At 40.8% G+C, this 72,089-nt stretch overlaps 3 protein-coding genes and 1 long non-coding RNA gene across 6 annotated transcripts; 2 read left to right on the plus strand and 2 right to left on the minus strand.

The window, feature by feature from the left end:
* Window positions 1-20,901: 20,901 nt before the first annotated feature.
* Window positions 20,902-21,891, minus strand: LOC131218017 (uncharacterized). The gene has a single exon (XM_058212701.1). The coding sequence runs from the start codon at window positions 21,889-21,891 to the stop codon at window positions 20,902-20,904; it is 990 nt and encodes a 329-aa protein (XP_058068684.1).
* Window positions 21,892-30,504: 8,613 nt separating this feature from the next.
* On the plus strand, window positions 30,505-40,669 carry LOC131218834 (DUF21 domain-containing protein At2g14520-like). Of its 3 annotated transcripts, XM_058213675.1 has the most exons (11): window positions 30,530-31,115; window positions 34,352-34,428; window positions 34,534-34,617; window positions 34,764-34,877; window positions 35,323-35,409; window positions 36,422-36,561; window positions 36,655-36,742; window positions 38,440-38,513; window positions 38,598-38,722; window positions 39,557-39,816; window positions 40,150-40,669. In XM_058213675.1, exons 1-11 carry the CDS (start codon window positions 30,938-30,940, stop codon window positions 40,189-40,191), a joined length of 1,269 nt encoding a protein of 422 aa, XP_058069658.1. In that variant the 5' UTR covers window positions 30,530-30,937; the 3' UTR covers window positions 40,192-40,669. The 3 variants fall into 3 exon arrangements, 2 of the variants coding, with proteins under 2 accessions (XP_058069660.1, XP_058069658.1); XR_009157869.1 differs by lacking the exon at window positions 40,150-40,669 and having other exon boundaries at window positions 30,507-31,115; window positions 38,606-38,722; window positions 39,557-39,696; XM_058213677.1 differs by lacking the exons at window positions 38,598-38,722; window positions 40,150-40,669 and having other exon boundaries at window positions 30,505-31,115; window positions 39,557-39,739.
* LOC131218835 (uncharacterized) lies at window positions 40,590-43,582 on the minus strand. Its single transcript, XR_009157870.1, has 3 exons — window positions 43,464-43,582; window positions 43,313-43,381; window positions 40,590-41,901 (listed from the first exon to the last, which is right to left on the minus strand). It is a non-coding gene; the product is annotated as an uncharacterized LOC131218835 (long non-coding RNA).
* Window positions 43,583-59,507: 15,925 nt separating this feature from the next.
* On the plus strand, window positions 59,508-66,194 carry LOC131218018 (DUF21 domain-containing protein At2g14520-like). The gene is made up of 9 exons (XM_058212702.1): window positions 59,508-59,529; window positions 60,728-60,804; window positions 60,910-60,993; window positions 61,699-61,785; window positions 62,789-62,928; window positions 63,022-63,109; window positions 65,222-65,243; window positions 65,551-65,810; window positions 66,153-66,194. Exons 1-9 carry the CDS (start codon window positions 59,508-59,510, stop codon window positions 66,192-66,194), a joined length of 822 nt encoding a protein of 273 aa, XP_058068685.1.
* Window positions 66,195-72,089: the final 5,895 nt, after the last annotated feature.

Below are 72,089 nucleotides of genomic sequence, written 5' to 3' on the forward strand. Positions count from 1 at the left end.
TTCCAGTAATGAACGTATGAAGTGATATCTGATGTCAATATACTTGGTCCTTAAATGAAAGGTTGAATTCTTTGCCAAGTGTATTGCATTCTGACTGTCACTGTATAGCTTGCAATCTGCTTGCTTTTTACCCAACTCTTCCATGAAACCTTGCAACCACACCATATCCTTACATGCTTTTGTAGCTGCAACATATTCTTCTTCCATCGTACTGATAGATACTATCTTCTGTAACTGAGAGACCCAATTGATTGTAGCATTACCAGAGTAAAGACATAACCTGTAGTGCTTTTTTTGCTGTCGATATCTCCTGCCAAATCTGAATCTACATAGCCTTGTAGCTTGATTTCCGATCCGCCATAACACAACCCTATATCTACAGTACCTACCAGGTATCTGAGGATCTACTTCACAGCTTCCCAATGTTCCTTCCCAGGGTTGTTCATGAACCTGCTAACAACTCCTACTGCTTGAGCAATGTATGGCCTCGTGCTCACCATAACATACATGAGACTCTCAATAGCTGACGCGTATGAGACTTTAGCTATGTATTCTCGTTCCTCCTGTGTCTTTGCACCTTGTTCCTTAGATAGCTTAAAGTGGTTGGCTAATAGAGTGCTAACTGGCTTAGCATTTCCCATATTGAATCGATCAAATATCTTGTCTATATACTCTGCCTGTGACAAAACTAATTTCTTATTTTCCCTGTCACGCTTTATCCTCATGCCTAGGATTTGTTTTGCAGCTCCTAAATCCCCCATGGCAAATTCTCTAGACAGTTATCTTTTGAGATCTGAGATATCCTTCATGCTTGAACCGGCCACAAACATATCATCAATGTATAGAAGAAGGATAATGTACGACGTAACAAATTTCTTCAAATAACAACAGTGGTCTGCGTGACATCTCCTAAAACCGTTTCCCGATATAAAACTGTCGAACTTCTTGTACCACTGCCTCAAGGCCTACTTCAGGCTATATAGACTCTTCGTCAATCTACACACTTTGTTCTCCTTTCCTAGTGTCACATATCCTGTCAGCTGATGCATATATATTTCTTCTTCAAGGTCCCTATGAAGAAAGTTTGTCTTAACATGTAGCTGCTCTAGATATAAGTCTTCTGTAGCCACTAGATTCAAGACCATGCAAATAGTAGACATTTTCACTACCGGTGAAAATATTTCAGTGAAATCGATACCTGCCTTTTGTTAAAACCCTTTCACAACCAATCTGGCCTTATACTGTTTCGAACCATCGTGCTCCTCCTTCAGTTTGTAAACCCACTTGTTATGAAGAGTTTTCTTACCCTTAGGTAGAGTGACTAGCTCCCATGTACGATTAGACTCAAGAGAGTCCATCTCATTATCCATGGCCTGCTCTCACTTAACCCGTGTATTTGACTGTAATGTCTCTTCAAAACACTTTGGTTCACCATTATCTATCAACAGTAGATAATGTAAGGAGGGTGAGTATAGGACCGTGGGTCTCCTCTCCTGAGCAGACTTCCTTACAACTGGTGTCTGTGACTCTACCTCATAATGCTCCTGTGCATGATCATCCTATGACACTATAACACTCGTGTCCGGTAACTCTTTCAACTCTACGAATTCTTTCTCCTTGGCCTTATTTTGCTGCACATTGTCCTTATACATCACTTTTTCATTGAAGACTACATCTTTGCTTCTGATGATTTTTCTATTTTCTGTATCCCAAAATCTGTAGCCAAAATCATGCTGGTCATACCCTATAAACGTGCACCTCCTGGACTTCGCATCCAGCTTGTTTCTGTGCTCTGCATCAATGTGAACATATGAAGTGCAACCGAATACTCTGAGATATGCAAGATTCACTTCTTTCCCAGTCTACGTTTCTTCTGGTAGCCCACCATCCAATAGTGCTGAGAGACTTTTATTAATGAGATATGCGACAGTATTCACAACATTTGCCCAAAACGTCATAGGCAACTTTGCATATAGCCTCATGCTCCTGGTGCGTTTAAGGATGGTCCTGTTAATTGCTTAGCCACACCATTCTGCTACGGTGTCCCTGGAATCATTTTCTGATGTTTGATTCTATTTGCTGCACAATACTCCTTAAATTTCTTATCACAGTACTCTCCCCCATTATCTGATCTGAGACATTTTACTGTTTTACCTGTCTCGTTTTCTACCGTTACTTTCCACTTCTTAAATACATTAAATACATCAGATTTATGCTTTAAGAAATAAACCCACAGCTTTCTACTAGCATCATCAATAAAAAAATAAAATAACATGAGCCACCAAGAGATGATACCTGTGTCGGTCCCCACACATCAGTGTGTACAAGCTCCAACAGATGCGTCTTTGGAGAGCGTCCTGTCTTTTTGAAACTTACCATCTTCTGCTTGCCATACATGTAGTCCTCACAGAATTTCAAGTCAATAAACTTCAGCCCTGGTAGCTTTCATTTTGACAATAGCACTTTCATCCCTTTCTCACTCATATGTCCCAACCTCTGATGTCATAACTGCCCATTCATTCCAGTTGATGCGACTGCGAGTGAACTATACGATCCTGAAGTCACGTACAAAGTACCTTCCTTCTTGTATCGAGATATCACCAATGCATCTTTTGTGATCTTCTAGGAATCACTAGTGAATTCGTCACATAACCGGTATCGGCCAACTGCCCCAGTGAGATCAAGTTCCGTTTTAAACTCGGTATGTGTCTGACATCCTTCAATTTTAAAGCCGTTCCGTCTTTCTGATTTACATGAACGTCTCCCTTTTCAATAATACTTCACGGCTCATCATCACCCAGGTAGACTCTCCCTAAGTCACCTGATACATAATTATGCAGAACTTCCTTACATGAAGTGGCATGAAACGAAGCACCCGAGTCAATAACCCAAGACTCATTCATCGCATCAAGAGACAAGATCAACGCCTCTGTGATACTTTCCTCAGATAGATTCACTGAATCCTTCCCTCATTGAGAGTTTCTTCTTGTTTCTTAAGTGCCTTGCAATCACGTTTCATATGCCCCTTCTTCCCGCAATGTCAATACCAGTCTTTGTCTTTTGGTCGCTTGGACTTCTTCGTCGACTTAGAGCGTCTGTGTTTATTGCCTCATTTGTTCAGCGTTTAGAGCTTCCTCTTCCTTCAATGTTTAGAGCATTTCCTAAATCCCCTGAAACTCCTGATGCCTTTCTTCTAGATTCTTCACTGAGAATTAGACTGGCCACATCATCAAATTTCAGCTTTGTCGACCCTGAAGAATTGCTCACAGCAATCACCAAACCATCTCAACTGTCTGGCAAGCTGGACAAGATCAATAACGCCCTAACCTCATCATAAAAAAATAATGCCAATGGATTCCAACTGGCTCGTGACTGTATTGAACTCATTTACATGTTCAGCCGCGCTCCCATCATATGACATCTTCATGTTGAATAGCTGTTTCATAAGAAGAACCTTGTTGGACGCTGATGATTTTTCATACATCGTCGCTAGGGCTTCTATTAATTCTTTTGTGGTTTGCACCTTGGATATATTGAAGGGGACGCTCTTAGACAAAGAGAGTCGGATCGTTCCTAAAGCCTTCCGATCCAATAAAAACTATTCATCATCTGTCATCTTCTCTGGTTTCTTCTCTTTTCCTCCTAGAGGAATATAGAGGTCCTTCTGATACAGATAATCTTCCATCTGTATCTTCTAGAAGGCAAAGTTTGAACCATTAAACTTCTCAATTCTAGTCTTCCCTTCTTCCGTCATCGCTCCCAATAGAACTATACCAATAGATCTGATACCAGTTGTTGCGCAGCACACCAACAACGCAGTGAACCGAGATCCAATCTCCGGTCTCATCCACAAACGATAAACAAGAAGAAATATAAACTAGAAAAGAATCAAAACATTCCACACAAATCACAAGACAAGATATACGTGGAAAAAACCCCAACAAGGGTAAAAAACCACGGATACAAACTTCCACTATGAAGAAAAACGGAGATTACAAGGTAATATACTAATCTCTCCCTTGGAAGTATAGAGAAAACCCTTTACCCATACCTTGGAATAACTCTCATAATACTTAGAAAAGCCCTACGGACCCCTATTTATAGTTTAGGCAACTCCCCTTTCGCACCCTTGCAAAGCCGACTCAAATTTTTGTAGTCCGTGCAGAATCTACAAAACGAATCTGTGTAACCTCGATTGGTCGAGCAGGGGCCTCAATCGGTCGAGCACCTCGGACCCCAAAAAACATAGCTCGCTGGACTTTGAGTCGAGCCAGTCCTCGACTGGTCGAGTGGGCTACTCGACCGGTTGAGCAGCCCTATCCAGATGTGGCTCCACATCTCAACAAGATATATATGGGCTGGAATGGATGCGCTCCTATCACGAAGAATATGCAGATGAGATGGAATAGATGCGCCTATCACAAATCCGACGGGTTCGGTGTTGGATTCAGACTCGTTCCTTTAACACTCCCCCTCGAGCTGGGTTTAAAGATATTCGAAAGGCCAAGCTTGGAAGTGATTGCGTCATGCTGGTCACGTGAAAGAAGTTTAGTGAAAATATTAGTCAGTTGGTCCCTGGTGCAAACATGTGGAGTTATAATTTCATGGGATTTAATTTTCTCTCAAATAAAATGACAATCCACCTCAATATGCTTTGTGCGCTCATGAAAGACCGGATTGTTAGAAATGTGAATGACAGCCTGATTATCACACAGCATTGGCATCGGTAAAGATGAAGAGAAGCTAAGCTCGATCAGAAATTTCTTTAGCCAAAGTAACTCACAAGTTGTATGGGCCATAGCCCTGTATTCGGCCTCGGCATTAGATCGAGCAACAATCAGCTGCCTCTTACTTTTCTAAGTAACCAAATTTCTCCCCATAAACGAGCAGTAACCGGTTGTAGATTTCCAGTCATCTTTGACACCGGCCCAGTCTACATCAGGAAAAGCAGAAATAGACATGTGCCCATGTTTGGAATAAAGAAAGCCCTTACCAGGAGAACTTTTGAGATAACGGAGAACACGATAGGCAACGGATCGAATTCTGTTCAATGCCAATCCGGACCAATCCGATCTGGAATCCGATTCGATTGGATTCGATTCAATTAAATCCGATCCGATCCGGTCATAAAGTATGAAGTTAAAATAGATTGAGAAATAAAGGGCTGATGTTAAAATAGAGCCATTGGATGTTTGCATCATTAGTGCTTCTACTTTTTCCGATGGTATGGTCCACTTGAGCTTTAGATATGCATAAATTTTGGGTTTAACCCCTAAAATGATCTAAAAAATAAATGGACGGTGTGGATCAACCACATGCATTCACGGTGGGCCCACGTGCATGCCAACTATACTGTCATGTGTGGCCTAGATAAATTTCAAATTAATTGCTTGTATCACACGCAAGCTACTGACAAGTGACAAGTTGAGTATCCAGCGAGACTCCCTACTGAAGTGACGTCACCAGGTTCCATGGGACCCACCATGATGTATGTGTTGTATCCACACCGTCCATCAATTTGTAGAGATCATTTTAGGCCATGAGACAGAGTGAGTCAGATCTAGATTTGGAGTGGACCCCACCACCGAAAACAGTGGGAAGAGTGACTCCTACCGTTGAAACCTTCTTAAGGTCCACTATGATGTGTATCTGAGATCCAACGTGTTCACAAGTTAAGACAGACATGAAAAAAGGGAAAACACAAATTTCAGTTTGATCGAAAACTTTTGTGGGTCTTAGAAAATTTTAATGGTGGGCGTCACTCTCTCCACTGTTTTCTGTGGTGGGGTCCATTTGAGCTTTGGATCTGACTCATTCTTTGGCTCCTGCCCTAAATTGATATCTCCAAATGAATGGACAGTACGAATACAACACATATATCATGGCGGGTCCCACAGAACTTGGTCATGTCACTTCAGTAGGGAGTCTAGGCTCTAGCGTTTAGCTACTCAACCTGTCAGTAGGCCGTAGCTAATCCGCATCCCACGCAAGCTACACAGGACAGGCTGTTGTAGTCTTGTAGATACGTGTTGTGCGAAGACGAGCGTGTATGCGCCTTGAGCTATGAGTTGGACAAATGGCTCAAATTAGATCAAAGTTACATGGGCCCCACCATAACGTTTATTTTTCATCTAATCTGTTAATAATGTTAAAAATAACTCTAGCCTTCCAACGACGGATGAATCTAGGTGCATTGATGGTCCTCGGCACACGTGGTTATGTTATCATTAAATTGGAATCGTTAATCTATGTGACCCCATCAATTTTTTACTAATTTACAAAAAAAATACCAAAAATAAATATCTTAATGCTCATTTTTTAGTCAGAATATCAGAAAATGAAGAGAGAAATTTTGGATGGTCTAGAATAAAAGGGGAAAAATGACTATTAACTTGATCGATTGATACTTCATATTGTGTGGATTGTGGAACCTGCGTCGTCTGTTAGTAGGGCCCTACCTTCATCGACTCTGTGATTACTTACATGTTGAAGTGGAAACAGATCGAGACATGTGAAATGCATAACGTCTAGAAACTCCTCAACAGACAGGAATTATGCCATTCCTCGTTGGAAATGTGATGGAGACGCATATACTTCTATCCCACCAATATGGCATGCTTTCCGGGGATCCTCGTCGTTCATTAGCCCCGAATAATTGACTGGTGCTTTGATCAGGTTGGCCACGCAAGTATGAGAAAATGGGTGGCTAAAACAAATCAACTGGTGTCCCATACTCACCATATTTATGTAGCTCGATCCGATTCGGTTTTCCTGACTGAGTCGGACTCGGTTCAGGTCAGGCTAATAGTGCATCAGATTGGATCGGATCGAGTTCAGGTTCGGCCATGTAGAATCCGGACTAAGTCGAGTTGGACCCGATCCGACCCGACTCAGTCCAATGCCCAGCTCTAACCGAGACCACTGTGAGCCCATTGGTGGTGCGCTTCCAAAAAATGGAATAATCGGAGCTACACTGGTGAAAGTGGGCAACCTGCATAGCATGAGTGAATTTGTCGAACCACGCCTGTGGTGACTGCTTAAGGTCATAGATGAACTTGCGAAGGCGACAAACTTTATGTTCCTCCCCCTTACGATGAAACCTAGGAGGTAAGGACATATACACTTTTTCATGAAGGTCACCATGTAAAAAAGCATTCTTGACATCAAGTTGATGCAGTGGCCAATTCAAATTTGCAGCCATAGATAAGAGAACCCGAATAGAATTCAATTTTTCAACTAGAGCAAAATTTTCTGTGTAGTTGATGCCATAAGTCTGTGTGAAGCCTTTTACAACAAGGCGTGCTTTGTATCGATTAATGGTTTATGCTTGATAGTGTAAACCCACTTACAACCCACAACATGTTTATAGACCGGTAAATCAACAAGCTCCCAAGTTTAATTTTTTTGTAAGGCATTCATCTCCTCAAGCATAGTATGCTTCCAGTGAGGGTGTGCCAATGCCACATCCACTCGTGTAATAATAGATATAGAATCAACATTGGCAATAAAAGTTTTGTAGAATGGAGATAATGACCGATAAGAAACGAAATACTGAATATGATGAAACGTGTAAGGACTAATACCTTTTCCCAAAGAAGCAGAAAGAGCCAAGTCAGGAATAGATCTCGGAGCGTCGGATGATGGTGGAGGCAGTGATATGTTGGCTCGAAAGAGCCGAGTCAGGAGCAGATCTCGGAGTGTCAGATGATGGTGGAGGCAGTGATATGTTGGCTCACCCTTTTCTGTGCTGGAAGATAGATGAGGCTTGAGTGCAGACAGTCCTGTAAATGGAGAGGTCGAGTGTTGGGGCAAGGGGAGCGGCGTGGAGGCGGTGATGGAGGTGGAGTTGGAGGTGGAGGCTTGTAAAGTGATGGCGGAGAGAATGAAACAGATGAGGAAGGTACTACCAAAGATGGAGGAGACGATAGTGATGGTGGATGAGGTGAGGTAGGGGACGGTGAGTTTAGCAAAGGGATAGGAGTAACATGTGGGGATAAGAGAGGAGATGAAGTCTTCAAAGAAAAAAATTGAGAGACTCAAAAAATGTCACATTTAGAGTGACATAGTGACGACTAGTATGCGGATCCACAAATTTATAACATTTTTGAGTAAGTGAATACCCAACAAACATACAAGAGATGGATTTATCTGATAACTTTGTTCGAGATGGAGAGAAGTCATGCACATAAGCGGTGCAGCCAAAAACCTGAAGAGGAATATCGATGACATGGTGAACTTTCTTAAACAATAAATCGGAGTCTGAAAGTTCAAAGCAGAATGAGGTATTCGATTGGTCAAGTAGCATGCGGTGAGAATTGCATCTCCCCAATAACGTTTGAGAACATGCATCTCAGTGAGGAGGCAACAAGTAATATTTAATAATTGTTAGTTTTTCTTTTCGCCATCCCGTTCTGCTGAGGAGTGGAAGCACAAGTGGTGTTTGAATCGATGCCGTGTTAACGAAAGAAGGAAAGAAAAATAGTGGAAAGGTATTCGCCACCATTATCATAGTGAAGAACCTTGACTTTTGCATCAAACTGATTAATCGACCAAACATGAAAAGATCTAAAAGTTTCAAATACATCACTTTTATTTTTAAGAAGATAGATCTATGTCATCTTGGTAGTACAATCTATAAAAGATACAAAATACCGAAATTTCATGGAGGAGGGAATAGGAGCAGGTCCCCAAACATCAGATTGAATGATAGAAAACATAGGACCAAAGTCTTTATTTAAGACTAAAGGAAATGAAACACGTTTCTGCTTGGATAAAGCACAAGTACCACACTAAAAGGTCTTAACATCTTTGTGGGAAGCTAAAGCAGGAAATAAATTGCATAAAATGGAAAAGCAGGGATGACCATATCGACAGTGCCATCGATAAAAATCCTCTTGAGTGACTGAAAGAAGATGGGCTACTATTCTAGGTTGAACATCAGCATCAAATCGGTAAAGACCAGCACATTCACGCCCACCACCAATCATCTTCTGCGTTCTGAGATCCTGAAACATACAGTGAGATGGAAGAAAAATGGCAGCACAGTTAAATTGTTTGGTGAGTGCACTAACGGAAAGCAAGTTAGAGTCAAGACCTGGGACAAGAAGGGTCTTTTCGAGGGAGATAGTAGAGGTTAGAGGAACAGTTCCTGACCCCGTAATGGGAGTAAGGTTTCCGTCGGCTAACTTTACTAATCCTAAAGTAGAATTAGGATGAAAAGATGAAAAAGGTGACACATACCAGTCATATGATCTGTGGCCTCGGTGTCTATGACCCATGGTTGGGAAGAGGCAGGAGTAGATGTACCTGGCACTGGGGAACTGGAAGTAGCCATGGATTTTGAGACTGAGAGGCCAGGCTTCTGGGTGATCAGGTTATCATATTCTTTTTGAAAAATCTAGACCATAGTAGTGAAGGAAGCAGACGGTGTCTCCTCGGATTCAGTAGCAGAAAAATTAGCCCATTGGCCACCTGACGAACGACCACGTCCACGAGCAAAGCCTCCTCACATGGGAGGTCTACTATGTATGATCCAGTAATTGTCAACCATATGATTGGTATGTTTGCAATGAGTGCAAAAAAGAGAACCACGACCACGACCTCGAGTTCCACGACCACGGCCCTTATCATCAGAAAAAGGAGCATCAACCTGTAAGGTAGACTGTGTGATCGAGGCATGTGGAATCATAACCTGCTTTCGTTTTTCTTCTCTTGCAAGCTGAGCATAAACCTGATTCAAGGTCATCGTCTCAGCGTTGTGGATGATTTGTTGTTAGAGTATCTCGTACTCATTATTAAGGCCATTTAAAAACTTGAAGAACCACTGTCACTCCTGACATTTCTTAACAAGAATCACATCACGAGAACAATAGGTATCTTCCTCATCATGATAGACGAGCTCCTCCCATAAACTCCGAAGTTTAGCATAGTACTCTGTGAGACTTTTGTCATTCTATTAGAGAGAGGCGATCTCCTTCTCTAATTGAAAGATGTGTGACATATTGTGCACATCACTATAGAGTTCATGTACCATGTCTTATATTTCTTTCGTCGTTTTTAAGAAAAGAAGGCCACTTCAGACATTGTCGGCCATGGAGTTCTATAACCATGACATGACAATCATGTCATCAGATTCCCACTTTGCTTTCTTGGAGTCTTCATCGGCTAGACAAAAAAGGGTCCTAATGATGTGGCCAAGTTTCTGTTTGCCGCCAATAAAGATGCGGACAGCCTGTTGCCACTGTAGAAAATTGGGCCCTGTGAGAAGAGATGATGTGATCTTCAGACCTGGATTTTCAGACTATTTGAAATCCTCATCATGAGAGGATGAAATATCGTCAAAGACCTTTGACAATGCCATGGAGAAATAACAAGGCTAAGGGGAATCAAACTTTTTTTTTTTTTTTTGGAATACTAGACTGATATTTCTTTTTGAAACCTAGCCATCAATCGGTTCCCATTACAATCGTCCATTAAATGTCCACCATGCAACTATTTTGGTAACACCACATGTACAGTGTCTAACGCATTAACCATCGCGGAGCTGAGTATCAGGTCTTTTAGACCCTACTCTCTATACATGTTCTACACTCTTGTTAGGTTTGGCACATGTGGGACTACCTTATAATTTAAAAAAATAATAAAAATCTTTTTATAGAGAGAGAGAGAGAGACGCGTGAGACTCCCCAACCTTAAAAAAAATAGACTCTTATCTTCTCAAAGGTAAGAGAGAGAGAGAGAGAGAGAGAGAGAGATAGAGAGAGAGAGAGACATGTGAGACTACCCAACCTTATAATAATAATAATAAAACTCAGACTCTTATCTTCTTAAAGGTGAGAGAGAGAGAGAGAGAGAGAGAGAGAGAGAGAGATGGTTGATGGTAATGTGTTGTTGCGATTTCAAGGAAGAATTCGAATTCGTTTCTCATCTTCCTATCTTCTTCTTCTTTGAATCTTTCTTGATTCCGTATGAAGATGCCATCAGATCTTTACTCTCCTGAGATGGTGGTGTTGTGCCTAATAGAGAAGAAGGTGGTAGTGATGCAGCGGCTGACAGAGATGGTGGTGCTGCGCCGGCGGAACTCACGTCTCCCCGATAACAACCGCTTTGATACCATGATAAAATACACGATTTGGGAAAGAAAAGTCTTATTACATTTGAGCTGCACACAACCCATATTTATACAAGAATGGAGGAAAGTAAAAATAGAAAATAATGAAGAAGAAGAATCTACAGAGATATATATGGGCTGGAATGGATGCGCTCCTATCACGAAGAATCTGCAGATGAGCTGGAACGGATGCGCCTATTACGAGTCCGACGGGTTCAGTGTTGGATTCGGACTCATTCTTTCAACACTAAGTAATCTCCAACTATCTTTTTATCATCAGTCGCACAGCTAGTGCAATGAAGTATTTCTCCTCTTACAGAATATGGTGGTTAGTGCATATGCACACATCTACTGTGTTCATGTACATGAATCTTAATCCTCCAAATCTAAGAACCATTGTGGATAAGGCATTACCAACGATCACGGTGAAATACCAATTGACGTAGGGATGAACGTGAAGAGGTCGATCACCGTCTTCCTCAAGGATAACTACTCCGAATCCACGAAGCTTCTCTGGACTCCTCATAGAGACTTCTCGAATCCACGAGGAAAGAAAGCAAGAAAATAGAAATAAATTCTAATAAATTTGAAATTTAATTGATTGATTGAAATAAACAAGTTCACAACCTTTTAAATAGGGATACCAAGCAATGGAAGAGAAATCAGAAGCAAACTATAACTAAAACTCCCTAAAATTTGTAACTTACTATAAATAGTAAATTTCCTTTTATAGTAAGTGTCCTATGTGGTTTAACCACGTTATTCCTCTAATTATTCTAAGCGCTTTTCATGTTGGACACAACTCCTAAAGCCCAACGGATGAAGAGTTATAATCAAACTAAAACTCACTAAAAATAGTAAAAATGGAAATAAACATGGATTTTGACCATCTATAGGATGGAATCTTGCAAATTTGGCATGGGTAACCCAACATTGATGGGTTGGTTGGTTAAAGTAGCTCGTCCTATCCCAAAATCATATATGGTACGTCGAGTAACTCATTCTGGTTTGCGAGATATACCTATTTTAAGGTTCTGATGGTCTTGAAGATTTCTGCATCTGATCAGGCCTTCTCTGGTCCATCTGGGACATGAAAGTGTCCGCGACCTGCTCTGCATCAGTCCCCTCCACTTCAAAAGAACTCTTCCTCGAGTTCTCGTGCTACTTCGATTCATGATACTTGGTCTGGTGTGTTGTAACGATACCCGGATCAAAAGTTATGATCAATTTACGGTCCACCTTCTTTTGATCCAACCTTGCTAGGAATGTATCTGTGATAAGTTCTTGTAATGCCCTGAAAATTAGGGGTCGCACATACGGTCAACTCCCGAGTTCCCGAGAGTCACTTATAACCAATTTTCGTTAATGTGCATTTAATCCGGTTTAATTGCACAGCCTCGAATTCCCTAAAACATGAAGCATAATCACACAAGTCTACTGAAATGAAAGAGATCAAACATATATCTATATACATGTCTGTTGAGGGTCAAATATTGCATATAAGACCCCAATTATTACTTGATTTTACGAACATGATACCATTTAACGCCCTACTTTAATCGTGTTTGTGTTGCAAGGTAAATTTAGGAGCTTGGATTGAAAATGGGTGCTAAATGTGTAGATTTAACGCTCTGAAGACACCAAGGCAAGGGACGGACTCTAGGGGACCAAGATCGAAGGATTTACATGCCAGAGATCCGAGAAAATCGAGAAACTGAAGCTCAAGTGGCCCGAAATTGGTCTAGAATGTAAGATCACAGGGTTCCCACCATCTTTTCGGTTCGAAACTTCATATATGGCCTGATGACGATAAATGAACCGTACATGTCAAATTTTAGCCCTTGGATCCCTGTGAAAGTGGCCCAACGGTCAGATCAGCCTATGAATTATCACTTTGGGGCCCACCTAATCTTTGGATATGCTTCAACTTTGGTATCAACCCCTTAAATTAGATGATACAACAGATGGATGGTGTAGATTTCTGATACACATCATTGTGGGCCTTATAGCATGTCATGTGCACCACACTTATCCGTGCACTCGTTGTGCACCGTGAGTCTAAAGACGGCCAACACATCTTTGACTGCAAATCCCAATCAGATTCAAACTCCTCTGCGTGCTGTGAAACGCTCGAACAGAGCACTACGCATGATCTCTGTGGGCTACCATATGGACCCATCAGCTCAATCCAAGCCATCCATTCGATGCATATGACGGTCCTAACCAAGATCTTGTGGTTCTTGGTCTGAAATATGCCAGACAGAGATTGCAAATGCACTGAACGGAACAAGTCCTTGTCGAAAAATCAATCAAGTGGGCTGCGCTAATGAAAATTTAAACTGTCCATATCCAAACGATTTTTTTGAAGAGAACGCAATGGATGGAGTGGATTTACTGGAAAAATCCGATCGTGGGCCCACCAACTATCACAAACTTGCGGTTCTGCAGCGGGTGCGATCCGGAAGAAGCCGGCAATATCCAGGCCGTTCGGTGATCAAGATCTGAATCATGGACATGATCCAGACCGTTCAAAGCCATCCCAGGGGACCACCGTTCAAGCTCAAGGAGTCTGAATGGCTCGGACCCAGCCTATGAGATAGCCATGGACCGACAATGCTAGAAAAACATGAGTCGATTTCCAAGTTCTGCGTAAACAGATTCGCGCACGTTGCTACGTAAAGTGAGTCGGTTCTCCGACTCCAGCAAGATCTCCAGCCTACCAACTTCCTTGCATATAAAAGAATGAGAATAGAGAGAGAGAGAGAGGGGGGGGGGGGGGGGATCAGAAGTTGGGACGTGAAGCACAAGAGAGAGATTAGAGTTTGTTTTTAGTTTTTTTTAATCTTTTTTTTAAGAGGTTGTTAATCATGCCTGTGGTGAGCTAACCTCTTAGCTAGGGCTAAGAGGTGAAGCTTGTGGCGTGATGGGTAGTATTCTACTGCTTAATTTATGTTATATGAATTGATTTTGAGTATAGTTTGATTACAAGGAATGCTTTCAGTTTTTAATGATTTGTTGTGACTTAAATTACAATGGATCTGCGATAGCTTGAGCATGTACTAAGCATTATAAGGTTTGTGAATTTGAGAACCCTGTTGTTCACCATTGTCTCCTGTGCATGGTTGGATGACAAAATCCTTCCTAACATTCACACATCCCTTAGATTGGATGTGGATTGGTTTAATTCTGTTGTTTGCTTTGTCTCATGGGCATGGTTTGGTGATGAAATCCATTCTAATTCATATACCTTTCATCTCTTGAAAACTATATCAAAGGAAGTTCAGCTTGATGGTTACACCCTTCAACTGGATGAAGATGGGACTTTAAATCCAATTGAATTCTTGAAACAGGCATAGGATCTCCCTGATCTCTACAAGTGGATCCTCTGAATCCCTAGTTTCCTTTCCCTGAATTTTTTAAGTTTTAGATAATTATTTCATCATTATTCCTCAACTTACACTCGATTTAGATTTCATCTCATTCTAGTTCTAGTTCTATTTAATTTCAGATAACGTACAAGTATCATTCCCTTGGGATTCGACCTTGGTCTTACCGAGTTTATTACTACATCACAACCCTATACTTGGGGAGTCAACAATGTCCAAAAGAATAAAAGGGTCACACATGGCGCCACCCAACAAAATCACAAAAAAATAATAAGTCCAAAAGAATAGAGCTGAGCCCACTGCTCAGCGATCCAGCGCCCCATCTACAGATCTGATGAGGTCCCGCCCATCAGCTGTGAGTAAGAGAACTCGTCCTCCTCCTCGAAGTTCTCATCGTCAGGCTCTACATAATCTGCATCACCTGCATCTATGGGTGAGTCTGGTTGGTGTTTTAAAATACCATCCCAGAGTGGGAGTGAGTGATCAACTCTGTGGGTGCTATTAGTCTCAAGTTATAACAGACATCAATTATAATATGAACTTAATAAAAAACAGTCAATCATAAACACCTAGTTAATCTTATTAATGTGCATGCATGATAAATGATATGATGCATGCATTCTCTATAACGCTCCCTCAAGCGACTCCATCTAACGATCGCGTATGACAACACTCCCTCAGAGCGACCTCGACTGCCGAGTCGCTACTTTAATTAATGCGATGCGATGCGATCGTGTTAGCCAGGTTGTTAGTTAAGTCCATTCATCCAGTAGGTTGGGGAATCTGGTACACTCCACATATCAATGCCCTAAACTGGTTGCGAGGCCAAGACCCCCCAACGCGTGAGGCTGAGACCCCGCGGTCCGTGATCCCATTGGGTTCCTCATCCTTGACTTCAAGAACATGAGGAGTGCCGAGACAAAAGGGATCGCTCGCGGTCACTACGGGGAGGCGCGATACCCCAGTATAGGCCGACAGCTCGGACAAAGTATCTTATTCCACCATGCCCGGCTCACGAGGCTGTGGACCAATTTCAAGTGAGTTATTGATGGGCTACAACGGTGGTAGGGTGGATCAGGTTCCATATGTAGGTGAGCAAACAGGGTTAACAAACAAGGTTGATCAGCCCGTAGACTAGACTGCACGAGTCCAGGTAAGTACGTGACGGAACGACATCGGGTGCAAGCAACCCATGTAGTCTAACTACTGTCACCCACGCGCACTCGCCCCAACCCATGGGTTTAGCCTCGAGGCGGTCCTTCCAACGAAATCACCTTCGCTCTCCTCCTGTTCCTGACTAACCCAAGGGTATGACTAGCGATTCATAGCATGCCGACTACCAATATATCATCTAGTATAAACAACATACATGAAACAAGTATGGATAACAGTATCATGAAACAAGTGCATGTGAGATGTGGGTGTGTGTGAGGAAGTTAAGCACTTCCTCCATCTTAGGAAATCATATACACAAGAGTAGTGAAATCATACATAATATGAAGCAACAATATAAAAAAAATTAACACGACATGAGCATGTAATTATTCATACACAAAATCATGTGGAAAACACGAACAACATCCTGAGAGAGCCAAACATGCAAATCCATATAATTCCAATAAACATACAATTCCTAGGGTTTTCCTAGACTTTTAAATATAACATCCAAGCAATGAAAATCATTAAGCTCGTATTAAAATTGGTGCTAGGTCACCTAAGAATAATAGTCCGCACCTATGGGTCGTTTGAGACTTGAAGAGCGACCTAGGAGTGAGGGCTTCGGGTCGGACGACCGGAATCCCTAAAACAAGTTCTTGCATGTGAGAAATACATGCAAATCCTTTCTTAATATATGGGTTTTAAGGAAAAGAGGGTGAAGGATCTTACCTATATGTCCCATGGACGATTGTTGAGGTTGTCGTGGAGAGTTTCCTTTGGAGAAGGGATAGAAGTTGAAAGGGTTGATTCCCTTGGGCCCCACCTTGATCTAGGGTCCACCTTTCTTACCTTCACTCTCTCTTTCTTCTCTTTACTCTCACTTTACTCCCTTGGCAATGTTGGTTGTGGTGGGGGTTATGAGATAAGGGCTAGGGCTTTATTTCCTAGAGTTGGGCCAAGTGGCCTTAAGTTTCAATGAATGCCCACAATGACCCTCTAAGACTCCATATTGGCCTAGGGGCAGCCCTAACACCCCTCTGGCCATCAAATTTGGTGGGTAGGTGTCCTATGGGAGTCAAAGGTTATGGGGTTTGAACGGTTATGGGGTTTGAGTCAAAGGTTCCGATCTTTAAATGGCCCTATGGGAGCCATCCGGTGATTGGAGTGGTTCTAGTGGCCCTCTGGCCATGAAATTTATATAATAGCTACTCCATGGCCTGATGAAAGGCCATACAAAATTTGAGGACGATTGGATATGAAGTTTGGTCGTATGGGTCCGATTTGTGATCAACGGTCACCGTTCTTCGATCGGGTCCCAGAGTTTGTGGACGAGTATAGAAAAATCTATTAGACCTTCACCGTAAATGTAGAATAGATCCGACGGCTGGATAGCCTGGTATCTCTGTTTCATTTGCAAGTGCCAAATTTCAATCCTGACATTGGTGGGGTGCATTTAGCCAGTGTCAGATCCCACTTCTGGGTGTCCACCGGGTCCGTGGTCTGCGATGGTCCCCAAGCCCAGTGAGATCTATGCTTCCCTGAATTTTTATAATTTTTTGACCTTCCTGCGTCTCGGTATAGCCCGTACGGGCTGTTGCTAAGTGCAGACGAGCCATCTGGCTTGACGGGCCGCACCGTGTCCTGTCATGACCCATCTGGTTCATTCTAATGGGCTAATCCTAGGTTAATTAGCTTGTGGTACCCCACCACAAATGGTTTAAACAAATGGTCCTGCGAAAAATCCTACGTGGACGCCCCAAGACACGTGCTGGTTGGACGAGATGTTACAATCTACTCCCCTTATAAATAAATTTTATCCTCAAAATTTGTACCTATTTATATTGCTGAAGCAGGCTTCGGCAATGCTTGCGGACTTCTACTTTCGTCTCCCAAGTGGCCTCCTCTTCATCGTGATGGGTCTATAATACCTTGACCAAAGGGATGACCTTGTTGCGTAGGACCTGCTCCTTCCTATCAAGTATCCAAGTGGTTTGGAGAATGTGTGGCATTTTCCTTAAGCTCCACGTGCTCCCACTTGATGATATGTGAAGGATCAGGGACGTACTTCTTCAACATCGATACGTGAAAAACGTTATGCACTCCGGCGAGGGGCGTGGGTAGGGCCAAGCGATAGGCAACCGCACCTACACGGTCCAAAATCTAGAAGGGCCCTATGAACTGTGGTGCGAGCTTCCCCTTCTTGCCGAAGCGTAAAATGCCCTTCATTGGAGAGATCTTGAGAAATATGTGATCCCCAGCTTCAAATTCTAAGTCTCTCCGCCTTGTGTCGGCATAGCTTTTCTGCTGGCTTTGAGCCGTTAAGAGGCGGTGCCGGATAATTCCAATCTTCTCGGTTGTGATTCGCACCAAATCTAGTCCTAGCAAACTCTTCTCGCCAATTTCCTCCCAACAATGCGGGGCTCGACACGGGTGCCCATACAAAGCCTCGTAAGGCACCATACCGATACTAGCCTGGAAGCTATTGTTGTAGGTGAACTCGGCATATGGGAGACAATCGTCCCAACTCTCCTGAAAGTCCAGAATACCAGCCCACAACATGTCTTCCAAAATCTGGTTCACCCGCTCGGTTTGCCCATCTGTCTGCGGGTGGAAGGCGGTGCTAAACTTCAACTTCACTCCCATGGCCTTTTAGATGCGGGTCCAGAAGATCGACGTGAATCGTGTGTCCCAGTCCGACACAATTTCTAACGGGACGCCATGGAGTCGCACGATTTCCTTGATATACAGCTTGGCCAAATAATCGACAGAGCTAGATGTCTTGATCGGCAGGAAATGGGCTGATTTGGTTAACTTATCCACAATCACCCATATCGAGTCATGCCCCTTCCTTATCTTGGGCAAGCCGACAATGAAGTCCATAGATATGAAGTCCTAATTTCACTCGGCAATGGGCATGGGCTGCAATAGGCCCGGGGGTCGGCGGTGCTCGGCCTTAACTTGTTGACACGTGAGGCATCGGGACACATACTCTGCTATTTCCTTCTTCATGTTGTCCCACCAATAATTTCACTTCAGATCCTAGTACATTTTGGTACTGCCAGGATGCATTGCTAACTTGGAGTTGTGAGCGGCATCTAGGACTTCTTCTCGTAGTCCTTGAAGGTTTGGAACACAAAGGCGGCCTCGGTACCACAACTCTCCATCGGTACCGATCCTCCACTCAGACTTCCCATCATTCCTTGCTCTTTCCCTCATCTTCTTCAATAACTCATCACCCTCCTGGGCTTCAATGATTTTGCTGTTAATCAACGATTGGGCCTGAATGTGGGCTACGACTTCGTACGGTTCCTCCACGGTTAGCTTCATGTCGAAGTCTCGAACGAATTCCACCATATCCCACTCTCTCACCATTAGCGGGGCCGCAAATTCGATTGTCTTCTTGCGACTCAAGGCGTCCGCCACCAAATTGGCCTTGCCAGGGTGATATGAGACATCGAACTTGAAGTCCTTCAATGTTTCCATCTAGCGACGCTGTCTCATGTTCAGGTCCTTTTGGGTGAAGATGTATTTGAGACTCTTATGATTAGAAAAGAGCTTAAACTCCTCACCATAAAGATAGTGTCTCTATATCTTCAATGCGAAAACTACCGCTGCAAGCTTGAGGTCATGTGTAGGGTAGTTATCCTCATGTTTCCGTAACTGCCGAGATGCATAAGCAATTGCCCTGTCCTTTTGCATGAGTACACATCCCAAGCCTACACAAGAAGTGTCAGTATAGACGGTGTACTTGACCCCTTGCTCAGGTAGCACAAGCACAGGTGCCGACGTCAGTTTGTCCTTCAACTCTTGGAAGGCTGCCTCCGCCTTCTCATTCCATGCAAATTTAAGATCCTTTCGCGTAAGCTGGGATAGCGGTCAGGCTATCTTCGAAAAGTCTTTAATGAATCTTCGATAATAGCCGGCGAAACTGAGAAAACTTTGTACTTCCGTAACCGACTTCGTTTACTTCCAATCTTATACCGCCGCCACCTTGGCAAGATCCACTGATATTTCTTCCTTAGACACTACATGTCCTAGAAATTTGACCTCCTCCTTACAGAAGGCGCATTTCCTAAATTGTGCAAATAGTTGATTTTTCTCTAGGGTCTCGAAAACTGCCCTTAAATGTTCTCCATGCTCTTCACGGCTCTTTGAATAACTTAATATGTCGTCGATGAACACGATGACGAATCTATATAAGAATGACCTAAAGATCCTGTTCATGAGGTCCATGAATACCGCTGGGGCATTGGTGAGCCCGAACGACATAACCAGGAACTTATAGTGGCCAAAACAAGTCCTGAAGGCCATTTTCTGTATATCCTCGTCCCTAACTCGTAGCTGATGGTACCCTAATTGTAGATCGATCTTTGAGAAATATTGAGCACCCCTCAGTTGATCGAATAAATCGTTGATTTTAGGCAACGAGTATTTGTTCCGAACCGTCACTTGGTTCAATCTTTTGTAATCCACACATAGTCGTAAAGAGCCGTCCTTCTTCTTTACGAATAGGACCGGGTCCCCCCATAGCGATACATTAGGTCGGATGAAGCCTGACTCTAATAAGTTATCGATTTGAGATCGCAGTTCTTCCATCTCACATGAGGGCATGCGGTAAGTAAGCAAGGAGATGGGCTTGGCACCCGGAACTAGATTGATCGTGAAGTCGATCTCATGTCGAGGTGGAAGTCTAGGTATGACCTTAAACATGTCCCAAAAATCTTGGACCACGGGTGTGTCCGTTATCGAGGGTCCATCATAACCCTCATCCAATGAAACATAACACAAAATTCTTTCTTGGTGGCTGACCCGGAATGGAAACGTGAAGGGAACTTCGTCGTCCTCATATATTTTCAGTCCTTGTTTCACAATCAATTTTTGCCCTCATCGGTGTCAACCAGTCCATACTCAGGATGGCGTCGTAATGGAAAATCTTAGTTGCGATCAGATCGACGAGTACCACCTTGCTCCCAAGTCTATGGGGCAATCATAACACATCCTCGTCGCTTCAGAAATAGTTCCGGTGGTGGCAATGATTCTCACCCCTATGATAGGAGTGAGGCGTAGCCCTAAGCGCTTGACAGTTGCATGCGATATGAGGGAAACAGTAGCGCAAGTGTCCACTAGCAGAAATATGGGAGTACCTTGAACGTGGGTCGTCACCTCGATGGCCGTAGGGTTGGGAATAACTGTATCTTGACCATCGGCCGCTAAGCCATGAACCCGAGCCTGCTGTAGAAAATTCGGTCATTGCATAGGCCGTTGTGGCGATCTAACTTGAGGTGGTGGTGGACGGCGAAACTGCTGACTAGGCCCCATTTTCCGTAGGGGCGGAATCTGCAAGGCCTGCAGTGGGGTCCTATTGTTGCGCTGTGGCGGCGTGAAGCCAAGATCCCTTATTCTAGTAAAACAGTAGGGTTCAGAGTGACCCACCCTCCTGCAGTAAGTACATATCTGGGCCGGTCGTACAGAAGGGGCCGGTGTGGCGGCTAATTGGGGAGGTGAGTTAGGGCGTAGCCTTTTTCCTGCAAAAGAAGAGGACGGTCCCTCCATCCTGTTTCGTTGCCCTAATTGTGAACATGTCCGTGCGACACGCTCCTCAACCTGCTCTACCCGTATCGACATCTTAACGAGCTTGACATATGTTCTGATGTTGGCATAACACATCTTTGAGCGGATGCCGCTCCTCAACCCTATTGAAAATTGCCTCATCTCAATCGCCTCGTTGACGATCATTTCGGATGCGTAGCACGACAACTCGGTGAATCGGTTCTCATATTGCCCTACGGTCATTCCCCTTTGTTGGAGGCAGAGGAACTCATTTTCTCTCTCATGCTGGTACGTCTGAGAGAGGTACTTTTCGTTGAAGCGGGCCTCAAACGCCTCCCACGTCCACACGTGGTCTTCGGGGATGGAGTAGAGGACACTCTCCCACCATAGGTCGGCCTCTTTTTCAAAGAGGTATGAGAAGAGCTCGACACTCTCCGCGTCAGAACAGTGGAGAGGCCGAAGTAGCTTGGTGACTCGGTTGAGCCAATACTCCACTTCCTCAGGATGGTGGGTGCCGGCAAACGTAGGCGGCCTATACCGCTGGAACTGCTCAAAGAGATTGCTTATATTGTTTATGGGCGCGGCCATGGCAGGTGGTCCCGGTTGTTGTATGTCAAGGTTCTGGGCCATGGCTCCCATCATAGTGGTCATTATCTGCTGTTGTTGTTGCATATTAGTGACCATCATCTGTTATTGTTGTTGCATGAGAAGTAACATTTGATCCATTCGGTCCATGGCCTATGGCGTAGGAGGTATGGGTGCCGCAACTTGTCGTGGCGGAGCGCTCGGGGCCGCCTCTTGAGTAGTGCTACCCGTATTCTGGAAACCATTCCCACCTAGGGGGCCTTATTGATTGTCGAGGAGTTGGTCCCTCTCGACCAAGCTGCCATGAGATAGGTGGACGTATCGACCCTCCTCTCGCGGAGGCATTTCCTGGAAGAACGCTCTTAGATAGGTTAGGTACTAAAACATCTCTCACACTCAGTTTATGCGTACATATGCGAGATCCATATACGATCCATTCGTGCATATTGGCAACATACATATAGGCATTTTCATGGCAACAAGAAATTTTCGAGGCAATCCATTCATTCACATTGATTTCAAAATGCAATTAACATAGCCAGTTACATGCTATAACATGGATTACACAGATTACTAGATATGTTAAACGAAACGGAAATACAAGCTAGTTAAGCAAAAGTCCTACACATCCGTCAGTACATAAGATTAGACCTAACAACTTAAAACAGACTACTAATCATCAGTAGAGTCGTGGTGCTACACGTCCGAGTCGGGCGAAAGTGGCGGCGCTTCTTCCCCTTTGCTGCAGCAGATCAGGGCCTTTATGGCCCGATACATCTTCTTGTTCCATTTCTCCTATTTCGCTTGGTTCCTTTCTTGGGTTTCCTTGATCTCTGCTACCTTTGCCTTGAGCGCATCCAAGCGCTCACGTTTGTCTAGGATGGTAAGTGGCTCCCTGCCAACTTCTTCGATCTCGTCAGCTCTTTCCGCCCCTTTAGTCTCTTCCTCATCCTCATCCTCCTTGCTTCCAACGCTATCCTCTTCTTCTTCGATAGGATCCCCATATCGATCGTTGTGGGCCTATCGCTGCTTGGGGCCTATTTTCATCTTGTTTAACACATCATCACCCAATAGCTTTGTCGGCACAGGATTTCCGTCCAATTCACCCACCCCGTACTGCTGGGCCAACCGGCAAACCAAACGACTGAACGGAAGGCATATGCTTTTCCTCATCGACCTTGCGGCCCGCACAAATTGGTGAAGTATTATGCTAGGGAGGCACACGTTCGCTCCCTGACCCACCTGATATAGAAACTCCACCATATAGCGGGAGCACTCGGAGCGGTTCCCCAGCCTCGGGTACACGTTGTGGGTGCAAAAGCGGTGCAGTACCCGATACTCTGGGAGGAAGTTGGCCGAGCTCAGACCGACCTCTTGCTTCGCCCGCTTCCACTGGGCAACATGTCCACACAAAAAGTGAGTTCACTCCTTATGGGCTCGACTCGTATCCAAATCCTTCTTTTCGATCTGTACCTGGCCACACGGCACCCCGAGTACGCTGGCAATGACCTTTACACCAATTGGGAATCTCTTGCCTCCCATCACCAGATCAAAGCCTAGTGGCTAAAATTGAGGGTTTCTAATCCGCACGTAGAAAGCCCTAGCTTGACCTTCATCTGCCTGGGAGTCTCCATAGAAGATTGGACCCCATCCCTTATTCATGAGTCGGCCGAGTATGACTATATCATCGAACAGATACTCCTCCACGGAGGCCTCGAAGCTGACGCGGCGCACCAAGAAATTTTCCTTATCTTCAACAGATGGTCGGGGTGCTTGAATCATGGGAGCCCCCTGAGAGTGGTTTCTGCGCTTGGATCGGACTTCCGCGATTTCCTTCCCCTTGGGATCGGCCTTCTGCTTGGTTTGCCTTTCCCGGCTCGGCGGGAGCCGGTCTTTTCTTCCCCATGAGGGTAAAAATCACCGCGATGGAGAAGAAGGAGGCAATGGTGATTAGCATAGCCATTTTCCTTGGCTAGGATGGGTTTGGGAAGATATTTGAGAATAGGGCTTAAGATGGTGTTTGAGTAAGATGGATTTAAAGGGGAGTTGAGGGTAGGGGATTTGAGAAGGGATTGGAATGGTTTAATGGAAAATGGAGTTGGGAAATGGGGTTTTGTGTATGAATTTTGAGGGAGATATGGGTGATGGGAAGGGGATGGGAAATGCGAAGGAGAAAAGAAAATGGGAGATATGAAAGAGTGATGATGGGTTAAGGAAGTGGGTTTGGAGAATGGTGTGTGAGGTTGGGTTGTGGAGAAAGACCAAGTATGATGGGTTAGAGAAGAGGGAAGTTATGCAGAAGAAGAATGTGGTTGAGAATGGAAGAGGGAGATATTGGTGATGAGACTATTGTAAAGGAGAAGAAGATGGGTTTTGTGGATAAGAGGGTGAGAGGGGAGGGAGGTGTGAGTTGGGGTTTTTTTTTTTTTTGGAAAGGGTTTGGGAAGGAATGGAATGTAGTGGGAATAGAGGAGGTGAGTTCTAAGCACCACTAAATAACAAGAAAGGTGGGCCTTACAAGAATTTACAAATCAAAGGGGAAAAATACAATTTCAGGTCCGGGCGTCGCAACGCCGGGCCGCTGGAACGTGGGGCGTGGGGACGCCCGCTCGGGCGTGAGGACGCCCACTCTCTGGACCATCGGGCGTGGGGACGCCCGCTCGGGTGTGGGGACGCCCGCTCTCTTGACCATCGGGCGTGAGGATGCCCACTCGCTGGACCTCTAGGCGTGGGGACGCCCACTCGCTGGACCTCTAGGAGTGGGGACGCCCACTTGTTGCTTGGGTCCCTTTCGTTTGGTGATTTTTCAGGCACCGGTAAGGCCATTCGAGACATGCCATATATGAATTTGGGGTAGGAGAAGCTGTTCTATGCAATGAGCCTAGTGGTTTTGCAAGATTCCTCTTGGTTAGAGGAAAAAAAACCTGATTTATTCCCCTTCCTACCAATTTCGGTAAGTTTTCGCTTATCCTTGGATCCCTATCCTCGAATGGATCAGAACCACCGAGTTTGACCCGGTATTCACTCATTCGGTCTAGGTCGATGGTTTCGTCAGGCTATTCACTCAATTTTTGGCCCAATTCCATCAATGAGCCGGTATACCGTAAAACTCTCGGATGTGATTCCCTAGCGACGCTATACTCCCTCGCTCCCCGATTCTAACTCTTGGAAGTCTTACTCTCCACTTAAGGTTCTCCGATCCAGATGTCTAGGTGGTTCCTAGCGCCCTAGTTCCCTGTTGTGTTATCTAATACGTATCCTCTCAAGTCAGCAGACGCGTCAGTGAGCTCATGACCCATGACCCAATTAATTCCAAACCATACTTTGATACCAACTTGTAATGCCCTGGAAATCGGGGGTCGCGCATACGCTCAACTCCCGAGTTCCCGAGAGTCACTTATAACCAATTTTCGTTAATGTGCATGTAATCCGCTTTAATTGCGCATCCTAGAATTCCCTGGAACATAAAGTATAATAACACAAGCCTACTGAAATGAAAGAGATCAAACATATATCTATATACATGTCCAAAAGAATAAAAGGGTCACACATGGCGCCACCCAACAAAATCATAAAAAAATAATAAGTCCAAAAGAATAGAGCTGAGCCCACTGCTCAGCGATCCAGCGCCCCATCTACAGATCCGATGAGGTCCCGCCCATCAGCTGGGAGTAAGAGAACTCGTCCTCCTCCTCGAAGTTCGCATCGCCAGGCTTCACATAATCTGCATCACCTGCATCTACGGGCGAGTCTGGTTGGTGTTTTAAAACATTGTCCCAGAGTGGGAGTGAGTGATCAACTCAGTGGGTGCTATTAGTCTCAAGTTATAACAGGCATCAATTATAATATGAACTTAATGAAAAGCAGTCAATCATAAACACCTAGCTAATCTTATTAATGCGCATGTATGATAAATGATATGATGCGTGCCCTCTCCACAACGCTCCCTCGAGCGACTCCATCTAACGATCGCGTATGACAACACTCCCTCAGAGCGACCTCGACTGCCGAGTCGCCACCTTAACTAATGCGATCTGATGCGATCGTGTTAGCCAAGTTCTTAGTTAAGTCCATTCATCCAGCAGGTTGGAGAATCTGGTACACCCCACATATCAATGCCCTAAACTGTTTGCGAGGCCAAGACCCCCTAACGAGTGAGGCCGAGACCCCGCGGTCCGTGATCCCGTCGGGTTCCTCATCCTCGACTTCAAGCACATGAGGAGTGCCGAGAGAAAGGGATCGTTCACGGTTACTACAGGGAGGCGTGGTACCCCAGCATAGGCTAATAGCTCGGACACAGTGTCTCATTCCACCATGCTCGGCTCACGAGGCTGTGGACCAGTTTCAAGTGGGTTATTGATGGGCTACAATGGTGGTAGGGTGGATCAGGTTCCATACGTAGGTGAGCAAACAGGGTTAACAAACAAGGTTGGTCAGCCCGTAGACTAGACTGCACGAATACAGGCAAGTACGTGACGGAACGGCATCGGGTGCAAGCAACCCATGTAGTCTAACTACTGTCGCTCACGCGCACTCGCCCCAACCCATGGGTTTAGCCTCGAGGCGGTCCTTCCAACGGAACTACCTTCGCTCTCCTCCTGTTCCTGACCAACCCAAGGGTATGAGTAGCGATTCATAGCATGCCCACTACCAATGTATCATCTAGCATAAACAACATCATGTCCTCATACTTCTCACATACAATTCAAATTCTCATGGCAAGCAAGGCTAACAATATCATGAAACAAGTGGATGTGAGATGTGGGTGTGTGTGAGGAAGCTAAGCACTTCCTCCATCTTAGAAAATCATATACACAAGAGTAGTGAAATCATACATAATATGAAGCAACAATATAAAAAATCATTTGTTGGGCCCACCAGATGTGGTTCACAAATCCAGCCCATACATTGTGTGTGTCCCACTTGGATGAGGGGTCAGACTAAGTTGCAGACACATCCAAATTTCAGGTGAGCCCCACCAAGCGCTTTTATATGTTTTAGGCATGTCTTCACATGATTTTAGATGGTATGGCCCACCTGAGTTCCGTATAAGGCTTATTTTTGGGATATCCCATAATTTAAAGGGGACCCATCAAATGCACGGTGTTGATGTTTGACATACATCATGATGAGCCACACAGCTCGACCTCATGGGAACTTCCCATGAGCTCATGTTCGACATACATCATGGTGGGGCCACATAGCTCGACCGAATGGGAACTTCCCATGAGCTCGACCGCATAGATCCTCCCCCCTGTACCGATATATAGCCAATCAAACCGTCTTAAGCAACTTTTGTCTGCTCTGTTTCTTTCACAGGCCACATACAGGCTTACAAACGTACTAAAATGAAACATGTACAAATACAGCCCCACTCGTCACATTGACTGGCTATGACACTCGCGTGTTTCTTTCGCACGAGCCTGCAATTCACATGGCTACTTCTCACGTCTAAACAACCAGTTCCCTGGTTTCAACACAGTGGTCTTGGTATGAATTCCATAGTGGGTAGCCAACCTCCCAAGGCTCTCCTAACAAGTGCATGTTTCTCTGACCGTGGCCCCTCATTTTTATATCCACTCTGTCCATCAGTTTTTTCAGATCATTTTAACGCATATTGTTAAAAATTAAGAAGATTCGAATATCAAGTGGACCACACCACAAGAAACAAGGGTCATTAAACGCCCATTACTAAAAACTTCCTGAGGCCATCCTAATATTTATTTTCCATCCAAAGGTCAGACTTACCCGGACGAATGGAAAACAAAGATCAAACATATCAAGGTGAGCCCCACAATCAGGACAATACCCCTTGACGGTTTTTTTCTTAGTTAGCTTGGTAGTACACCCACTGTAAGTTCACACATCACTTTTAGCCACCCCACAGGAAACGATAACAAGACTATAGCGTTGAAACGAGATGTCTTTCACTTAGTCTACCGCTTAACGTTTTACATGGTAAAACGTAATGCTGCCGACAATAAAGGATGAATCTCATCCATAAATAAAGTATTTTGATGGTGGAAGAATTATATTCTAGAATTTAATTCGATGAACTCATCGCATAAAACATGGGCGGTACTTGAAAGTCAAACATTCAGTATCGATGCCGTCCATATTTTCTTTAGAATTTTATTATAAATAAGAATTGCATCAAATTCAATCCTAAACACTGTATTTATATATTTTTTTAATACCCGACGAATGGACCAGATTTATCCCACGCATCACGAGTTTACAAATATGCTGCGAAGATCTCTTCCATCTTACGCAAGCGACTTTTACACTTAAAGAACGCGTCGTTCCCAACCTCCCATTTCCAAACCGCCCCCATCCCATACAGTAGATCCTGTAATACAACCGTATTAAGGTAAATCCATCTATACAAAGTAAATATGGAAGGGATAAATATCAATCAGATCCGTCTATAAGGTGGACCACTAAAAAAAAAATCGTAGAAATCTTATTTTCTTATTACTTTGATGAAAATTAACTGTAAATGTATTTATTTTCTACCTTCGATTTGAGTTCACTGATCAAATGGATTCTATGGTCCGATCGATGATTATCTTAGTTATATCCTCATCGGAATTAGTTCCAACTAGATGCACGGTCCTAAATGATTTTTCACACTGACACGTGTACAGTACTGAGATGGCCATACCATATTCCGGGTCTTCCAGATCTCACGTTTCACTTCCCACCCTCGTCTCTGCTGAACGATTAAGACCCGTGTCTCTCGCGATGCCTGCCTTTTGAAGACGGCACCTAACAAAATCCGCCGGAGAATGTCGTAATCGGAAACGAAGTGGCTACTCCCCCTTCCACCAGCCAATGGCTGGTGGTCGGTGCTCTGTGGGCCCCACCTCACCATGATGTATATACATCATCCATGCCGTCCATCTATTTTTCTAGATCATTTTATGGTATAAGACCAAAAATGAGATATAGCCTAATCTCAAGTGGACCACGTTACAGGAAACAGTGTTGAATGAACATAGACCATTAAAAACTTTTTGGGGGCCATAAAAGTTTTGGATCAAGCTGATCTTTGTTTTTTTACATCCGTCCAGGTCTGTATAATCTAATCAACAGATTGGATGTCAAATAAATAGTACAGTGGTCCTTAGGGAGATTTTAATTGTGGATATCTAATTACTATTGTTTTCCTTTGGTGTGGTACAGAGATTTATATTCCTTTAATTTTTGGGCTCAAGCCCTAAAATTATCCGTAAAAATGGATGAAACAAATACATCATGGTGTGCCACATAGCACCGACCACCAGCAACCGGGCTGGTGGCAGGGGAGTAGCCAATCCGTTGCCGTCGTAATCTTACCTGTAATAAAGGGTCCGTCTGGGTAGGGCTCTATGGTGTCCACCGTGATGTAAATGTTTTATCCAAGCTGTTCGTCGTTTTTATCATATTTATTGTAAGATGTGAGCCAAAAATGAGGCAGGTATGGGGCTTAAGTGGACCACAAAGTAGGGATTCAACTTCCACCATTAAAAACTTATTAGGAACTCAAGAAGTTTTGGATCAAGCTGATATTCGTTTTTTCACTTCATCCACATCTACTTCATCCACATATACATGACTTTATGAATAAGTTGGATGATGAAAAACATCACGGTGCCCTTAAAAAGGTTTCAACGGTGGGTGTCATCATCACTGCAGCTTCCTTTGGTGTGGTCCACTGGATCTATGAAACTGCTTCATTTTTAATATTATACCTTAAAATGATATGATAAAAGCGATGAATGGCGTGGATAAAACACTTACATCACGGTGGGCCCAATAGAGACCTGATAGGGGCATTCCGCTTCCCCTGTATAGCTTCATTGTTCCGTCCCGGTATCTGACCCACATTCTCAGAATCCTCCCAACTGCAGATGGTGCATAACCAATGAGGAATTATTTTATGCTGTGGCGGAACATGAAGTTCCATGCACATGCACAAAAATAGTACACGTGGCATATATTCACTACAAATCAAAACCACCCAAGTGGTGGGACCTAGTATAGATGAGTGTATGGAGACTCAGATTGATTACACGAACATAATGCCTAACTAATGGAAATTGGACCACGGACAATTTTCTCTTTTGACCGTCGCAATAGGGCAATCAACCGTCCGGGCCTGGGGTATGCCTTGGCCAGGATTTGGAACCATTTCGGGCCGGGCTCATTCAAAATTCTGATTTCCAGGCCCGAGCTGGCCCATTACCTCCTTACAAAGTACTCGGATTGGTAGACGACTCAAACTAGCTGACGTAAAAGCTTTATGAGTCCCACCATGATGCGCGTGTGTTTCATCCATGCCCTCCATCTACTTTTTCAGATCATTTTAGGCACTGTCCAAAAAATGAGGTAAATCCAAAGCTCAAGTGAACCACGTCACAGGAAACATAGGGAATTGAATTCTTACCATTGAAAACTTCTTAGAGGCCCACTGCTATGTTTATTTTCCATCTAACATGTTCAAAAGGTCACATAACCTCAGATGAATAAGAAAAAAAAAAACCCAAAACATCATCTTGATCCTGAACTTCCGTGGCCTCAATAAAATTTCAACGGTAAGCATTCAATCCCCACCTTTTCTTTGGTGTGGTTCACTTGAGCCATATCTACCCCATTTTCGGACTCATGCCCTAGAATAAGCTGATGGCTTGGATAAAATACATAAATCATGGTGTGCCCACAGAGCTTTCCCACCATCTGGGTGGCGTTGGAGTCACCACCCAATCAAGTCCCTTGCAGAATCATAGCATCAGCAGGATTTTTGGGTCATAATCCATCTATAGTGGGGCCCATTATTTGGACGGTTAAGATTTTACGTACATGCATGCCACCTGTACTATATCTCAATGCATGAGTATTTAAAGAAAAAAAGAAAAAAACAAACCTCCTCATTCCTATTTCCCTCCTCATAACCAACTTCCCATAAACGCCACTGCCAAAAGCTCTCCCTCTCTCTCATTCCTTTCGTCTTCTTACCTTTGATTCTTCGTAGAAAAGCATTCAATTCCCAAAGAATTCTAAACTATTACCAAGAAAGGCCTCTGCCACTGCTGTTCTAAGCTTCTCTCTTCAGCCATTTCCAAGGGTATTTTAGGAATTTGGATCTTTCTCGGCAGGCCGAAATCCGATGGCGGTGGAATACCAATGCTGTGAATTGCAATTTTTCATTCACATTCTAATAATTTCATTATTGGTGTTGTTCGCCGGAATGATGTCGGGACTTACGCTTGGTCTCATGTCGATGAGCATCGTCGACCTCGAAGTTCTTGCTAAGTCAGGAACGCCTCAAGATCGAAAGCACGCTGGTGAATATCTGTTTCTTGGATTTTCTTTTTGTTGGTGATTTTAATTTAGCTTTTTGGAGTATTTTCGTCTCTGTAATGTGTTTGTAATTCACTGCTCTGTGAATAATTCTGTCGTTTTCGGTCCTCTCTTTAACTTCAATTTGGACTTTATTTGATTTCTCTTGATCATGAATTGGAATTTTCTTGATTGAATTGCTCACACCAATCTCCCAGTTTGGGAATTGAAAACTTAAAATGGAAAATGGGCATCTGTTAAACCAATCTGGTAGGATTCTGTGGGGTCTACTATGATGAATGTGTTTTATCCTTGCCGTTCATATGTTTTGGCAGCTCATTTTAGGCTATGAGGCCCAAATTGAAGTATATCCAAAGTTAAAGTGGACCACACCAATGGAGATGGTGGGGATAACGACGTCCGCCGTTGAAAGCTTCGTAGGGGCCCACAGTGATGTTTATTTGTCATCCAACCTGTTCATAAGGTCACACAGACATCGATGAAGGGAAAACACAAATATTGGTTTTATCCGAAGCTTCTGTGGCCCCCAAGAAGTTTTCAATGGTAAGGTTCAATCCCCACTGTTTCCTATAGTGTGGTCCACTTGAGATTTGCATATGCTTCAATTTTGGCCTCATTGCCTAGAATGAGCTGGAAAAATGGATGGACTGCGTAGATAAAACACATACATCAATGGTGGGCCAAACAGAGTCTTGCCACCACGCAATTTCGGTCAGTGTAAAATGGAGCAATATATGCATATTCAACATTTTTTTTTTCTTTTTCTTTTTAAGAAGAAATTTCAGCCACTGTATAATTCAAAAGATGTTGTTTAGTTCGCGTATTTTGTTATAAAAAGAAGTCCTAATCCTATATAATACGCGTATCATTCAATGATTCAATAAAGCTTTTAATTGGCATGTGAGATTCTCAATCACAATCAGGACTGTTCATTAAATGGAACCATTTGGAGCAAGCCATAGTGCAAGAATCATACTGATCGGATGATCCTAACCCTATGAATGAAGCCAATTTGTTCCAACCATTTTTTTTTTTTTTTACGAGATAGGTCGCATGGCTAGAATCATCAAACCAAGGTGCTATTTTGAAATCGTAATAGTAAGCAATTCAAAGTGGAATCTATCAGATAGATGGTTCAAGATGATGATTGAACCTATTTTGTTTCTCCATTTCAATCTTGACTATCCATTTCCATGCTATTGATCCGATGGTTAGGATCATCAGATTGACATGATTTTTGCACCGTGTATTGTCCCTAGTTGTATGGAAGAATGGACAGTCCGGATTCATGATTGGGCATCTCATCTGTCACCTAGAAGCTTTGGGACGTTGCTAGCGTCCCATGAAAGTGAGTCTGAGTCATAGTTTACTTTATGTATTGGACATAGTTTAAAAATACAAAAACTATAGTGAGTTTCTCAAAAACTCACATTTTTTTTTTCTTTTCAGTTTATTAAATATTTAAAAATATAAATAATATATCGAGTTTACTTTATGTATTGGACATAGTTTAAAAATACAAAAACTATAGTGAGTTTCTCAAAAACTCACACAAGTATTTCTCAGTTTTTTTTTTTTTTTTTTTTTTTTTCAGTTTATTAAATATTTTAAAAAATAAATAATATACCGAGTCAAGTTTTGCCAAGTTCTTTTGAGTAATTTGGGGTCTTCTCAAGTTTTGACCGAGTCATAACTAGATCGAGTTTTTCTCTAGTCTTGGTGAAATTGGGTCTAGTTGAGTCAACTCGGGTTAGTTGAGTCCTTTTAAAAATAATAATAATAATTTCTTCGAGTTTTTAAACTATGGTATTGGACTTTTACAGCTTGCAAAATATACTGTAATTCGTAACTTGACAAGTAATTCTTTTGTGGCAGGTTCTCTTTTAACTTGAACTTTGGTATATGCATCTGCATTCACCTTAATTCATTTGTATCCGCCCATCTTCCATGTTTCGGGAAATGAGATAGCACAGAAGTGTACTAAATCATTTCTAAAAAAATTGGAAATGGACATGGAAATTAATGGGGGGTAGTTCACCACAGGATTGAAAGGACACTGGCAAATATTTCCATCTTAGATTTTTTGTTGTTGTCATTTATTTGGTTTTTAATCCTTCCAAAAAATAAATTTGTTTTTTAGAACCATTGTTTACATACAATGCATCTGCACTTCACCGCTTGACGAATGAGTCTATCGTCGGTCCTCATTACCTCTAATCTGGACAGATTTAATCACCAGTAACTAGTGGATTTGATATCTGCAGCCTCTTCATATTATTTGGATAAACCATCTTCGATTTTCAGCTTTGAATGGTACATATTCCATCTGTACCATTTCAATTCCAAAAATGCAAGAGGGGTGTATTCAAATCAATTAAGGTGGGTGGAAATAGCTTCTCCTTTTAGAAGGTTGAAGATGAATGGATGTCCTGTAAGAGCAAACTGTCAAAATGGTAATATTAATTTCCATCAGAGTGTTATTTTTCAGACCATTTCTCCAATTTCTTCTGACTTTCCAGAAACAGGCAACACATTAATTAGTTTTTAACTTCCATCAGAGTGATTTAGTGGGGTTGCATTTTCCCAATTTCCCTGCCTTAATCACAATTAATATAGAAGCAGGAAGGCTCCCATCTTATCTTAACCATGATTTGGTGCAGGTGCATCCAATTAGCAATGGGACCCATGGACAGCCAAACAAACTGTCTGCCCTAATCTGTTTGTTAGATTATTAGTTCATATCAAGCTGCTTAGTAGGACCATAGTTCTAAAACTCACTGGGTCTACTCGAAACTTGGCGAAGTCAACTCAACTCAGTGAGATTTCAAGCCGAGTTGCTTGGAAACTCGCTCCTGGGTCTGACCCGACCCTGACTTGGAATGACTCATTGAGTCGACTTGATATGACTCTTTATGAGTTAGAGTTTGAACATCAATAAAATATAAATGGTGAGGCAACTGAACCCCCAACCTCTACAACAAGAGAGATGAAATTGACCAATGCACCATTGAGTGATTTATTGCCAAAACTTATATTTTACATTACTTAGCTTGACCATGTTATACATCTAATCCCATCCCTATTAAATACCGTGTCAAGTCAGGTTGAGTCAACCCAACCTGACTGAATACCGAATCGAGTCCAGTTTCGGGTTTTTGAACTATGAGTAGGACTGAACTACAAATATTAACAATCTGTTTCCTCTCTTTTTCTTTCACAGCAAAGATACTGCCGGTTGTCAGGAAGCAACATTTGTTGCTTTGTACACTGCTTATTTGTAATGCTGCCGCTATGGAGGTAAAAGCTAAAAAGTCCTTCAGTATATGTTAGCCAGTTTTCTCGTAATATATATCTGAAAAATGATTCATAATTTTCTATGACATTCTGTCTTGTTTGTGTCAGACACTCCCTATTTTCCTCGATAGTCTTGTTACTGCTTGGGTTGCTATATTGATTTCAGTGACATTGATACTTCTGTTTGGTGAGGTAAGGTATCTTATTTCCATGTATGTTTCTATTATAACATCTGAATGTTGAACTTTTCTCATGGCAACAGAGTCTTTGGATGTTGATGAATCACTCCAACCTGCTTTTATATTATTTAATTGGTTCCTTGGATCTTAACAAAACAGATTATACCGCAGTCCGTCTGCTCACGTCACGGTTTAGCTATTGGGGCAGCAGTGGCTCCGATTGTTCGTGTACTTGTTTGGATTTGTTACCCTGTCGCATACCCAATAAGCAAGGTGATATTCTATTTACTTAGGGTGTGTTTGGTTTCACCAAATATCATGGAAATTTCAAATTCTCACACGCTGAAAAAAGGAAAAAAGATAAGAGTATAAAGTCTCGAGAAGAAAATGATCCTATTTGACCGCCGTACATTGCTAACAACAGGAAATGGAACAATAGCGAATCCCGAGTAACTGGCCATGCGCCAAAGTAGGTAAAAGTAGTGCCGAATCCTGTCAGTAAAATGGGTCCAGTGAAAACTCCATCAATTCCCAATCTCCAATGTGAATTAAAAAAAAATATTTATCCATTTAAATCCTACCCCAATTGAATTGTACCTTAAAATTTCCTGATATTTGGTGCAAGCAAATGTACCGTTAAGGATGGCTAGTGCCCCTTCAGTTTAGTCATGCAACATTTAGAAGTTGAATTGCTGACATTCTTTCCTGTAATTTTCAGTTGTTGGACGTCATATTGGGGGATGGACATGTTGCTCTTTTTCGTAGAGCCGAGTTGAAAACGCTTGTTGATTTTCATGGGAATGAGGTTTGTCTTCTCCACCTTTTTTTTTATCTTCAAAATCTTAAATAAAATCAGATTTTTTTAACTGAAAGATTTCATTTAGTGCATGTTGATTGGCTTTGTTAACATTTCCCCATTTATTTAGTCCTTCTGGTCACAAGATCGAATTGCTTATGCCTCATTGTATCGGTTGAGAAGCCATCTCACCTGACTACATCTTCGATTGAATAATCTCCAGACTCTCTTTGGAATTATATCTGATAGTGCCATTTGAAGATTCTCTTGTTTCCTATTTCATACCGTCGAATGTAAGGGCCTGTTTGACTTTGGATTGGTTGAATCCAAAATAGTATATTATGAAAGGAGAGTGTCACATCGGCGGAAATCTGTGGAAAAAAAAATCCTAAAAAACCTGTTTGTTTAACATTCACGACTTCAATGGAAATGTTGAAGGTCAATGGTCAAAAAGTGAAAGCTCTCTCTCACAAAACATGGAAATCTCAATTTCTTTTACTTCTTCTTCTTCTTCTTCTTCTTTTTTTCTTTTTGAAGAAATGGAAACCACCATTTTTTGAGGAAGACCATAGAGATGGAAATCGATTTCCATGGTTGCTTTTGTTTTCACGAATGGTGCAAAAAGTCACATATGAGGAAAATGATTCCTTTATCCATGGTAGAAAAGAGGTTTCCACCAATCCAAACGGACCTCAAGAGCATCTTTGGAGTGCATTGGAAATGAAAAGGTAAGGAAAAAAGTCATTATTTCCATGAACACTATTTTCCCTTGGATTCCAACATTAGAGGTATTGTTTGAATGACAAATGAAAATCTCATACGTGTCAGAGAATGGTCACAGTTTCTTCTGCTACTATCGAGAAGTCGAATATTGCTATGAGGAATCCTTCCTTTTTCTGTTATATAAACATCCCAAAGTGTCACATCAATGGAATAACTTCTCCATTTCCTTTCTTTTCCCTTGGATTCCATGTATCCAAACATGCCAAGGTATAAATGCTCTAATTTTGCTGGTAGACAGGCAGGAAAAGGTGGAGAATTGACGCGCAATGAGACAACAATCATAGCTGGAGCCCTTGAACTCACGGAGAAAACAGCTAGAGATGCCATGACTCCTATATCTGAAACTTTTGCAATTGATATTAATGCAAAGCTTGATAGGTAATGTACTCTTTATGAATATATGACGATAATCGAATTGCCTTGTTTGATTTTTTTTGCAATGAGGCGCATTGTATGTTTGTTGTTATGCAGGGATATGATGAAGTTGATTTTGGATGAAGGACACAGCAGGGTGCCAATTTATCATGAAAAACCTACAAATATAATTGGGCTTATCTTGGTAATTGTTTGTTCCTATTATTTGAATTTTGTAATTGCAATTGATACTGTCCTTATTTTTCTATGTGCTGATTTGCCTTTTCGATTCATGTAATTCATTAATCGGTTCAAGCATTCCACATTGTTTTGTGAAGCATAGAGGTCTAGCCATGGGGCCAATCAACCGCACTCATGGCCCCACAAGATCATGCTTGTGGACCCAACCTGACCACATGCAAGGGATAAGATGGGTTTACTTGCATGTCATGCTTTATTGCACTAAATAAGAGAATAGACTGAAATAACCCATTTAAAGGACTGAATGCGATCATCCCTTTAGCTACAAAAGACCTTTGAGTGTGTGAAACTCTCATCATCATCATCATCTAAGCCTTATGCCAACTAATTGGGGTCGGCTACATGAATCTCGTTCCACCAATCCACTCTATCAAGGCTTGGAATGTCAAATTGCCAGGATCTACCAACCATAATCTGAGCTACACCGGCTGCCAACATGATGCAACCCCCCTCCTTCATCCGATCTTGGGACTGGCAATGGGTGCACAAAACTCTCACAGGTGCTATGTAAGTCTATTACATAGGTTGATTAAAATCATTGTGTTGCATGTGAAACTATAATGGTTGCTATTTTTTAAAGAAGTGTGAGAAAGAAAACTTGATGGTTAGCATGTGTTGCTAGATCTCTTCTCCTTTATCTCCTTCCTATTTGCTACTTGTGGCGAGCCGTTGAAGATGATCAATAAAACATGGAATTTTGAGAACTCAAATACGTAAAGGTTTTGATGTATCTGACTGGTGGAATCATTTCTCAAAAACTTCCAACCTGAAGCAATCCGGTGTATCTGGTTGCATCAACTGCACCGCCCGTCTTATATTCATGAATCACATAAAACAACTAATTGACATTTGGCCCTTACATTTTAGGAGCGGGTACAAGATAATCGTACCATCCTTTCCTTGTCATGGTCAATGCTATGGGTGCAATTGGTTGTTGGTTGTTGGTAGTTGGTCTTCTATGTGTATGGTATCTTTACCTCCTCGGCATATTTACTAAATTGACATTTGGCCTGTATATTTTAGGAGCGGGTACAAGATAATCCTACCATCCTTTCCATGTGATGGTCAATCCTATGGGTACAATTGGTAGTTGGTCTTCCATTTGTACAGTGTCTTTACCTCATCGGCATATATTACTGAATATACATACCTTGGGGCAAAAGAAAGTTTTGCTTTTAAAAAAGCAAGAGAGTTGTTAAATTACAAAATACCCTTCTTTTGGTAAAAACCTTTTCCATGTCTTGCTGTTACATCCACTCTAAAAAACTAATCTTGAGGGTAAAATTGTCCCAAGCTATTCACTTTCTACAGGTAAAATTTAAGCCATTTACAGGCTTTTTTTATGGGTGAGATCTAACCCGTAAGTTGGATTGCAGCCACATTCCAGTTTCCAAAATACCCTCAACTTCACTTAAAATGTCTTCCATGTCCTATGAAGATTCAAAGTTATACTCGTGAGGGAAAAAATTGCAGGTAAAATTGGCCAAACGCTACTCGCGTTGCATATGGTATAGATGTGAGTGCGCATATAGAACATACTGGTATTGGCTACTGAAGATTTCGGTTTCTTGCATTTCTTTAACTGTAGTTTTATTCTGGTCTGTGGTGAGCTTCTCTGAAGTTGTGTATGCCAAAGAGCAGGTGAAGAATTTATTATCAATACACCCTGCAGATGAGGTGCTCATCAAGAACGTCACCATCCGGAGGATCCCAAGGTATGAAAGAAATTCACATGCCTATGAGCTAATTTACATCATTTGGAACTATGGACCAGTGTTTATGAATGTGGTGCATGCTAGGGTCTCAGAAGACATGCCTTTATATGATATCTTGAACGAGTTTCAGAAAGGCCACAGTCACATGGCGGTCGTTATCAGGCACAACATGCCCGCCGAACAACCAACAAGCCAGAATGCCAATGATGGTACATTATATCATTGAATTCATCTACCTTGCTGTGTGGAAGTGCATGTATTTTTTGCTAAATGGACTAAGATAACTGTGTTTTTTTCACCATCACAGAATTAATCTATGCCATTCTAGACTGTCCAGATCATGGGTCCCATTGTCAATGGGGCATGTACTGGAAATCAGAGTAGCTGGACGATCCTAACCTTAGGGTCATTAAAAGCATGAATTTGGATTCATTCTAACTCAAGAATCCAAATCTTGGATTTTGCATTCGTTCAGTTACATTTGCCAGCCTAGATTTTCAATCTTGTGGAATCTAGAAACTATGTTTGGCAGCCTAGATTTTGGGCCTTAAGATAGGAGGAGAGAGCAATTATGACAGTTGGTGAAGATTGAAAATCAGGATTTTGCAACCTACCCTTTCTCTTGGATTTTAAAAGGGGCACTTTTGAGGATTTTCAATCCAGGATGGATTTGACATCCAAGATTTTCGGGTGGCCATTGCCAAACATAATTTGGATTGAAAATCCTGGATTCCAATTCCTAACTGTCCGAAATCCATGTTGTCATACGACCCCTGATTAGTGGCTATAAAATGAACAAAATAACGAAATTGCAAGTTGTCCATTTTCATTTCCTGATATTAGATGGTTAAGATCATCAATCGGTGTGATTGTTGGGCTATGTTATGTTCACAGCAGGCCCAGTGCAGTCTGGATTGATATGCCACATGTGCAGTGGATGAGCTGTCACCATTTAAGAAATGGTAGCAAAGCCAGCAGTCTAGCCTTTCCAAAATTATTTCTTGTCTGATGCCAGTTTCATTCTTATGCCTCTTTCAATGCAGATTCGGCGAAAGATGTGAGGTTGAATATTGATGGTGAAGGGCATCATCAAGAGAAAAACATGAAGAACAAAAGATCACTCAGGAAGTGGAAGAATTCCCACTCCAGCATGCAGAATGGCAATTCAAGGAGTAGAAGGTGGGTGAGGGACATGTCATTGGATGTTCTACAGATAGATGACAATCCGATTCCAAAGCTCGCGCAAGAGGAAGAAGCTGTCGGAATAATCACAATGGAAGATGTCATTGAAGAATTGTTGCAGGTATTGAAATGATCACATAGAAGAATTACCATTTGAGAATGCGCATGTGGGGCCTATCTCCTCTTGATCCAAAGTGTTCTTATGTTGGTGGATGGCATCCCTCATGCAATATTTTTGGATAATCTGATAGGAAAGATATTAGACAATGGCCCATCTCATTGTGGTGCCTGTGTAACCAACCGCCTAGGTTACTGGAAAGGTGGATCTGTTGATGCCATTGCTCGGTTTTATTTTGACTGAGAACCATATAATAACTCAAGAAAAACTCTTTCTACATTTAGTTTCTTTCACTTGCTGTAGCTAAAATGTCATTTTGTATCTTTGTTTGTGTAGGAGGAGATCTTTGACGAAACCGATTATCATGAAGATTTGTAACGAACACCTTCTCCTATGGCAGTTTAGAATTGAAGAATTCCTTCTCTTTTTTCATAAAAAATTATACACAAACTGCTCATTACAAATACATGATCTTGTTATTCACACTAGTTTAGTACATGCACCAGGACAAGTTTTGCAGTCACACATGATTCTGTACATGTGATGCCATGGTTCAAGACAAGGGTTGAAATATTCTAATGTGGGGCACTTTTTGGGTGTCCCCATTGATGGTATGACCCATCATATGAACAGTTTGTATCACTAAAACATATCCCCACATGGACGAAGTCCTTTGCGTCATCAAACAGTATGTTTCTGAGGAGTAGGATGCTATAACTCCTCTTCTAACTCGAGTGAAAGATTCTTATCCTGAGCAGATAATGTAATTTGTTATCGCTGATTACTTAAAGATTAGGAAACAGGAAGTATGAGAAGAAATTTATGGAATTTGTATATTGTTTATTGTTGTCTGGAATTGGTTTTCATGTGAGGAAAAAAGAAGAAGAAGAAGATTGTGGAAGTTGTTTATTGGTTACTGGGTGAAGAAATTGGTTTGCATCTGGTGCTATCAGATTTAGTTTTGAGAATGAATTAGCATTTTGGGATCCAAATCCAACCGGATTCAGGAATCCATAGGGTCCTGTTAGATTTACTTCTGAGCATGAATTAGGATTTCAATTGCTTTTGGATCCAAAATCTGGTTTTGGGTGTGGATCCAACTTTGGATTTGAATCCAGATTCTCTTCGTCCATACAAAAGATGTTGTTTCACTAAGGTTCTTAAAAAGTAAGGATGCTTAAGAGTGAGTTTGGTTGCACCAAATTTCATGAAATATCATGAAATTTTGCACCAAATTAGAGTGATTAATCATCAAATTTCATGATATTTGGTGACACCAAACGCAACCTAAATAAATGATTAGGCTAAAACAATATATGATTGGTACATGATGAGTACTCGAGTGGGCTAAGTGACGCAATCTGATTTTTAATCGGACCTGAATTATGGCACCCAAATCTAACCTGAGATTATTATTGGGCCTCAGTACCACTGCCATATTGCATCAATACCGTGGATAATAAATAAAGATTGATCTGTTGAAAAAGATATGAATAATGTTCTAGGAAGAATGTTTGGTCTTCTCCTCTAGTGTGGACTGATTTTTTGTTTTTTTTTTGAGACATACAGTGTGACGCCCTGAAACCGGCACTCAAGTACGGAGACTCGTATCCTGAATTTTAATGTATTAGCTAAATAACACATGAATGTATTGATACCAACTTTGTAACTCCCCGATTTTCCCATTCGAGTATAATATTCTCATAGCAGAAACCCGAGTGTCACACAATGAAATTCTACACGTGGGTGTGTTTTCCCACATTTACACATAGTTAGATTACATTCAATTGCCATCAATAATCATAGTAGCATTTATCAGCGGCATAAAAGATAAGTAAAGATAATTATGTTAGAGAATTTCATGGCTAAAATCAACAACATATACTCCAAAAATGGTGTTCGCCTAAATGAAAACTATACAAACTGCAATATAGACAAATGTATAGGATGCAAAATAATAAAAGGGAATAACTAAAAATCTATTGGTTGAGATTGCATGGTTCAACCACACTAGCGAAGGCATACTTAACTCCGAACTCCTCCCCAGCCTCTGCTGGAACAGCTCAAGCTCTATGCCACGGTCTATACCTGCATCAATTAGTTATGGTTCAATAGCTTCGGGAGCTATCATAGTGAAGAAATACCTCCAAGATTATACACACAACACATTTGCAAAGTAAAGTTCAAGTAGAGCAAGTTTTCTCATCATATAACCATACATGTTATCAAATGCGGTTGTGGATGAAAAACCATAAACATTCATACAAATCACAAATGTCAATCGTGTTTAGATGCATGGTTGCATGAAATGCACTCAAACCTGGGGATGTATATCCAACTGGGTAAAAAAGACAGCCCCGTGGTGATTTGGAAATCATTGTGACGTACCATGACATCATGTCCTGAAAATCACTATGATGTACCATGATGACATGATCCGAAAATCACAAGTGTCATGCAACGGTGTACCATGATGACATGATCCAAAAATCACAAGTGTCATGCAACGGTATCACCCTGGGAAGTTATATAAAAATGATCGGGAAATCACAAAGTGACGTGCAACGAGTAAAATCCTAACTAGGGATGCTCAACCAGGAGGCTTTGGGGGTAGTTGCAAGTGAAAGTAAATAAATGTACGTGCATCAACAATGACTACTCACCAAGCAATGAATGTACCTAGCTACCAGCGAAAATGCACATTTGCACAATGCTCAATAGTAGCTAGCACACCCACAAAGTGGACGTTCGAACGATGAACTAGGAACCAGCGAAAGTACTCAAAGATACGTGCTACCACGGTATCTAGCCAACTGATAATGCCCGCATGCCATGAGTGTATAGTTAATTCAACCTTTATTAGTCGAATTCGCAAACAACTTATTAAAACAAAACCTCTACACCTAGTGGCTAGCCTTGATCAAACAAGTAGATCTTACCATCACAATTTCATATATAATTTCAACAAAAAATATTTATCTCGAGAAAAGACAACAAGGCACCAAGTCCATTCAAGGATACAACAAAAGGGATTCCATCCAACAAAGCTACCTAGGGCACAATAATTCACAAGAGATGGTAAGTCTACCACCAAATTTTGTTTAATCGAAACACAAGGTAGCCAATAGTTCGAAGTACAATCTCATATATGTATTCAACCATACAAATCACATTTTATACAATAGGGTAATCCAAACCTACAGACTCAATCCACAATCTTACATGATTCCACAACTTCCACAATGGGATTTCGATTGCCACATTTTGTGAATCTAAACATTTTAACATTCAACACATGTAAATCATACTAAAACATGTTATGTGTTCATATACAGGGTTGAAAAGTTAAGGATTCTAGCAATCATCCTAAAATCAACACATGTGAGATAGATTACAAGAGTTATCACATGATTCATAGATTAATTAACATGATTATTAAATATGGAGATTATTGCAAGACCAAAAATGTTGTAAGAAAGCTTAAAGGGTAGATCTTCACCTTAGAAGCAGAATTCATCTGCTCATGTGCAGCCTAGGCATAGAAAATTTAGGAAAAAAGCTTCAAACCCTAAATTAATCGAAATCTATTGTTAATAACTTGGATTTGATCCCAATCAAACGTTGAACAAGAGTTTAGGTGGTTTACCTACCTCAGTTAGAACAATTTCCAACTTGATTCGGTGAAAGGGAGACCCGAGATCGGCACACAACCGAATCCCACACGGAGCACCCTCAAATGCAGCTTCCTCGAGAGAATGGACCACACTTAGTCGACAATCATGAAAGTGTCCACGACCCACTCTACATCAGTCCCCTCCACTTCAAAAGAACTCTTCCTCGAGTTCTCATGCTGCTTCGGTTCATGATACTTGGTCTGATGTGTTGTAACGATACCTCGATCAAAAGTTATTATCAATTTACGGTCCACCTTCTTTTGATCCAACCTTGCTAGAAATGTATCTGTGACAAGTTCTATATCAGATCCCTCTGCTTGGAAAAAACTCGTCCTCGAGTTACTCAAGGGACTTGTTTCATAATTCTAAGATAACTTTTGATGCCGATGTTTATTAGATCTTTTCTTATACTTGGTATTAAGCTCTTGAGTTGACAATACATATACTCATGCTCTTCTTTACTTGGCTAGTATGAATTAGTTCCTTCACTTCTGCCTTCAAGATCTTACATTCCTTATGATAATGTGGGCAATTAGGAAGACTTATCCCTGTGACAAGATCAATGTGGTTTTGTATATCTCGTATGGGAGACAATTTATTAGGGAGTTCATCGAGCACACTCACATTGAACTCCTGCAACACTGGTTTCAAATCTCCTGGGGTGAAAAACCTCCCCAGTCCCATGGCCGAATGTAATGTTATATATATATATATATATATATATATATATATATATATATATATATATATATATATATATATATATATATATCTTGTTTTCTTAGATTGTTTAACAAAAGCCTGTTCAATTGTGAGAGATTGTTCCTCTACTTTAGAAGTCTTGGGTTGGTTCTCCATTCTTATAGAGACGAGGCCAATCTTTCTACCATCTTTAATAAATTTAAATACGTTATCTTGATTATGCGTAGTAATAACATCAATATTATTTTTTCATGGTCGACCAAGTAATATATGACAAACTTCCATGTCGACTACGTCATAAAGTACTTGATCCTTATAATTTTTACCAATTGAAAACGAGACAGTACTTGTTCGGTTACCTTTGGTTTATTGACCTCCTTAATCCATCCAATCATGTACAGAGGTAGATGCTTTTCTATTTTTAGTTGTAGCTTTTCCACCATTCTTTTCGACACGAGATTCTCACTGCTCCTAACATCGATGATTACATTATAGACTTTTTATCTTACAGTGCACCTCATTTAAAAAATGTTGTCTCACTGTAATTCTATTTATACATTTGGCATGTATAACAACTTCCTCATGATCGAAGTGGTGGCCTGCAATTTACCATCATCTAATGGTACTCTAAAGAAATCGAGGTTGTGTCGTACAACGACCACAAGTGGTTGAGCATCGCTTTGAGTTTAGGGCAGAATTAGCGCATCCGTGATATGGTTAATGGTTGTCTGCAGCCCTTGCATGGCCAACTGACTCTCCCAGTAGAAAGCTTTCATTCTTTCTGAAAGATAACAAATCCATAGATCACTGTCCATATGATTTTTATTCATACCTTCGTTGTTTGCCATCGGCCCAAGGGAAGTCTTTGCCTTAATACCAATTGACGTAGGGATGAACGTGATGAGGTTGATCATCGTCTTCCTCAAGGAGAACTACTCCGAATCCACAGACCTTCTCTGGACTCCTCACAGAGACTTCTCGAATCCACGAGGAAAGAAAGCAAGAAAGAAATAAATTCAAAATTTAATTGATTGATTAAAATAAACGAGTTCACAACCCTTTAAATAGGGATACCAAGCAATGGAAGAGAAATCAAAAGCAAACTATAACTAAAACTCCCTAAATTTCATAACTTACTATAAATAGTAAATTTACTCTTATAGTAAGTACCCTATGTGGTTTAATCACATTATTCTCCTAATTATTGTAAGTACTTTTCATGTTGGGCACAATTCCTAAAGCCCAACGGATGAAGAGTTATAATCAAACTAAAACTTATTAAAAATAGTAAAAACGGAAATAAACATAAAATTTGACTGTCGATAGGATGAAATCTCACAAATTTGGCTTGGTATGCTGGGTTAGTTGGCTAAAGTAGCTCGTCCTACCCCAAAATCATAGATGGTACGTCGAGTAACTCATTCCGGTTCGTGAGATATGCCTATTTTAAGGTTGTGATGGTCTTGATGAGTTCTGCCTCTGATCGGGCCTTCTCTGGTCCATCTTGGACATGAAAGTGTCTGCAACCCGCTCTACATCAATTCACATGTCTATAGAACTTTTCGACATGAAGCAAATGATAGTGGATCCACTCGCTAAAGGCATTTTTTATCACATTATTTAAAGAACATGTGACTTTTATGGGAATTGTCGATCCCAGAGATGTTTTTGAGTACTAAGAGTTCTTTTTGATCTAATTTTGATATTGACATTTAGAGATTAGATTTAGTTATTATCAAGATTCTGTTATGCAATTTATTTATTTCAGTGTATACATGCATTATGATTAAGCATGATTTTTTAGTTTCATTAGAAATATATAACGCTCTTAACAAAAACAGTTGAACCACTTGGAGATAGGCAATTATAATTACATTATGTGTGTAATTTCTATGATGTTAGAATTACTAGTATTCGTGATTGTGATTTGTCTCACTTCGTAAAAATTAAATGCTATAATGACTATTGATCTAATATTAGTGGTCTTGATGGACTAGATTTGAGAAGCATTGCTCATATCAGCTAATGATAGTGATTTTAAAATTTAGCGCATATCTATTAGGAAATTGCAAATAAATATAAGTTATAAAAATATTTTTAAAAAATCACTTTTAAAAGTTTAACATTAATCAACATGGCTTAAGTAGAAGAATGTAAAATTTCTATCAGTTGGGCCTTACATGATCAATGGCTTAGATTGATTAAACTCATTAATCATTAGATTATTTACATTTAAGCACATCGATGGGCCCCATATAAGTTGTGATCGATTAAGATATATAGTGGTAGTGCCTTCCTTATTCGTACATATGTTGGGAACTTTAGAGAGACATGGACTCTTTAAGTGTGGAGATGTATGAAATAGTTGTGATGTGTTAAACTATTCTAACACCTTGTCCCTTATAAATTTGTAGCTCTTGTCCCCTTAACTACACATTAAAATTAGAGAAATAAATAATTTCACACTTATTGAAAATCTTTAGATAAAGAGTGCAATGTGTATAAGATCAATGTTCATCATTATCAATAGTCAGTTGGAATGACTTTCCATTTAGGTATGAATTACCATTAAGTTCCTTATATCTCAATAGTTGATACATATAGGATGATCTATTATTTCACCCACATCATGATTATAGTCTTTCTAAAAAATTAGGTTGATTCACTCACTATTTGTATGTTGAGTTAGATCATTAGTTGTCCATTGATTTTGTTAGTGTGGTGGCATACTCAATGAGTAGACTAACCTTGCTTTCGTACTAAGGTATTCATATTTCATAGTAAGAGTACATTATTGGAATCAACTGACAAATAATAATGTGTGCAATATACATGTGTAGCCCACCTATTGAGTAGATTGGCCTATAAGTTACCACTTTTCTTAATTTAGTGCTACTTGTGACTAGACATGTCATCCACATTGATAAAGCCTTGTGGGCCTTCATTGCACTCTCATCCAAAGCCTACTGCACTCACTGATATCCTTACCTTGAAAAGTGAAGGATCTCATGGCTTTCACCCACTCTTACTCCGCACTCTATTATATGGCCAACCTGATAAATGTATGTTGGATATTTTCAAATATAAAATAATTTAAGGGTCTCTTTCATTTTTACACCAAAATTTTAAACTTTTAAGAGTGTTCCTTTGATCTTGTGTAATTTATTATAAATGTCATATAAACTGTCGTAAAGTCATAATTATAACAAGTGCTCATTGTTTGTGATAGAGTTAGATTTTTAACTCAAAAATTGAGTAAAACTCAACCTCATAATAGGTGGGCCCCAACATGATGTATTCGTTACACCCATGTTATCCATTTACTTTTTCATATTATTTTAGGGCATGGACCTAAAGATAAATTCAGCTCAATTGGACCACAACACAGAAAATAATGGGGATTGAATGCCTACCATTGAAAACTTCTCAAGGGCTATCGATGCTTCAGATCTACCTCATTTTTGGACTCATCCCCTAAAATGATATGATAAAATGAATGAAAGGCATGGATAAATAGCATGCATCATAGTGAGCCCCACAATTTACATGATGTCTGGGTAAAATCATGTAACTCATTTACTACCATTTACATGTATTTACCACTAACTAAATAGGTCATAAAAAATAGTAGATAGGAGAAATGATGTTCGATTTTTGTTACCTTGGCCCGTTTGATTTTTCAGCTCAATTGTAATTACCATGTAAATAGGTAATAATTATTTACCTAGGTAATTACTGCATCTTTCCCAATGCAAATGTGACAACTTACTCTTTTAACACTTAAATAATGAATTTTATGAAATCAATGTAAGCCCCATCGTGATGTATATGACTTATCCACACCGCTCATTTGTTATGTTAACTGAATTTAGGGCATGAGCAAAAAAATGAGGCAGATCCAAAGCTCAAGTGGACCACGCTAAAGGAAACAACGTGAATCAAATGCCTACCGTTAAAAACTTCTTAGGGCCCTTAAAAGTTTTGGATCAAGCTGATATTTGTGTTTTCCCATTATCCATGTCTATGTGACCCAATGAACGAGTTAGGTGATTAAAAAAAAAAAAAAAAAACTTCAATCTGGGCTCAATGAAGGAACAACTTTCAACAATAGAAAAATTAAGGCGACTATTTCCTTTCATGTGGGCCATTTGAGCATTGGATTTGCCTTATTTTTCAATTTATGCCCTAAAATATTTAAATAAAATAAATGGACGGTGCGAATATATCATATACATTACAGTGGGGTCCACATTTTTAAGTCAACACTTTTGTATCAATTTTCGAAGTAGAATTACTCTCACATATTCAAAATAGGTGAAAAAGTAATAATTACTTATTTACCAAGATTTACATGTATGATATAAAATCAAACAAGCCCTAAAGATGCCAGATACAAGGCACTCAAAATAAAGAGCCTTGAAGGGAATTTTGTCTCCCCTTATGTTTTGCAAGCAATGTACCTAGGGCTGAACACAAACCGGGCTAGCCCGGTTAACTCGCTCGACTCGGCCCGAAAAAGATCGACTCGGCCCTACCCAGAACTGAGTTCAGGCCGGGATGAGCCATTTTCTTCAGCCCAAAACTGAGTTCGGGCCGAGTTCAAACATGTCCCAGTTCGGCCCGACTCGGTCCGAAACCCGACTCAACCTGGCCCGAGTTAGCTTTATATATATATATATATATATATATATATCCTAATCATTTGAGATAGAAGTGAGAACGTCGTCCGTGCCGAATTCGGGCTGAACATGTTAGCCAGGTGACTGGGCCGGGCTGGGTTCGAGCTGAGTATGGTTGGTGATCGAGCCGAGCTAGGTTGAGCCCAGTTCGACTCGGATCGACTTGTGTACACCCCTAAATGTACCATGTACCTGCTTGCAAATTTTTATTAAGGGCTCATTTGGTTGGATGTAATTATATATTTTTTAATGTAATTTCTTTTAAATTGGCATTAAAATGCATACATCAAACAACACCACATGAGCTTGAATGGGAATAGGAGTTGGCTGAATCATATTTCATGATAATTCCAAGTCAAAGCTAGATAAGCCTCACCATGATGTGTCATATCCACTCCATCCATTCATTAGTACTGGTCATTTTAGGGCATAAGCCCATAAATGAGGCAGATTCAAAGATAGTAGACCACATTTCATAAAATAGTGGAGATTGAATGCTAATCATTTAAATGTTCTTACCATAGTGTGGTCCACTTGACCTTTGGATTTATCTCCTTTTTGGAAGCATACCTTAAAATGATTGGGACAAATGAATGGATGGCTCGGATAAACATATATCATGGTGGGACCCAAAGATCGTCACTTATCTACTACCTTAAAGTGTGTGTGTGTGTATATATATATATATATATATATATATATATATATATATATATATATATATATATATATATATATATATATCGGGGGCTCATGGGAACTTTCCATGAGGTCGAGCTGTGTGGGCCCACCGTGATGCTTGTCAAACATCTACCCCATCAGTCAAATGCACCATTCCATGGGGGGCCTACGGCTTAAAAATCAAGTCAATCCATGACTTGTGTGGGCCACACCACATACAAAAGTTGAGAGGGGTTACCCTCCATTAAAAAAATCATAATCATTTGTTGGGCCCACCAGATGTGGTTCACAAATCCAGCCCATACATTATGTGTGTCCCAATTGGATGAGGGGTCAGACTAAGTTGCAGATACATCCAAATTTCAAGTGAGCCCCACCAAGTGCTTTTATATGTTTTAGGCATGTCTTCACATGATTTTAGATGGTATGGCCCACCTGAGTTCCATATAGGGCTTATTTTTGGGATATCTCATAATTTAAAAGGGACCCATCAAATACACGGTGTTGATGTTCGACATACATCATGGTGGGGCCACACAGTTCGACCGCATAGATCCTTTCCCCTGTGCCGATATATAGCCAATCAAACCTTCTTAAGCAATTTTTGTCTCGTCTGTTTCTTTCACAGGCCACGTACAGACTTACAAACTTACGTACAAAAATGAAACATGTACAAATAAGGCCCCACTCGTCACATTGACTGGCTATGACACTCGCGTGTTTCTTTGGCACGAGCCTGCAATTCACACGGCTACTTCTCACGTCAAAACAACCGGTTCCCTCGTTTCAACACTGAGGTCTTGATATGAATTCTGGGGTAGCCAACCTCCCGCGGCTCTCCTAACAAGTGCATGTTTCTCTGACGGTGGCCCCTCATTTTTATATCCACTCTGTCCATCAGTTTTTTCAAATCATTTTAACGCATATTGTCAAAAATTAAGAAGATTCTAATCTCAAGTGGATCACACCACAAGAAACAAGGGTCATTAAACGCCCATCATTAAAAACTTCTTGGGGCCATCGTAATTTTTATTTTCCATCCAACCTGTTGATAAGGTCAGACAGACCCGGACAAATGGAAAACAAAGATCAAACAAATCAAGGTGGGCCCCACAATCAGGACAATACCCCTTGACGTTTTTTTTTTTTTTTTAGCTTGGTAGTACACCCACTGTAAGTTCACACTGCTAGCCACCCCACCAAGGAATCGATACCAAGACTTTAGCGTTGAACCGAAGTATCTTTCACTCAGTCTACCACTTGAGCTATGGAAGTAGGTGTCCCTGAACGTTTTACTAGGTAAAACCTAATGCTGCCGGCAATAGAGGATTGGTGGTGGAAGAATTATATTCTAGAATTTAATTCGATGAACTCATCGCATAAAACATGGGCGGTACTTGAAAGTCAAACATGCAGTATCGATGCCATCCATATTTCCTTTAGAATTTTATTATAAATAAGAATTGCATCAAATTCAATCCTAAACAATGTATTGGTATATTTTTTTAATCCCTGACGAATGGACCAGATTTATCCCACGCATCACGAGTTTACAAATATGCTGCGAAGATCTCTTCCATCTTACGCAAGCGACTTTTACACTTAAGAACGTATCGTTCCCAACTTCCCATTTCCAAACCGCCCCCATCCCAAACAGTAGATCCTGTAGTACAACCGTATTATGGTAAATCCACCTGTACAAAGTATATATGGAAGGGATAAATATCAATCAGATCCGTCTGTAAGGTGGGCCACTAAAAAAATCGTAGAAATCTTATTTTTTCACTACTTTGATGAGAATTAACTATAAATATATTTATTTTCTACCTTCGATTTGAGTTCACTAATCAAATGGATTCTATGGTCCGATCGATGCTTTTCTTAGTTATATCCTCATCGGAATTAGTTCCAACTAGATGCACGGTCCTAAATGATTTTTCACACTGACTCGTGTACAGTACTGAGATGGCTATACCATATTTCGGGTCGAGAGTTGCTTGCAGCTCTTGCATGGTCAACTGACTCTGCCGGTGGAAAGCTTCCATTCTTTCCGAAAGATAACGAATCCCTCGATCACCGTCCACAGGATTTTGATTCATACCTTCATTGTTTGTCATCGGCCCGAGGGAAAACCTGACTCTGATACCAATTGACGCAGGGATGAACGTGATCAGGATAACTACTCTGAATCCACGGAGCTTCTCTGGACTCCTCACAGAGACTTCTCGAATCCACGAGGAAAGAAAGAAGAAAATAGAAATAAATTCTAAGAAATTCGAAATTGATTAATTGATTCATAAAAACGAGTTCACGGCCCTTTAAATAGGGGTACCAAGCAATGGAAAAGAAATTAGAATCAAACTACAACTCAAACTCCTAGAATCCGCGACTTACTATAAATAGTAAACTTACTATTTATAGACGGTCGTGATGTCTACTAGTGCGCAAGGTTTTCGGCCAAAAATAGTAAGTGTCCTATTTGGCTTCACCAAATCGTTCTCCTAATTATTCTAAGCTCTTTTCACGTTGGGCGCAACTCCTAAAGCCCAACGGATGAAGAGTTATAATCAAACTAAAACTTACTATTTATTGTAAAAACGAAATTAAAACAGGGAAACGACCGTCGATCCAGGGGTTTTTCGCAATTTCGGGCTGCGCAACCCGGCGTAGCTAGGTTAGTTGGCTTCAGTAGTTCGTTCTACCCTAAAATCATATATTTTACGTCAGATAACTCATTCCGAATTGCAAAATACGCCCGATTTAAGGTTCGATGGTCTGGATCACTTCTGTCGTCGACCGGGCCTTTTCTGATCCATCTTGGCCATGTAACTGTCCGTGACCCACTCTACATCAGTCTCCTCCACTTCAAAAGAACTCGTCCTCGAGTTCTCGTCATGCTCTGGTTCATGATACTCGGTCAGGTCCGCGACATTGAAAGTCTGTGAGATTGCCATGTCATCTGGAAGATCAACAACATAAGCGTTGTCATTGATCTTTCGGATGATTGGTACCGGTCCATTCTTCTTATTTTTCAACTTGTTGTACGTCCTGGTCGGAAATCTCTCTTTGCGCAGATGGACCACAACACGGTCGCCCACCTCGAACACTTTTTGTGGTCGATGCTTGTCCGCTTATTCCTTGTACTTCTCGTTCAAGGCATGTAGCTTGGTCTGCACTTCTGCATGGATGCCCATGATCTTGTCTGTCATATGTTTTGCTGCAATGCTCGTGCCTATGTGCTTGGGCAGAGAGACCAAGTCAAGTGTGTGGTGAGGCACTCATCTGTAGATAATCTGGAACGGTGATCTCCCTGTCGAGCAGTTCACCATGTTGTTGAATGCAAACTCTGCTTGAGACAAGGCCAAATCATATTGCTTCGGTTTTTCTCCTGAAATACAGCGAAGGAGGTTTCCCAATGTGCGATTCACAACTTCAGTCTGCCCATCAGTCTGTGGGTGGTAAGCACTGCTGAATTGAAGTCGTGTATCGAATCGATTCCATAAAGTCCGCCAAAAGTGACTAATGAACTTCGTGTCACGATTGGAAGTAATGGTCTTAGGGACCCCGTGTAGCTGTACGACCTCCCTGAAAAATAAATTCGCCACGTGTGTTGTATCGAGGGTCTTCTTGCATGGGATAAAGTGCGCCATCTTGGAGAAACGATCTACCACCACGAACACCGAATCTATGCCGCGTTGTGTTCGTGGGAGACCAAGCATGAAGTCCATTGATAAATCCTCCCAAGGACCGTTAGGCACAGGTAACGGGGTGTAGAGGCTCGTATTCTGAGATTGCCCCTTGGAGGTCTGACAAACATGACAACATTGTACGGCTTTTCCCACATCGCGTACTAATTGCGGCCAGTAATACCGCTCTTTCACAAGAGCTCGCGTCTTGTCTCGCCCCAGGTGTCCACCGAGGCCACCTCTATGTAGCTCCTGAATAATTTGTTCCCTCAGAGAACTTTGGGAGATGCACAATCGATTCCCTTTGAAGAGAAAATCGTCCTGTATATGAAGGTCACTGGGGTGACCTTCTTGGCACTTCATCCAAGAATCTTTGAAGTCCTCATCCTCGACATACAGTTTCTTGAGACAATCGAAGCCGACCACCTCGTTGCTCATTATAACAAGTAGTGATGTACGACGGCTAAGTGCATCAGCCACCTTGTTCTGCTGCCCTAACTTGTGCTTCAAAACGAACGTGAATTCCTGTAAAAATGTAACCCATCTAGCATGCACATGATTCACATTAGTCTGACTATTAATAAACTTTAATGCTTAATGGTCAATGTACAAAACAACCTCTCTTTGAATCAGATAATGCCGCCAATGTCGCAGCGCCTGAACAATTGCGTACAACTCAAGCTCATAAGTCGACTACTTCTTTCGGGCTTCGCTGAGCTTCTCGCTATAGAAGGCTACCGACCTGCCTTCCTGTGATAATACTCCTCCAATTCCGACGTATGAAGTGTCACACTCAATTTCAAACAATTTATCGAAATTAGGAAGCACCAAAACTGGTGTTGTAGATAAACGATGATTGACCTCATGAAAGCTCTTGTCAGCTTTATCGGTCCACTGGAACGGTCCTTTTTTCACGCAATCTGTTATAGGCGCGACTATGGTGCTAAAATCTCGCACAAATCGACGATAGAAAGTAGCCAACCCGTGAAAACTCCTCACCTCATGAATATTCGTGGGGATCGGCCATTTCCTAATAGCTCGCACCTTTTCATCGTCCACACGAATGCCTGTGGACGTTACAATAAATCCTAGAAACAACAGACTGTCAGTTGAAAAACTACACTTCTTCAAGTTGAGGTACAACTTGTTAATTTGTAGGACCTGCAGTACCTGCCTGAGATGTTTCCTGTGCTCCGCCTCATCCTGGCTATATTTCAATATGTCATCAAAATATACTACCACAAATCAGTCGGTGAACGGTTTTAGAACTTGATTCATCAAACGCGTAAAAGTACTTGGTGCGTTTGATAGGCCGAAGGGCATGACCAGCCACTCATACAACCCTTCCTTGGTCTTGAATGCCGTTTTTCACTCATCACCGGGTCGATTACGAATCTGATGGTACCCGCTCCTTAGATCTAGTTTAGAGAACACCTTAGCCCCTTCTAACATATCGAGCATGTCGTTCAACCGTGGTATTGGGAACCGATATTTGATGGTAATTTTGTTAATTACCCGACTGTCGACACACATGCGCCAACTTCCATCTTTTTTTGCATTAATAATGCTGGAATGACACATGGGTCATGCTCTCTCTCAAGAGACCCTTACGGATCAATTCCTTCACTTGCCCCTGAAGTATCTCGCACTCCTTCGGACTCATCGATAATGAGGATGGTTGGGCAGGCTAGCCCCAGGGACGAGGTATATGTGATGTTGGATGTCCCTCATGGGGGCAATCTATCAGGTAAATCCTCAGGCCAAACTTCTTTGAATTCGTTTAGCAATAGTCTTAAACTTGAAGGGATGTTTGAGGGTTCCTCTTCCTCGCCCTTCACCACTACAGCGTATACCTCTCTGGTTTCCTTGGATTCCTCCATAAAATCTCGAATGGTCAAGAGAGAACTCTCCTCCACTTTAGAGGCTTCAGGGTGGTTCTCTAGTACCATAGGGGCAAAGATTATTTTTCGACTATCTTTGACGAATACGTAAACATTATCTCGTCCCCTATGGGTCGCATCACGGTCCGACTGCCAGGGTCGACCGAGTAACATATGACAAACTTCCATATCGACCACGTCACAAAGTATTTGATCCTTATAATTTTTGCCAATTGAAAACGAGATAGTGCATTGTTCAGTTACCTTGGTCTCATTCACCTTTTTTATCCAGCCGATAGAGTACGGGGAAGGATGTTTCATCGTTGGTAGCCGCAACTTGTCCATCATCACTCTCAAGACGATATTCTCGCTAATACCACTGTCTATTATCACATCACAGACCTTTCCGTTGACGGTGCACCGAGTACGAAATATATTGTGTCGTTGTGGATGTAATTCCTTTCGTAAGGCATACAGTAATCGCCTCACAACTAGAAATTCACCACGATCCTCGCCCGTCATTTCATCTCCACCTGCTATTTCTTCAGTGATTTGTTCATGTTCATCAAAGCGATGGTCTTCTTCTACGGCCTCATCTTCAGTGCCCCCTTCGTTTATAGTCAAGTGTGCTGCGGGACGTTGAGGACAAGTGTTTGATAAGTAGCCTGGTTGGCCACAGCGGTAACAATTGTTCAACCTTGGCCGAGCATAAGGATTTGAAATCCTACTCGAACCCGCTGTTGTGGGTGCTACACGTTGAGGTTTGGATGAGCCGCTCCTCTTATCACGGTTTGCGATTGTAGGAAGTTAAGGTACTGGGTCTTTTCCTCGTGGCAGCACTGGATCCTGCGTGTGACCCGTCATAGGGGGTTGAGTTGAAGGATATGGACGAGCAGGAGCTCTTGCAAGTTGTGTTTCTGCCCTACCCGCTAATTGAACTGCTTCATCCACAGTCCCGACTAGGTACATCTGAACTCGGTCCTAAATTATCGGTCGCAACCCACCTATAAATCGTGCCACCTTCTGTGACTCAGATTCTGACAGATCGTTTCGTGTAGCCAGCCGTTGAAATTCTTCAGTGTAATCTATGAAAGTTCGATTTCCTTGTCTGTAATTTTGATATTGCTAAAATAATATCTGCTCATAATCACTGGGGATAAATCGAGATCGAAGAAGACGTCTCATCCGTGGCCATGATGAGATGGGCGTCTTGTTCTGGCGGGCTCGTGAGAGTTGTAATTGTTCCCACCATGCAGAAGCACCAGATTTTAATTTAAACGCTGCCAATTTTACCCTTTTATGATCTGGCACGTCAATGTAATCAAAATATCTCTCTACTTCGGCTAGCCAATCGAGAAAATCTTCTATACGTAATAAACCGTTAAAACTAGGAAGTTCAACCTTACCTCGATAGTCTCTTTCAGCACGATCTAGATGATCACCTCTATGGATTGGTCGTCGAGCAAAACCCTCATTAAGGTCCTCGTCACTAAAACTTGAATCACCTGGTGTAACTCTACGGTTTGCCACTGGTAGTGTTCTACGAAAATCGGGATTGCGTCCTACAGCAACCATGGGTGGTGGAGCCACCTTGGGTGGGGGAGCAACCATGGGTGGGTGGAGCGCCACCTAGGGCTCGAGGCGGGAGTAGTGCATCCGCAAGACGGTCGAGAGTTGCTTGCAGCCCTTGCATGGTCAACTGACTCTCCCGGTGGAAAGCTTCCATTCTTTCTGAAAGATAACGAATCCCTGGATCACTGTCCACAGAATTTTGATTTATACCTTCATTGTTTGCCATCGGCCTGAGGGGAAACTTGGCTCTGATACCAATTGACGCAGGGATGAACGTGATCAGGATAACTACTCCGAATCCAGGGAGCTTCTCAGGACTCCTCACAGAGACTTCTCGAATCCACGAGGAAAGAAAGCAGAAAATAGAAATAAATTCTAAGAAATTCGAAATTGATTAATTGATTCATAAAAACGAGTTCACAGCCCTTTAAATAGGGGTACCAAGCAATAAGAAAGAAATTAGAATCAAACTACAACTCAAACTCCTAGAATCCGCGACTTACTATAAATAGTAAACTTACTATTTATAGACGGCCATGATGTCTACTAGTGCGCAAGGTTTTCGGCCAAAAATAGTAAGTGTCCTATTTGGCTTCACCAAACCGTTCTCCTAATTATTCTAAGCTCTTTTCACGTTGGGCGCAACTCCTAAAGCCCGACGGATGAAGAGTTATAATCAAACTAAAACTTATTATTTATAGTAAAAACGAAATTAAAACAGGGAAACGACCGTCGATCCAAGGGTTTTTCGCAATTCAGGGCTGCGCAACCCGGCATAACGGGGTTGGTTGGCTTCAGTAGCTCGTTCTACCCCAAAATCATATATTTTACGTTAGATAACTCATTCCGGATTGCAAGATACGCCCGATTTAAAGTTCGATGGTCTGGATCACTTCTGTCGTCGACCGGGCCTCTTCTGATCCATCTTGGCCATGTAACTGTCCGCGACCCGCTCTACATCAAATTTTCTTGATTGAATTGCTTACACCATTCTCCCAGTTTGGGAATTGAAAACTTAAAATGGAAAATGGGCATCTGTTAAACCAATCTGGTAGGATTCTTTGGAGTCTACTATGATGAATGTGTTTTATCCTTGCCGTTCATATGTTTTGGCAGCTCATTTTAGGCTATGAGGCCAAAATTGAAGTATATCCAAAGTTTAAGTCGACCACACCAATGGAGATGGTGGGGATAACGACGTCCGTTGTTGAAAGCTTCGTAGGGGCCCACAGTGATGTTTATTTGTCATGCAACCTGTTCGTAAGGTCACACAGACATCGATGAAGGGAAAACACAAATATCGGTTTGATTCGAAACTTCTGTGGCCCCCAAGAAGTTTTCAATGGTAAGGTTCAATCCCCATTGTTTCCTATAGTGTGGTCCACTTGAGATTTGGATATGCTTCAATTTTGGCCTCATTGCCTAGAATGAGCTGGAAAAATGGATGGACGGCATAGATAAAACACATACATCAATGGTGGCCCCACAGAGTCTTGTCACCACGCAATTCCGGTCAGTATAAAATGGAGTAATATATGGATATTCAACATTTTTTTCTTTTTCTTTTTAAGAAGAAATTCCAGCCACTGTATAATTCAAAACATGTCGTTTAGTTTGCGTATTTTGTTATAAAAAGAAGTCTTAATCCTATATAATACGCATATCATTCAATGATTCAATAAAGCTTTTAATTGGCATGTGAGATTCTCAATCACAATCAGGACCGTTCATTAAATAGAACCATTTGGAGCAAGCCATAGTGCAAGAATCATGCTGATTGGATGATCCTAACCCTATGAATGAAGCCAATTTGTCCTAACCATTTGTTTTTTTACGAGAAAGATGGGATGGATAGAATCATCAAACCAAGGTGCTAGTTTGAAATCGTAAACAATACAAAGTGGGATCTATCAGATAGATGGTTCAAGATGATGGTTGAACCTATTTTGTTTCTCCGTTTCAATCTTGACTATCCATTTCCATGCTATTGATCGGATGCTTAGGATCTTCGGATTGACATGATTTTTCCACCGTGTATTGTCCCTAGTTGTATGGAAGAATGGACGGTCCAGATTCATGATTGGGCATCTCATGTGTCACTTAGAAGATTTGGGACGTTGCTAGCATCCCCATGAAAGTGAGTTGAGTCATGGTTTACTTTATGTATTGGACATAGTTGAAAAACATGAAATCTAAACCTTGATTCGAGTCAACTCAAAAACTATAGTAGTTTCTAAAAAACTCGCACTAGTAGTTCTGAGTTTTTTTTTTTTTCCCAGTTTATTAAATATTTAAAAATATAAATATATATCGAGTTTACTTTATGTATTGGACATAGTTTAAAAATACAAAAACTATAGTGAGTTTCTCAAAAACTCACACAAGTATTTCTCAAATTTTTAATTTTTTTTTTTTTCAGTTTATTAAATATTTTAAAAAATAAATAATATATCGAGTCAAGTTTTGCCAAGTTCTTTTGAGTTAAGTTGGGGTCTTCTCAAGTTTTGACCGAGTCATGACTAGATCGAGTTTTTCTCTAGTCTTGGTGAAATTGGGTCGAGTTGAGTCAACTCGGGTTAGTTAAGTCTTTTTTTTTTCTTTCTTCGAGTTTTTAAACTATGGTATTGGACTTTTACAGCTTGTGAAATGTACTGTAATTCGTAACTTGACGAGTAATTCTCTTGTGGCAGGTTCTCTTTTAACTTGAACTTTGGTATATGCATCTGCACTCACCTTAATTCATTTGTATCCGCCCATCTTCTATGTTTCGGGAAATGAGATAGCACAGAAGTGTACTAAATCATTTCTAAAAACTGGGAAATGGACATGGAAATTAATGAGGGTAGTTCACCACAGGATTGAAAGGACGATGGCAAATATTTCTATCTTAGATTTTTTGTTGTTGTCATTTATTTGGTTTTTAATCTTTCCAAAAAAAAAAAAAAATTTGTTTTTTAGAACCATTGTTTACATACAATGCATCTGCACTTCACCGCTTGATGAATGAGTCTATCGTCAGTCCTCATTAACTCTAATCTGGACAGCTTTAATCACAAGTAACTAGTGGATTTGATATCTGCATCCTCTTCGATTTATTTGGATACACCATCTTCGATTTTTGGGTTTGAATGGTACATATTCCATCTGTACCATTTCAATTCCAAAAATGCAAGAGGGGCGTATTCAAATCAATTAAGGTGGGTGGAAATAGCTTCTCCTTTTAGAAGGTTGAAGATGAATGGATGCCTTGTAAGAGTTGTCAAAATGGTAATATTAATTTCCATCAGTGTTATTTTTCAGACCATTTCTCCATTTTTTTTTTTTCTGACTTTCCAGAAACAGGCAACACATTAATTAGTTATTAACTTCCATCAGAGTGATTTAGTGGGGTTGCATTTTCCCAATTTCCCTGCCTTAAATCACGATTAATATAGAAGCGGGAAGGCTCCCATCTTATCTTAACCATGATTTGGTGCAGGTGCATCCTGTTACAATGGGACCCATGGACAGCCAAACAAACTGCCTGCCCTAATCTATTTGTTAGATTATTAGTTCATATCGAGCTGCTTAGTAGGACCATAGTTCTAAAACTCACCGGGTCTACTCGAAACTTGGCCAAGTCAACTCAACTCAGTGAGATTTCAAGCCGAGTCACTTGGAAACTCACTCCTGGGTCTGACTCGACCCCAACTTGGAATGACTCATTGAGTGGATTTGATATGACTCTTTATGAGTTAAGAGTTTGAACATCAATAAAATATAAATGGTGAGGCAACTGAACCCCCAACCTCTACAACAAGAGAGATGAACTCAACCAATGCACCATTGAGTGGTTTATTGCCAAAACTGATATTTTACATTACTTATCTTGACCAAGTTATACATCTAATCCCGTCCCTATTAAATACCGTGTCAAGTCGGGTTGAGTCAACCCGACCTGACTGAATACCGAATCGAGTCCAGTTTCAGGTTTTCGAACTATGAGTAGGACTGAACTACAGATATTAACAATCTGTTTCCTTTTCTTTTTTTTTTCACAGCGAAGATTTTGCCGGTTGTCAGGAAGCAACATTTGTTGCTTTGTACACTGCTTATCTGTAATGCTGCTGCTATGGAGGTAAAAGCTAAATAGTCCTTCAGTATATGTTAGCCAGTTTTCTCATAATATATATCTGAAAAATGATTCATGATTTTTTATGATATTCTGTCTTATTTGTGTCAGACACTCCCTATTTTCCTCGATAGTCTTGTTACAGCTTGGGGTGCTATATTGATTTCAGTGACATTGATACTTCTGTTTGGTGAGGTGAGGTATCTCATTTCCATGTATGTTTCTATTATAACATCTGAATGTTGAGCTTTTCTCATGGTAAAAGAGTCTCTGGATGTTGATGAATCACTCCAACCTGCTTTTATATTATTTAATTGGTTCCTTGGATCTTAACAAAACAGATTATACCGCAGTCCATCTGCTCACGTCACAGTTTAGCGATTGGGGCAGCAGTGGCTCCGATTGTTCGTGTACTTGTTTGGATTTGTTACCCTGTCGCATACCCAATAAGCAAGGTGATATTCTATTTACTTAGGGTGTGTTTGGTTGCACCAAATATCATGGAAACTTCAAATTCTCACACGCTGAAAAAAGAAAAAAAAAAGAAGAAAAATATAAGGTCTCGAGAAGAAAATGATCCTATTTGACCGTTGTACATTGCTAACAACAGGAAATGGAACAATCACGAATCCTGAGTAACTGGCCATGCGCCAAAGTAGGTAAAAGCAATGCTGAATCCCGTCAGTAAAATGGGTCCTATGGAAAGTCCATCGATTCCCAATCTCCAGTGAAAATCAAAAATATTTATCCATTTAAATGCTACCCCAATTGAATTGTACCTTAAAATTTCCTGATATTTGGTGCAAGCAAATGTACCATTAAGGATGTCTAGTGCCCCTTCAGTTTAGTCACGCAACATTTCAAAGTTGAATTGCTGACATTCTTTCCTGTAATTTTCAGTTGTTGGATGTCACGTTGGGGGATGGACATGTTGCTCTTTTTCGTAGAGCTGAGTTGAAAACACTTGTTGATTTTCACGGGAATGAGGTTTGTCTTCTCCACCTTTTTGTTAATCTTCAAAATCTTAAATAAAATCAGATTTTTTTTTAACTGAAAGATTTCATTTAGTGCATGTTGATTGGCTTTGTTAACATTTCCCCATTTATATAGTCCTTCTGGTCACAAGATCGAAATGCTTATGCCTCATTGTATCAGTTGAGAAGCCATCTCACCTGATTACATCTTCGATTAAATAATCTCCAGACTCTCTTTGGAATTATATCTGATAGTGCCATTCGAAGATTCTCCTGTTTCCTATTTCATACTGTCGAATGTAAGGGCCTGTTTGACTTTGGATTGGTTGGATCCAAAATAGTATATTATGAAAGGAGAGCGTCACATCAGTGGAAATCTGTGGAAAAAAAAAAAATCCTAAATAGCCTGCTTGTTTAACATTCACGACTTCAATGGAAATGATGAAGGTCAATGGTCAAAAAGTGAAAGCTCTCTCTCACAAAATGTGGAAATCTCAATTTCTTTTACTTTTTTTTTTTCCTTTTTGAGGAAATGGAAACCACTATTTTTTTAGGAAAACAATAGAGATGGAAATCGATTTCCATGGTTGCTTTTGTTTTCACGAATGGTGCAAAAAGGCACATATGAGGAAAATGATTCCTTTTTCCATGGTAGGAAAAAAGGTTTCCACCAATCCAAATGGACCTCAAGGGCATCTTTGGAGTGCATTGGAAATGGAAAGGTAAGGAAAAAAATCATTATTTCCATGAACACTATTTTCCCTTGGATTCCAACATTAGAGGTATTGTTCGAATGACAAATGAAAAATCTCATATGTGTCAGAGAATGGTCACAGTTTCCTCTGCTACTATAGAGAAGTACAATATTGCTATGTGGAATCCTTCGTTTTTCTGTTATCCAAACATCCCAAAGTGTCACATCAATGGAATAACTTCTCCATTTCCTTTCTTTTCCCTTGGATTCCATGTATCCAAACATGCCAAGGTATAAATGCTCTAATTTCGCTGGTAGACAGGCAGGAAAAGGTGGAGAATTGATGCGCAATGAGACAACAATCATAGCTGGAGCCCTTGAACTCACAGAGAAAACAGCTAGAGATGCCATGACTTCTATATCTGAAACTTTTGCAATTGATATTAATGCAAAGCTTGATAGGTAATGTACTCTTTATGAAAATATGAAGATAATCGAATTGCCTTGTTTGATTTCTTTTGCAATGAGGTGCATTGTATGTTTGTTGTTATGCAGGGATATGATGAAGTTGATTTTGGATGAAGGACACAGCAGGGTGCCAGTTTATCATGAAAAACCTACAAATATAATCGGGCTTATCTTGGTAATTGTTTGTTCCTATTATTTGAATTTCGTAATTGCAATTGATACTGTCCTTATTTTTCTATGTGCCGATTTGCCTTCTCAATTCATGTAATTCATTTATCTGTTCAAGCATTCCACATTGTTTTGTGAAGCATAGAGGTCTAGCCATGGGCCAAATCAACCACACTCATGGCCCCACAAGATCATGCTTGTGGACCCAACCTGACCACATGCAAGGGATAAGATGGGTTTACTTGCTTGTCATGCTTTATTGAACTGAATAAGGGAATAGACTGAAATAACCCATTTAAAGGACTAATTGCGATCATCCCTTTAGCTACAAAAGACCTTTGAGTGTGTGAAACTCTCATCATCATCATCTAAGCCTTATGCCAACTACTTGGGGTCGGCTACGTGAATCCTATTCCACCAATCCACTCTATCAAGGCTTGGAATGTCAAATTGCCAGGATCCACCAACCATAATCTGAGCTACATGACACCGGCTGCCAACATGATGCAACCCCCCTCCTCCATCCGATCTTGGGACTGGCAATGGGAGCACAAAACTCCCACAGGTGCTATGTAAGTCTATTACATAGGTTGATTAAAATAAATGTGTTGCATGTGAAACTATAATGGTTGCTATTTTATAAAGAATAGTATGAGAAAGAAAACTTGATGGTTAGCATGTGTTGCTAGCACTGTTTTAAATATCGACGATATCAGCCGATATATCCCACGATATATCTTGTATCCTACCAGCGTGATACGAAACGCACAAGTAGTGCGATATATCCCACATGTTCGATCTAGTGAGCATTTTTGAATTTCGATGCTCTTATTTTCTGTAATTCATGTTAAATTAGTGTCAAACTGTTACAAATTTATGATTTTTCATGCTCAGCATGAAAAATCATGGATTGGGAGCTTCGATTTCGAGATTTGAAGGAGATGGTCTAGTTGCGAAAAATTGAAAAAAAAATAATCAAAAGTTCCCAATTTCTCGTAAATCGTTTGCATTCTTTATGTTCAAACATCACATAAAAAATGTTTGTAACCTAATCTAGTGTTTCTTCTTTTGCTTTTGAATGTATTATTTGTGTTTCCACACGTCTTCTTATATTTATAAATTATATGAATAGACATTAATTATACTTGCATCAATTCAATTAGACAACGTGTAGATTAAGACCCCATACAAAGAAAACCTATTATTTGTACTTGTTTTTTGTGATGTTTTGATTTATAAGTGTGTATTGATGTCTTTTTTAACAATCACCGAAGTTTCATCGAAAAATCCAACCAATTTCCCAATGTTTCTAACAACAGCGATACATTACACGATACAACTGATATATCCCATGCGATAACCGATACGTATCCGTATCCCAAGAATACGATATGTAACGCGAGATCGATATTTCGAACACTGGTTGCTAGATCTCTTCTCCTTTATCTCCTTCCTATTTGCTACTTGTGGCAAGCCATTGAAGATGATCAATAAAACATGGAATTTTGAGAACTTAAATTCGTAAAGGTTTTGATGTATCCAACTGGTGGAATCGTTTCTCAAAAGCTTCCAACCTGAAGCAATCCGGTGTATCTGGTTGCATCAACTGCACTGCCCGTCTTATATTCATGAATCACATAAAACAACTAATTGACATTTGGCCCTTACATTTTAGGAGCGGGTACAAGATAATCGTACCATCCTTTCCTTGTCATGGTCAATGCTATGGGTGCAATTGGTTGTTGGTTGTTGGTAGTTGGTCTTCTATGTGTATGGTATCTTTACCTCCTCGGCATATTTACTAAATTGACATTTGGCCTGTATATTTTAGGAGCGGGTACAAGATAATCATACCATGCTTTCCATGTCATGGTCAATCCTATGGGTACAATTGGTAGTTGGTCTTCCATTTGTACAGTGTCTTTACCTCATCGGCATATATTACTGAATATACATACCTTGGGGCAAAAGAAAGTTTTGCTTTTAAAAAAGCAAGAGAGTTGTTAAATTACAAAATACCCTTCTTTTGGTAAAAACCCTTTCCATGCCTTCCTGTTACATCCACTCTAAAAAACTAATCTTGAGGATAAAATTGTCCCAAGCTATTCACTTTCTACAGGTAAAATCTAAGCCATTTACAGGTTTTTTTATGGGTGAGATCTAACCCGTAAGTTGGATTGCAGCCACATTCCAGTTTCCAAAATACATTTCAAGTTGCAAGTTGTCCATTTTCATTTCCTGATATTAGATGGTTAAGATCATCTATCGGTGTGATTGTTGGGCTATGTTCTGTTCACAGCAGGTCCAGTGCAGTCTGGATTGATATGCCACATGTGCAGTGGATGAGCTGTCACCATTTAAGAAATGGTAGCAAAGCCAGCAGTCTAGCCTTTCCAAAATTATTTCTTGTCTGATGCCAGTTTCATTCTTATGCCTCTTTCAATGCAGATTCGGCGGAAGATGTGAGGTTATATATTGATGGCGAAGGGCATCATCAAGAGAAAAACAAGAAGAACAAAAGATCACTCAAGAAGTGGAAGAATTCCCACTCCAGCATGCAGAATGGCAATTCAAGGAGTAGAAGGTGGGTGAGGGACATGTCATTGGATGTTCTACAGATAGATGACAATCCGCTTCCAAAGCTCGCACAAGAGGAAGAAGCTGTCGGAATAATCACGATGGAAGATGTCATCGAAGAACTGTTGCAGGTATTGAAATGATCACATAGAAGAATTACCATTTGAGGATGCGCATATGGGGCCTATCTCCTCTTGATCCAAAGTGTTCTTATGTTGGTGGATGGCATCCCTCATGCAATAAACAGTCCATTTTTGGATGATCTGATGGGAAACATATTAGACAACGGCCCATCCCATTGTGGTGCCTGTGTAACCAACCGCCTAGGTTGCTGGAAAGGTGGATCTGTTGATGCCATTGCTGGGTTTTATTTTGACTGAGAACCATATAATAACTCAAGAAATAATCTTTCTACATTTAGTTTCTTTCACTTGCTATAGCTAAAATGTCATTCTGTATCTTTGTTTGTGTAGGAGGAGATCTTTGATGAAACCGATTATCATGAAGATTTGTAACGAACACCTTCTCCTATGGCGGTATAAAATTGAAGAATTCCTTCTCTTTTTTCATCGAAAATTATACACAAACTACTCATTACAAATACATGATCTTGTTATTCACACTAGTTTAGTACATGCACCAGGACAAGTTTTGCAGTCACGCATGATTCTGTACAAGTGATGCCATGGTTCAAGACAAAAGGGTTGAAATATTCTACGGTGGGGCACTTTTTGGGTGTCCCCATTGATGGTATGGCCCATCATATGAACAGTTTGTATCCCACATGGACGGAGTCCTTTGCGTCATCAAACAGTATGTTTCTGATGAGTAGGATGCTATAATTCCTCTTATAACTCGAGTGAAAGATTCTTATCCTGAGCAGATAATGTAATTTGTTATTGCTGATTACTTTAAAGATTAGGAAACAAGAAGAACAAGAAGAAATTTATGGAATTTGTATATTGTTTGTTGTTGTCTAGAATTGGTTTTCATGTGAGGAAAAAAGAAGAAGAAGAAGATTGTGGAAGTTGTTTATTGGTTACTGGGTGAAGAAATTGGTTTGCATCTGGTGCTATCAGATTTAATTTTGAGAATGAATTAGCATTTTGGGATCCAAATCCAACCGGATTCAGGTATCCATAGGGTCCTGTTAGATTTACTTCTGAGCATGAATTAGGATTTCAATTGCTTTTGGATCCAAAATCTGGTTTTGGGTGCGGAGCCAACTTTGGATTTGAATCCAGTTTCTCTTCATCCATACAAAAGAGGTTGTTTCACTAAGGTTCAAGAAATATCATGAAATATCATGAAAATTTGCACCAAATTAGACTGATTAATCATCAAATTTCTTGATATTTGGTGACACCAAATGCAACCTAAATAAATGATTAGGCTAAAACAATATATGATTGGTACATGATGAGTACTCGAGTGGGCTAAGTGTTGCAATCTGATTTTTAATCGGACCTGAATTATGGCACCCAAATCTAACCTGAGATTATTATTGGGCCTCAGTACCACATGCCATATTGCATCAATACCGTGGATAATAAATAAATATTGATCGGTTGAAAAAGATATGAATAATGTTCTGGGAAGAATGTTTGGTCTTCTCCTCTACTGTGGACTGATTTTTTGTTTTTTTTTTTTTTTGAGACATACAGTGTGACACCCCAAAACCGGCACTCAAGTACAAAGACTCGTATCCTGAATTTGAACGTGTTAGCTAAATAAGGCACGAATGTTTTGATACCAACTCTGTAACTCCCTGATTTTGCCATTCGAGTATAATATTCTCGTAGCAGAAACCCGAGTGTCACACAATGAAATTCTACACATGGGTGTGTTTCCCACATTTACACATAGTTAGACTACATTCAATTGCCATCAATAATCATAGTAGCATTTATCAGCGGCATAAAAGTTAAGTAAAGATAATTATGTTAGAGAATTTCATGGCTAAAATCAACAACATATACTCCAAAAATGGTGTCCACCCAAATGAGAACTATACAAACTGCAATATAGACAAATGTATAGGATGCAAAATAATAAAAGGGAAGAACTAAAAATATATTGGTTGAGATCGCCTAGTTCAACCACACTAGCAAAGGCATACTTCTAACTCCTCCTCAGCCTACACTGGAACGGCTCAAGCTCTATGCCACGGTCTATATCTGCATCAATTAGTTATGGTTCGATAGCGTCAGGAGCTATCATAGTGAAGAAATACCTCTAAGATTATACACATAACACATTTGCAAAGTAAAGTTCAAGTAGAGCAAGTTTTCTAATCATATAACCATACATGTTATCAAATGTGGTTGCAGATGAAAAACCACAAACATTCATACAAATCACAAATGTCTATCGTGTTTAGATGCATGGTTGCATGAAATGCACTCAAACATGGGGATGTAAATCCAATTGGGTAAAAAAGATAGCCGTGTGGTGATCTGGAAATCATTGTGACGTACCATGACATCATGTCCCAAAAATCACTACGATGTACCATGATGACATGATCCGAAAATCACAAGTGTCATGCAACAGTATCACCCTGGGAAGTTATATAAAAATGATCGGGAAATTATAAAGTGACGTACAACAAGTAAAATCCTAACTAGGGATGCTCATCCAGGAGGCTTTGGGGGTAGTCGCAAGCGAAAGTAAATAAATGTACGTGCATCAACAATGACTGCTCACCAAGCAATGAATGTGCCTAGCTACCAGCAAAAATGCCCATTTGCACAATGCTCAACAGTAGCTAGCACACCCACAAAGTGGACGTTCGAACGATTGACTAGGAACCAGCGAAAGTACTCAAAGATACATGCTACCACGGTATCTAGCCAATTGATAATGCCCGTATGTCATGAGTGTATGGTTAATTCAACCTTTATTAGTCGAATTCGCAAACAACTTATTAAAACAAAACCTCTACAACTAGTGGCCAGCATTGATCAAAAAAGTAGATCTTACCATCACAATTTCATATGTAATTTCAACAAAAAGTGTTTCTCCCGAGAAAAGCCAACAAGGCACCAAGTCCATTCAAGGACACAACAAAAGGAATTCCATCCAACAAAGCTAGGTAGGACGCAATTATTCACAAGAGATGGTAAGTCTACACCAAATTCTGTTTAATCAAAACACAAGGTAGCCAATAGTTCGAAGTACAATCTCATATATGTGTTCAACCATACGAATCACATTTTCTACAATGGGGCAATCCGAACCTCCAGACTCAATCCACAATCTTACATGATTCCACAACTTCCACAATGGGATTTCAATTGCCACATTTCATGAATCTAAATATTTTAGCATTCAACACATGTAAATCATACTAAAACATGTTATGCATTCATATACAGGGTTCAAAAGTTAAGGATTCTAGCAATCATCATAAAATCAACACATGTGAGATAGATTACAAGAGTTATCACATGATTCATAGATTAATTAACATGATTATTAAATATAGAGATTATCGCAAGACCAAAAATGTCGTGAGAAAGCTTGAAGGGTAGATCTTCACCTTAGAAGAAGAATTCATCGGCTCATGTGCGGCCTAGGAATCGAAAATTTGGGGGAAAAGCTTCAAACCCTTAATTAATCGCAATCTATTGTTAATAACTTGGATTTGATCCCAATCAAAGGTTGAACAAGACTTTAGGGCTTACCTACCTCGGTTAGAACGATTTCCAACTTGATTCGGTGAAAGGGAGGGCCGAGATCGGCACACAACCGAATCCCACATGGAGCACCCTCAAATGCAGCTTCCTCAAGAGAATGGACCACACTTAGTCGACAATCAAGACCTCGAAACCTAACAAGCGCAAACCCTAACGTTAGAACTTCGGAGATACGAAGAAATACGAAAGATTCTAACCTAAATAGCTTCAAATGGCTAGGAAATTGGGGAATGACACGTATGCAAGGCTAGAGAACTTCTTACCTAGCAAGACGATGATTTCTGTAGCCTAGGGTTAACGGTTTCCAGTCAGGAAAGACTCCGGGTAGCTTGCATGGCCCGAATGCAAAAAAGAGCAACCCGAATCGACCGATCTCCTTCTCCCCCAACCCTCTCCCCCTCTCTCTCTCACTCAAATCCTTAGGTTTTAATGGGTTTGCATAAACGGGAGAGATGGGTATTTATACCCTCAACATTTCCCGCCAAATTGGTGGCTCGTCCGTCGGACCGACAACGGTTGTCGATTGGTCGAGAGGGACCGACGATTATGTTGATTGGACCAACAACGCTTACACATTTTTCCTGCTTCATGTTCTCATCTCGTCAGTTGAACAGACAAGGTGCCCGTTGGGTTGACAGAGTATAGCTTCTTCCTTCTTCTTTTTTCTTTTCTTTTTTTTTTTTTTTTGGGTCTGCGCAGGTTGGTTGAACCGACATTTGGATTGATCGAACCAATAGGGAGATTTGGGCTAGGTTTCTTCCAATTTTCTAACTTGGGTCCTTTTTCACTACTTGAGGTTCCCTAGATGCATCCGAGCTGAAGAAATTCATTTCAGATGGGGAGGGCTAACCGTTCGAAGTATGAACTGAGATTGACAATAACTTTTGATGTAAGATAAGTTATAGGATGCACAATCTGTGAATCTTGACCGGAATAGGCCATATGGGGCCATCCAACCAATGCATGGAGGACTGTGTTGCTTTGTTTCACAACAAAATAACTCCCTCTTTAAAATCACAATTTTACAAAAAGCTTATTATTTTTAGTAAGTTTTTTATTGGACGTATCTCTCTCATCTAAAGATTTTAGTACAATGATGTTTTCTTATAATTTATTTTTTATCATGCCAGGAATCATGAGGCAAAGTTAAAATAGGATTTACTATTTTTTTGCAAAATTTTTATTTTAGGTGAGTATTAGATTTTCCAAATTAAGGTTTCACATACAATCTCCAAGTCACAAGTTTTAACACTCAAGGACTTCCAATGCCCGAGTATTGGAGTGTCGGGGTGTTACATACAGTGTTTTTTTTTTTTTGTATCTAACTTCATATTTAAATCAAAATTCTCCCCATCCATTCAAAAATTATGCTTTTGATAATTTCTTAGATAATAAATATAGTTAAACGAACACTAAAAAAAGAGTTAAACAAAGGCTAAATTATTAACACAAAAGAAAAAAAAAATTTACCAGTAAAATGTTTCATCCTGACATGTTTGGGTATTTGTAAACTTTCACCAACCAATCAGGTTCATATTTATGGGCACCAGTAAAAATGATTAGAAAGTATATTGTGAGTATTCACACCCAGCAGAACTGGAAGTAGAAAATCACCTCATACACGTGTCCACATTGCATCCAAGTCATTCATTATGTGGATCCAACGTAAAGAGTCCTTGGCCCAAATAACAGGTTGGTCGACTCATTGCACTAGCCAGGCACGTTGTGTATAAAAGAAATGCACAGTTGATTACAAAGATCCGATTTGCATATCATGGAAGACAAATGATATAGTCGAGTGAGAATCATCACTCATCAGGATAAGACAGTATACCTGCCTTCGTTTTTCACTTTGTAATGGTGACAAATCAGATGGATAGGATTGGTTTGATTTCCACTAACAGCATGAACATAAAATGAGAAAAGAAAAATGAGGTAAGCACTCAGGGATATATATATATATATATATATATATATATATATAGAGAGAGAGAGAGAGAGAGAGAGAGAGAGAGAGAGACGTCATCATGTGTAAACCTTGTTAAGGCAGATGGCGGTCTGGATGCAGGCGCTCTTACGCGCGAGTTTGAAAGGGCCGTGTCTAGCACGCCTTTTCTCCCAGTTATCTAACTCTCCCAAGGATGCTAAGTAAACATTTCAGGTGAAGTTCTTTAGTTGGGATGCTAGGTAGGTCCCACTAAGATGTTAGTGATAAATCCACGCCGTCCATACATTTTTAAAAATAATTTTATATTATCAACTCAAAACTGAGGTAGATCAAAATCTCAAGTGGGCCACAAAGTGTTGATTGAATTCTTACAATTAAAAACTTCCTAGGGCTACCAAAGTTTTGGATCAAGCTGATATTTATTTTTTGCCATCATCTAGGTCTATATGACCTAATTTACAAGTTGCATGTCAAATAAACATCACGGTGGGCCCTAAAAAAATTTTAATGGTGAGAATCATTATCACCACTGCTTCCTATGGTGTGGTCCACTTGAGATTTGGATCTGCCTTAGTTTTGGGATAATGCCCTGAAATGATAAGCAAAAATAGACGGAGGATGTGGATAAAATCCATATTTCACGTGACCACACAAGGCTCCTGCCCATTCATAGCTGGAGACGGGTGGCGGTAGGACGCGGTCGGTGCCGATTTCGTGAGAAATTACCTACGCGGATTTGCTACTGACAGGTTGAGCAACGTGAC

Source organism: Magnolia sinica, chromosome 11, assembly GCF_029962835.1.
Source record: "Magnolia sinica isolate HGM2019 chromosome 11, MsV1, whole genome shotgun sequence".
Lineage (NCBI taxonomy): Eukaryota > Viridiplantae > Streptophyta > Magnoliopsida > Magnoliales > Magnoliaceae > Magnolia > Magnolia sinica.

Bases quoted from the DNA above. Each gene is read 5' to 3' on its own strand.
- LOC131218834 (XM_058213675.1), top strand. From the start codon at position 30,938: ATGGCGGTGGAATACCAATGCTGTGAATTGCAATTTTTCATTCACATT. The intron at 34,618-34,763 runs GTAAGGTATCTT...TTAACAAAACAG, and splicing joins TGATACTTCTGTTTGGTGAG to ATTATACCGCAGTCCGTCTG. The intron at 35,410-36,421 runs GTTTGTCTTCTC...GCTGGTAGACAG, and splicing joins TTGATTTTCATGGGAATGAG to GCAGGAAAAGGTGGAGAATT.
- LOC131218018 (XM_058212702.1), top strand. From the start codon at position 59,508: ATGGACATGGAAATTAATGAGG. The intron at 59,530-60,727 runs GTAGTTCACCAC...TTTTTTTCACAG, and splicing joins GGACATGGAAATTAATGAGG to CGAAGATTTTGCCGGTTGTC. The intron at 65,244-65,550 runs GTTTTTTTATGG...CTTTCAATGCAG, and splicing joins AAAATCTAAGCCATTTACAG to ATTCGGCGGAAGATGTGAGG.
- LOC131218017 (XM_058212701.1), bottom strand. From the start codon at position 21,891: ATGATGGTCACTAATATGCAACAACAACAGCAGATAATGACCACTATG.